Source organism: Salmo salar, chromosome ssa09 (assembly GCF_905237065.1).
Source record: "Salmo salar chromosome ssa09, Ssal_v3.1, whole genome shotgun sequence".
Taxonomy (NCBI): domain Eukaryota; kingdom Metazoa; phylum Chordata; class Actinopteri; order Salmoniformes; family Salmonidae; genus Salmo; species Salmo salar.
In genome coordinates, this window is record NC_059450.1 from 136,566,040 (window position 1) to 136,638,128 (window position 72,089).

Genomic DNA, 72,089 nt, shown 5'->3' on the forward strand with positions numbered 1-72,089 from the left:
AAATTAAGGCAAATGCAATATTTCATTGAAATATGTATATCATATAATCAATCATAAGTTATATTTTCCCCTTGGGCCTTTGAAATTGATAGAAATGGGAGTGTTTTTCATTAACTTTGACCACATGATTGAGCCTTGAGGATAATCTCTGTCAAGCTATGTCCATGACTGTGCTGAAGTTGTGACGTGGATAAGTCCCTATGACCAACATTTATGTCAACAGTTTGGGTAATAAATTGCTAACCCAGAGATAACCCCAGAGAAATTATGAAACTGCTGCATTAGTGAACAAAACCGATGTTTTCACAATTAGCCTTTGATCTGCTGAATGTATTTGCCAGTAGACAGAAAATGCAATTCTTCTACAATCAAATTATGAACCTTCATAGGTACTATAATAGCTGTACTGTCAACGAACGAAGTCCAGTGTCTCCAAAAATACATTTTAAAGTTAATTGTTGCCCTGATTTAGCAAATCTATGTAACTCTGTTCTATGAAAGAGCATCTAAAAAGCAACTCAAACTGCCTGTAATTGTAACTGTTGCAGCTGTGGTAGGCTTTGGGCCTTCAAAAAAGAATATGGCCGCCTACCAGAATGCCTGCAGTAGGTTGAGTGGTGCCATGGCAAATTCAGGCTACAATTAGGCTTGATTGGGTCCGTCTGAGCTGAGCTTTAGAGCATCAGCAACACTCCACTGCTAGGCAACATCCTCGTTCTACCTACATGGATTTTTCTTTGCCCTCTGTGGCCAACCTGATCTCAAAGCATTTTGTATTATTCTGTATGTAAATCTGAGACACTCCATTTAGTATGATATGTTATGTTTCGTATAGTATGTATTAATTTGTGGATGTCCGTCACCCATTTTGTATTATATGTTACAACATTTGCAAAATGTAGAATATGTTAAACATTTGCAAAATGTATGCTATGTTACAGATTATAGCTAGGTGGCTAAAATGCTAAAGTTGTCCATGATGAGATTCAAACTCGCAGCCTTTGGGTTAGCGAAAAGGGTTAAGGTTAGGGTTAGGGGAAGGGTTAGCTAACATGCTAAGTAACTGCAAAGTAACTCAAATGTATTAAGTAGTTGAAAAGTTGCTAATTAGCTAAAATTGTCCGCAACAACATTCGAACTCGCAACCTTTGGGTTGACAGACACCACCCTACTTTTAATCATCTGTCTTATGTAAACATACCAAATGGATTGCCATTTACTATGTTACGTCTGGTCTATGTGACCAGGCTGCCATGGCAGGACTGCAGAATGCATAAGTGCATGATTTCTGTATTGATTGGGTTTTATATTTAAAAAACATACACTTTTTAAAATAACTACATGACCAAAAGTATGTGGACACCTACTCATCGAACATCTCATTCCAAAAATCATGGGCATTAATATAGAGTTGGTCCCCCATTGCACCTACTGTACAACATGGCTCCCGAGTGGCGCAGCGGTGTGAGCCACTGCATCTCAGTGCTAGAGGCGTCACTACAAACACCCTGGTTCAAAACCAGGCTGTATCACAACCGGCTGTGATTGGGAGTCCCATAGGGCGGCGCACAATTGGCCCTGTGTGGTCCGTGTTTGGCCGGTGTAGGCCATCATTGCAAATAAGAATTTGTTCTTAACTGACTTGCCTAGTTAAATAAAGGTTAAATAAAATTTAAAAAATGTAATAACAGCTTCCACTCTTCTGGGAAGGCTTTCCACTAGATGTTGGAACATTGCTGCGAGGACTTGCTTACATTCAGCCACGAGCATTAGTGAGGTCGAGCACTGATTTTGTGCGATTAGGCCTGGCTCGCAGTTGGAGTAATAACATCCAAAGGTGTTCAATGGGGTTGAGGTCAGGGCTATGTTCAGGCCAGTTAAGCTATTCCACAACGATCTCGACAAGCCATTTCTGTATGGACCTCGCTTTGTGCACGGGGCATTGTCATGCTGAAACAGCAAAGGGCCTTCCCCAAAGTTGGAAGCACAGAATCATCTACAATGCCATTGTATGCTGAAGCATTAAGACTTCCCTACACTGGAACTAAGAGGCCTAGCCCGAACCATGAAAAATAACCCCAGACCATTATTCCTCTTCAACCAAACTTTACAGTTGAACTATGCATTCGGGCAGATAGCGTTGTCCTGGCATCCGACAAACGCAGATTAGTCCGTCGGACTGCCAGATGGTGAAGTGTGATTCATCACTCCAGAGTCCAATGATCCAGAGTCCAATGGCGGTGAGCTTTACACCACTCCAACCGTCACTTGGCATTGAGAATGGTGATCTTAGGCTTGTGTCCGGCTGCTTGGCCACGAAAACCCATTTCATGAAGGTTCCGATGAACAGTTTTTGTGCTGACGTTACTTCCAGAGGCAGTTTGGACCTCGGAAGTGTGTTGCAAATGAGGACAGACAATTTTTACATGCTCCAGCTCTTGGTGGTCCCGTTCTGTGAGCTTGTGTGGCCTACCACTTCGCAGTTGAGCCGTTGTTGCTCCTAGATGTTTCCTCTTCACAATACCAGCACTTACAGTTGACGATGGCAGCTCTAGCAGGGCAGAAAGTTTACAAAATGACTTGTTGGAAGGTGGCATCCTATGACAGTGCCACTTTGAATGTTGAAAGTCACTGAGCTCTTCAGTAAGGCCATTTTACTGCCAATATCTGTCTATGGAGATTGCATGGCTGTGTGCTCGATTTTATACACCTGTCAGCAATGGATGTTGCTGAAATAGCCGAATCCACTAATTTGAAGGGGTGTCCACATACCTTTGTATATATAGTGTATATATATATTTTTTTTTGTTATGGTAATGTGAGGGGTTACAGGTTAGTCGATGTAATTTGTAAAGTGACTATGCATAGATAATACACAGCGAGTAGCAGCAGTGTAAATAGTCCGGGTGGTCATTTGATTAATTGTTCAGCAGAATTATGGCTTGTTGGTAGAAGCTGTTAAGGAGCCTTTTCTTCCAAGACTTGGCGCCCCAGTACCGTTTGCCGTGTGGTAGCAGAGAGAACAGTCTATGACTTGGGTGACTGGAGTCATTGACAATTTTTTTGGGCCTTTTCTCTGACACCGCCAAGTATATACAGTACCAGTCAAAAGTTTGGACACACCTTCTCATTCAAGGGTTTTTCTTTATTTTGACTATTTCCTTTATTGTAGAATGATAGTGAAGACATCAAAACGATGAAATAACATATATGGAATAATTTAGTAAACAAAAAAGTGTTAAACAAATCAAAATGTATTTTCTATTTGAGATTCTTGAAAGTAGCCACCCTTTGCCTTGATGACAGCTTTGCACACTCTTGGCATTCTCTCAACCAGCTTTATGAGGTAGTCACCTGGAATGCCTTTCAATTAACAGGTGTGCCTTGTGGAATTCATATCAATCTTAACGCGTTTCAGCCAATCAGTTGTGTTGTGACAAGGTAGGTATGGTATACAGAAGATTGCCCTATTTGGTAAAAGACCAAGTCCATATTATGGCAAGAACAACTCAAATAAGCAAAGAGAAATGACAGTCCATCATTACTTTAAGACATGAAGGTCAGTCAATCCAGAACATTTCAAGAACTTTGAAAGTTTCTTCAATTGCTGTTGCAAAAACCATCAAGCACTATGATGAAACTATCTCTCATGAGGACAGCCACAGGAAAGGAAAACCCAGAGTTACCTCTGCTCCAGAGGATAAGTTCATTATAGTTACCATCCTCAGAAATTGCAGCCCAAGTAAATTATTCACAGAGTTCAAGTATCAAACACATCTCAACATCAACTGTTCAGAGGAGACTGCATGAATTAAACCTTCATGGTCGAATTGCTGCAGAGAAACCACTACTAAAGGACACCAATAAAAGAAGAGACTTGCTTGGGCCAAGAAACAGGAGCAATGGACATTAGACTGGTGGAAATCTGTCTGATGAGTCAAAATTTTTGATTTTGGTTCTAACCACCATGTCTTTATGAGACGCAGAGTCGGTGAACGGATGATATCCGCATATGTGGTTCCCACCATGAAGCATGGAGGAGGAGGTGTGATGGTGCCAGGTCTCTGACCTCCTCCCTATAGGTTGTCTCATCATTGTCGGTGATTAGGCCTACCACTGTTGTGTCGTCAGCAAACTTAATGACGGTGTTGGAGTCGTGCTTGGCCACACAGTCGTGGGTGAACAGGGAGTACAGGAGAGGACTAAGCACGCCCCCCTGAGTGGCCCCAGTGTTGAGGGTCAGCGTGGCAGATGTGTTGTTGCCTACCCTTACCACCTGGTGGTGGCTTGTCAGGAAGTCCAGGATTCAGTTGCAGAGGGAGGTGTTTAGTCCCAGTGTCCTTAGCTTAGTGATGAGCTTTGTGGGCACTATGGTGTTGAAAGCTAAGCTACAATCAATGAACAACATTCTCACATAGGTGTTCCTTTTATCTAGATGGGAAAGGGCAGTGTAGAGTGCGATTGAGATTGCGTCATCTGTGGATCTGTTGGGGGGGTATGTGAATTGGAGTGGGTCTAGCATTTCCGGCATGATGGTGTTGATGTGAGCCATGACCAGCTTTTCAAAGCACTTCATGGCTACCGACGTGAAGTTTAAAATGTCAGTGAAGACACTTGCCAGTTAGTGCGCGCATGCTTTGTGCACACGTCCTGGCAATCCATCTGGCCCCGCAGCTTTGTGAATGTTGACCTGTTTAAAGGTCTTGCTCACATCGGCTACGGAGAGCGTGATCTCACAGTCGTCCGGAACAACTGGTGCTCTCATGCATGCTTCAGTGTTGCTTGCCTCGAAGCGAGCATAAAAGGCATTTAGCTCGTTTGGTAGGCTTGCATCACTGGGCAGCTCGAAGTTGGGTTTCCCTTTGTAGTCCGTAATATTTTTAGAGCTCTGCTACATCCGACGAGCGTCAGAGCCAGTGTAGTAGGATTCAATCTTAGTCCTGTATTGACGGTTTGCTTGTTTGATATTTCGTCTGAGGGCATACCAGGGCTTCTTATAAGTGTCCGGATAGGTTTCCGGCTCCTTGAAAGCGACAGCTCTAGCCTTTAGCTCTGTGCGGATATAGCCTGTAATCCATGGCTTCTGTTTGGGAAATGTATGTACGGTCACTGGGGACGACGTCATCGATGCACTTATTGATGAAGCCGGTGACTGAGGTGGTATACTCCTCAATGCCATTGGATGAATCCCGGAACATATTCCAGTCTGTATCATTGCAAAACAGTCCTGTAGCGTAGCAGTCGTGTCATCTGACCACTTCCGTATTGAGCTGGTACTTCCTGCTTTAGTTTTTGCTTGTAAGCAGGAATCAGGAATATAGAATTATGGTTAAATTTGCCAAGTGGAGTGCGAGGGAGAGCTTTGTATTTGTCTCTGTGTGTGGTGTAAAGGTGGTCTGGAGTTTTTTATCCTCTGGTTGCACATGTGACAACCTGCATTATTAAAATCCACGGCCACTAGGAGCCCCGCTTCTGGATGAGCATTTTCTTGTTTGCCTATGGCCTTATACAGCTCATTGAGTGCCTTCTTAGTGCCAGCATCGGTTTGTGGTGGTAAATAGACGGCTACGAATAATATGGATGAGAACTCTCTTTGTAGATAGTGTTGTCTATAGCTTATCATGAGGTATTCTACGCAGTTATTGACAAATAGACACACACCCCCACCCCTCGTCTTAGCAAATGTAGCTGCTCTGTCCTTCAGATGCACAGAAAAGCCAGCCAGCTCTTTATTATCTGTGTCGTCGTTCAGCCACGTCTCGGAGATTTATAAGATATTGTAGTTTTTAATGCCCCATTGGAAGGATAGTCTTAATCATAGATTGTCCAGTTTGTTTTCCAATGATTGCATGTTGGCCGATAATACGGAGGGTAGTGGTGGGTTGTCTGGTTTGTCTACTAATCTATCCCTATGGGTAAAAGTTCTCTCATGGTCTGTCAGAGGTGGCGGTTATAAAATTACTGTGTTTCTACATTCAGTTTCATAGGCGTTTCATTGACCTTAAACTGTAGTGCACGTGTAGTGCTTATGTGTAAGAACTAAGAACAAAGCCCACAGTCGTGCCTCTGTCTTCACAATCAGAATGTTTTCTGCCACTAAGGGCTTTCACAATCCATAGCCTAAAGCAGATGAGCCAGAGTGGGTATGCAAACACCCTAAGCACACAGCTTACATTGCACAAACCAGACTCACAGGAGCTTGCTTTTAACCACTTGCCACCAAAATAAAAATGTCATCACACTAAACTACACCACTGGAACAACATTTCTCCACTTTATCAAAATACTATTAACTAACAAACCATTCTCAGTAGCTTCATAACCACACCCATAGCAGATATACAATGTTTACTGTTGGGGATTTTAATCTGACATCTTAAAACCACATGATACATATCTTGTGCAACCTGGTCTTGGTCCACTAAGTTTCATGTCTAATCCAAATAAAATCTGATCATGAATGATATTTCATATGATGTTCTGTGACAGAAAAAACATGTGACTCACCTGTCACGTTACACATTCTGTTTAGGCCACCCTAGAACAGGAACATGGCTCAGGCAGTGTTGTCATTATTCAGCAGTGCCTTGCTGCCCTTTGCTGGTGCCTCTCTATCTCTCTGTGCCCTGTGCCTGCCTCCAATGGGAAGGCTTAATGGTAAATCAGAATACTGTTATGTTGTGTGCTCAGCTGCTCCATTGTAATTATAAGATTGTGTTAAAGAACATTTTGAAATGAAAGGATTACTGATGAGTCTGTTATTTTCTAAATAAACGATCATCACCTGCTTCAAATACAGGTAAATGCCACCAAAAAGTTGTGTGTTATTACATGCTTTTTTGTGTGTTGTTTGTTTTCGTGTTAATTGGCTACTTTAGCATGATATAGGCCTACAGTAGTTAGTAGATCACCAGGGAACCTCTTCACAATGTTTAGTTATCTAAGCAGCAGGTATATCAGTGATGCAGGATGTCTGTAGCACAGGAGGTTGGTGTCAACTTAATTGGGGAGCACGGGCTCATGGTAATGGCTGGTGTGGAATGGTATCAAATACTTCAAACACATGGTTTCCAGGTATTTGATGCCATTACATGTGCTCCTTTCCAGACATTATTATGAGCTGTGCTCCCCTCAGCAGCCTCCACTTGTGTAGTTTACAGTAAATGTGATAATCAAGCCTATACTCTATGGTCTGATTTCCATACAGTGATTAAGCCTAGTTCTGGACTAAGAAGCTACCTCCATTAATAAATCCTGTTCACGGCCGGATGAAAACCGTACCCAATTTAAACAGGTTACTACTCTGTCCCAGAAACTAGAATATGCATATTATTAGTAGATTTGGATAGAAAACACTCTGAAGTTTCTAAAACTGTTTGAATGGTGTCTGTGAGTATAACAGAACTCATATGGCAGGCAAAAACCTGAGAGAAATCCAAGCAGGAAGTGGGAAGTCTGGTGCTTGTAGTCCTTTCAAGTGATTGCCTTGACTGTATACAGTGAGTTAGGGTTCATTTTGCACTTCCTAAAGCTTCCACTAGATGTCAGCAGTCTTTAGAACGGTGTTTGAAGATTCTATGGTGAATTTGAAGGGAATATCAGCTGTGGTAAACTGGTGTCCCATTATAAGGCATGGGCTCAAGTCACGCGCAATGACTTGGGAGCGAGCTGAGTTCATATTCACTCCTAAAGAGAACGGATAGGTCCGGTTGGAATTTTATTCAAGCTATATGATAAAAGCAACCTAAAGATTGATTCTATACATCGTTTGACATGTTTCTACAAACTGTAGTATAACTTTTTAGACTTTTCGTCTGGACTAAGTAAGCACGCGCGTAGTGGATTTGTGAACCTAACGCGCGAACAATATGGATTGTTTGGAAATAAATATGAACTTTATCGAACATTTATTGTGGAGCTGGGATTCCTGGGAGTGCCTTCTGAAGAAGATAATCAAAGGTAAGTGAATATTTATAATGTAATTTCTTAGTTTTATTGACTCCAAGATGGCGGGTTTCTGTTTGCTAGTTGTTAGTGTCATCTGGGCTGTACTCAGATTATTTCAAATTGTGCTTTCGCCGTGAACCTTTTTTGAAATCGGACAATGCGATTACATTTAGGAGAAGTGTATCTATAATTCTGTGCATAACACTTCTATATTGATCAATGTGTACGATGAGAATTTACGTACTGTGTGTGCTCATTGTGCTGATACACCGGTAGGTGTGGAGGGAAAACATTTCTCAACATTACGCGCCAATGTAAAATGATGTTTTTGGATATAAATATGAACATTATCGAGCAAGACATACATGTATTGTCTAACATAATGTCCTAGGAGTGTCATCTGATGAAGATCGTCAAAGGTTAGTGCATCATTTAGCTGTGTTTTGGATTTTTGTGATGCATCTAGTTGCTAGGAAAATGGCTGTGTGGTTTTTCTTGTGTTGGAACTGTCCTAACATAATCTAATTTTATGCTTTCGCCGTAAAGCCTTTTTGAAATCGGACAATGTGGTTAGATTAACGAGAAGTTTATCTTTTTAAAATGGTGTAAAATAGTTGATTGTTTGAGAAAATGGAATTATGAGATTTTAGCTGTTTTAAATTAGCGCTCTGATTTTCCACTGGCTGTTGTCAAACTCAATCCCATTAACGGGATGAGAACAGGAAGGGGTCCCATAGAGGTTTTAAAAGCGCATTTTAGTCCAGGACTAGGCTTAATCTGGGGCCGGGAAACTGGCCCAATATATGATACAGTGCCTTACAAAAGTATTCATCCCCTTGACATTTTTCCTATTTTGTTGCACTGCAACATGTAATTTAAATGGATTTTTATTTGGATTTCATGAAATGGACATACACAAAATAGTCCAAACTGGTGAAGTGAAATGAAAAAATAACTTGTTTCAAAGAATTATAAAAAATGGAAAATGGAAAAGTGGTGCGTACATATACTATGAAGCCCCTAAATAAGATCTGGTGCAACCAATTACCTTCAGAGGTCACATAAATATATATGTGTGTGTGTGTGTGTGTATATATATATATATATATGTATATATGTATATGTATATATATATATATATATGTATATATGTATATGTATATATATATATGTATATGTATATATATGTATATGTATATATATGTATATGTATATATATGTATATGTATATATGTATGTATATGTATATATGTATATATATATATATATATATATATATATATATATATATATATATATATATATATATATATATATATATATATGTATATATATATATATATATGTATATGTGTGTGTGTTCTGAAAGGCCCCAGAGTCTGCAACACCACTAAGCAAGGGGCACCACCAAGCAAGCAGCACTATGAAGACCAAGGAGCTCTCCAAACAGGTCACGGACAAAGTTGTGGAGAAGTACAGATCAGGGTTGGGTTATAAAAAAATATCCCACGATGCACCTTTAAATCCATTATTAAATAATGGAAAGAATATGTCACCACAACAAACCTGCCAAGACAGGGCCGCCCACCAAAACTCACAGACCAGGCAAGGAGGGCATTAATCAGAGTCAACATACCAAAGATAACCCTGAAGGAGCTGCAAAGCTCCACAGCGGAGATTGGATTACCAATGCATAGGACCACTTTAAGCCATACACTCCACAGAACTGGGCTTTACGGAAGAGTGGCCAGAAAGAAGCAAACACATTTGGTGTTCGCCAAAAGGCATGTGGGAGACTCCCCAAACATATGGAAGAAGGTACTCTGGTCAGATGAGACTAAAGTGTAGCTTTTTAGCCATCAAGGAAAATGCTATGACTGGTGCAAACCCAACACCTCACCACCCCACATCAACACATCACCCCGAGAGTACCATCCCCATAGTGAAGCATGGTGGTGGCAGCATCATGCTGTGGGGATGTTTTTCATCGGCAGAGACTGGGAAACTGGTCAGAATTGAAGGAATGATGGATGGCGCTAAATACAGGGAAATTCTTGAGGGAAACCTGTTTCAGTCTTCCAGAGATTTGAGACTAGAACGGAGGTTCACCTTCCAGCAGGACAATGACCCTAAGCATACTGCTAAAGCAAGAACCCTTCCAATTTGAAGGAGATGGAGCAGTTTTGCCTTGAAGAATGGACAAAAATCCCAGTGGCTGTCAAGCTTATAGAGACATACCCCAAGAGACTTGCAGCTGTAATTGCTGCAAAAGGTTGCTCTACAAGTATTGACTTTGGGGGGGTGAATAGTTATGCACACTCAGATTTTTTGTTTTTTTTGTCTTATTTTTTGTTTGTTTCACAATAAAAAATATTTAGCATCTTCAAAGTGATTGGCATGTTGTGTAAATCAAATGATACAACCCCCCAAAAATAGATTTAATTCCAGGTTGTAAGGCAACAAAAAAGGACAAATGTCAAGGGGGTGAATACTTTCGCAAGCCAATGTAAGCCTATACAGTAATAACACCTTATACAGTATGTTCGGCCTATAGAATAATACCACTTTATTCAGTATGTTTGGCCTGTACAGTAATAACACCGTATACAGTATGTTTGACCTATACAGTAATAACACCTTATCCTCTCTGGGATAGGGAGCAGTATTTTCACGTCCGGATGAAAAGCGTGCCCAGAGTAAACTGCCTGCTACTCAGGCCCAGAAGCTAGGATATGCATGTTATTAGCAGATTTGGATAGAAAAGTCTCTGAAGTTTGTAAAACTGTTTGAATGATGTATGTGAGTATAACAGAACTTATTTGGCAGGTGAAACCCCGAGGACAAACCAACCAGGATTCTTTTTTTGAGGTCACTCTCTTTTCAATGATTTTTCTATGTGTATATAGATTTCTAAGGCACTTGCTTGCAGTTTCTATCGCTTCCACTGGATGTCAACAGTCTTTAGAAATTGGTTGATGTTTTTCCTTTGTGTAATGAAGAAGTAGCTCTGTTCAGAACAAGGGTCGAGAGAAGTGTACTGTTGTGGTTGAGGCGCGTGACCTGAATGCACGCTTTGTTTTCCTCCGGTATTGAACGCAGTTTAACCCGTCTTAAATTGTATTGATTATTTACGTTAAAAAATACCTAAAGTTGTATTAGGAAAGTTGTTTGAAATGTTTGGACAAAGATTACAGGTAACTTATGAGATATTTTGTAGTCATGTTGTGCGAGTTGGAACCAGTGTTTTTTCTGGATCAAACGCGCCAAACAAATGGACATTTTGGAGATATAATGACGGAATTAATCAAACAAAAGGACCATTTATGATGTTTATGGGACATATTGGAGTGCCAACAAATTATCTTCAAAGGTAAGGCATGAATTATATTGTTATTTCAGAGTTTTGTGTCGTGCTTAGCGGGGTGAAATATTATTGTCTGTGTTTGTTTGATGGGATGCTGTCCTCAGATAATGGCATGGTGTGCTTTCGCCATAAAGCCTTTTTGAAATCGGACACTGTGGTTGGATTAACAAGAAATGTATCTTTATAATGGTGTATAATACTTTAATGTTAATTAACAGATTTCTGTTGTTTGAATTTGGCACCCTGCAATTTCACTGGCTGTTATCGAGGTGGGACGCTAGCGTCCCACAAATCCCAGAGAGGTTTTAAACAGTATGTTTGGCCTGTACAGTAATAACACCATATCTTATGTCTTATTGATTTACTAAAATAACATAACATAAAAAATTGCATCATCATTTCTTAATTTGATAATGTTTTGTGGGTCTTTAATAGTTATTTGATTATGAATGTCAGTAAAATAGGCTCCATGTTTTCACTGTGTGGGGTAAATACCAGCCAATAACACATGTCCCAGCTACATTATACACTGTTTCCATCTAGTGGAAATAAATTAAATGACCAATTGTGAAATGAACGGTCATCATGTGGACTAGACTTTTTCCTGAATGTTAATCTGTTCATCTCTTCTTTCAGAGGAAGAAAAAAAGGAGAAGAATAAGGAGGAGGAGTCTGATGAAGACAAAGGTTTTGGTATCTTTGATAAGTTTTCTTTCTGATCTTTGTTTAAAAACAAAAAAATAATTAACCTATATAGCTTCCTTAGTTTTTTTAATTGAACCTTTTTTTAACTAAACAAGCCACTTAAAAACAAATTCTTATTTACAATGACTGCCTACTGAGATTTAGTGCCTTAGACTGCTGCACCACTGGGGAGTTAGCTAGTGAATAAAAACAAACCTTGTCCTTTGTGCCATTATTAAAGAGTAAATCAAATACAGTTTCTTAAATAAAGCTCCTGTGTCCTGTCTGCTGGCCAATTTCAGAAAGTGTATTAAAGGGGAAATCGATTATTGGTACAGTGGGGGAAAAAAGTATTTGATCCCCTGCTGATTTTGTACGTTTGCTCACTTACAAAGAAATTATCAGTCTATAATTTTAATGGTAGGTTTATTTGAACAGTGAGAGACAGAATAACAACAAAAAAATCCAGAAAAACGCATGGCAAAAATGTTATAAAATGATTTGCATTTTAAGGAGGGAAATAAGTATTTGACCCCTCTGCAAAACATGACTTAGTACTTGGTGGCAAAACCCTTGTTGGCAATCACAGAGGTCAGACGTTTCTTGTAGTTGGCCACTAGGTTTGCACACATCTCAGGAGGGATTTTGTCCCACTCCTCTTTGCAGATCTTCTCCAAGTCATTAAGGTTTCGAGGCTGACGTTTGGCAACTCGAACCTTCAGCTCCCTCCACAGATTTTCTATGGAATTAAGGTCTGGAGACTGGCTAGGCCACTCCAGGACCTTAATGTGCTTCTTCTTGAGCCACTCCTTTCTTGCCTTGGCTGTGTGTTTTGGGTTATTGTCATGCAGGAAAACCCATCCACGACCCATTTTCAATGCCCTGGCTGAGGGAAGTAGGTTCTCACCCAAGATATGATGGTACATGGCCCCGTCCATCGTCCCTTTGATGCGGTGAAGTTGTCCTGTCCCCTTAGCAGAAAAACACCCCCAAAGCATAATGTTTACACCTCCATGTTTGACGGTGGAGATGGTGTTCTTGGGGTCATAGGCAGCATTCCTCCTCCTCCAAACACAGCGAGTTGAGTTGATGTCAAAGAGCTCCATTTTGGTCTCATCTGACCACAACACTTTCACCAGTTGTCCTCTGAGTCATTCAGATGTTCATTGGCAAACTTCAGACGGCATGTATATGTATTCTTGAGCAGCGGGACCTTGCGGGCGCTGCAGGATTTCAGTCCTTCACGGCGTAGTGTGTTACCAATTGTTTTCTTGGTGCCTTGAGATCATTGACAAGATCCTCCCGTGTAGTTCTAGCCTGATTCCTCACCGTTCTCATGATCATTGCAACTCCACGAGGTGAAATCTTGCATGGAGCCCCAGGCCGAGGGATATTGACAGTTCTTTTGTGTTTCTTCCATTTGCGAATAATCGCACCAAATGTTGTCACCTTCTCACCAAGCTGCTTGGCGATGGTCTTGTAGCCCATTCCAGCCTTGTGTAGGTCTACAATCTTGTCCTTGACATCCTTGGAGAGCTCTTTGGTCTTGGCCATGGTGGAGAGTTTGGAATCTGATTGATTGATTGTTTCTGTGGACAGGTGTCTTTTTTACAGGTAACAAGCTGCGGTTAGGAGCACTCCCTTTTCAGAGTGTGCTTCTTATCTCAGCTCGTTACCTGTATAAAAGACACCTGGGAGCCAGAAATCTTTCTGATTTGAGAAGGGGTCAAATACTTATTTCCCTAATTAAAATGCAAATCAATTTATAACATTTCTGACATGCGTTTTTCTGGATATTTTTGTTGTTATTCTGTCTCTCACTGTTCAAATAAACCTACCATTAAAATTATAGACTGATCCTTTCTTTGTCAGTGGGCAAACGTACAAAATCAGCAGGGGATCAAATACTTTTTTCCCCCACTGTACATCCACATTTCTCCAGCCCCGTCCCTCAGCTTTTTACCAAAAAAAGTGGCAGGGTGTCCAGTTTGTTGTTTTTGAATCCCAGATTATCCTTTAATGCTTCAATTCAAATGTTTTGTTCTCAAAAGATTTCATCTGTGATGTTCCTGAACCGGTGGTTGTGTATGACTGTAGTATGTGTATGACTGTAGTTCATGACACACTGTTATATCACTGAACTGAACAAGCAACACATGCAGAGTTGATGCAGAGTTGATCCTTAAACCACACAATACACAGACTCCAGTCTTTGAGACCCTATGGGGGTGGGCACCCTTATCAGTGGTGTATGTATTAGTCGGACACCGTAGCAAAACATTTAGAAATGGATACGGATTGTTTACTCCTAACGAAATAAAAATTGCAATGAAATGTTTCTGTTGGATGAATGGAGGTAGATCCTGCCCAGTTTCGTTCTGATTGCTTCTGTTTGGTTTCTAGTGAATGCACCCTTCTTATGTATGTGTAGACAGTAGGGCACCCTGGTTCAAGTTGTGAGCGGGTGAGGAAATCAGATCAGTCTCAGTTGGGAGCTGAAACAACATCAGATTGATGCTTTAGATCATCACATGGAGCCGTATTCACAAAGCGTCTCAGAGTAGGGGTGCTGATGTAGGATCACTTTTGCCTTTTAGATTATAATGAATAAAAGAGGGGAACTGATCCTAGATCAGCAGTAACTATAAGAGACGCTTTGTGAATAGGGCCCTGGGCTCTGATTACCATGGCTACGTAGATCAGCTTCCTGTTCGTACAGTACAAAGAGACAGCAGAGCAGACTATTCATTCACAACACAGCAGGAGACAGATGCTCTCCCACACAGAAGAGGTCTGGGGGAGAAGAGACCTCCAACTGACTGTGTTTAATCTAATTTGATTGATAGTCCATGATGTGTAAAATTGAGGACGTCACACCTTTCACATCGAGAGCCAGGGGCTGCTAATCACTGTCATCAGACTGAACTAGTGTGGACTGATACACTTACTATCTACTGGACTACTTAAAGAGCAACTTGACTGGAGTGTTTCGGTGCTACTCACTCTGTTCCACCTCCTTGTTTGGATTTACAGAACCTCAAACAAGTCTAGATAGACATTGATGTGAAGTTTGGAAAAGAACCACGCTACCGCTCTGCCTGCTAAAAGCTCAGATATTCTCCTGGTGAGAAGAAGACTAGCCAGACATCCTCTCCTCTCCTTGGACACCAAACTCAGTCCGGTTGTTATTCCCGCAGCCTAAACATGTCTCCAGCAAAGTCCAGCGGTCAGTCTTATGCTGTTCAGTCTTTATCCAATGGGAAGTCTGTTGCTAGTCAGTCAATGGAACCGCTTCCCAGGGGGCAATCTGTGTCTGGTCATTCTGTGGATGTTCAGTCTGTGGATGGTCAGTCTCTCTCCACTAGGCAGTCTATGGAATCTCTCTCTACTGGTCAACAGTATACGTCTGTTCCTTCTCTGTCCAGTCCGCTTATGGCTGGTCAGTCTGAGCCTGCTCCGCTATCCATCTCCTTCGCTGCGTCAGGGTTCCAAGCCACTTACCAGTTGGGTGTGGCCCAGAGCATGTTGGACCTGGCCCCGTTGGTGCTACAAGCAGCCCCTAAGGTAATGGGGGCCTCGGCCGGGTCCCTGGTAGCTGCTGCTTTGGTCTGTGGAACCAGCCTAGGTGAGAAGGTTTATTTGGTACATTACATTGTTCATGTTTTATTGTTGGCTGAAGATACATGTAATAATACATTGGACTAATAGAGTGATTTTTCAAGGACTCAAATTCGCTTTACAATAAAAAATATATTTTGTAAAGTATACAAAAATAACAGGAGTCAAAACAGAACATCAGACTAAACAAAACATAAATAAAGAGAGGGGTGGGCTCCAAGAAGGGAAATATTGTGATGTATGGGAAGGGCAGTGTTGGGATTTGGATACAAACACAGTTTAGGGTAAGGCACGGGATTGGGGTTAGGATATGAATCCGGTTTAGGTGAGGGGTATGGTAAGGGTTAGGTTTAGGTGCTGCTCAGTATGGTGAAAAGAGGGGTGTCTTTGTAGTGTATTTATTTGTGTGTGCATGGGTTATTTGTGTGTGCGTGGGGGGGGGGGGCTTTAGGTGGGGCTTTAGGATGGACTGAAAAATAGTGATGGCTGCAGGGAGGGAGTTTCAGGGAGCCAGCAGAGTTCAGAGGGAAGGGGTGATGAGCTGCCAGGATTTAGTGTGGGTGAGGAGTCGGGCTGTAGAGTTTTGAACCATTTCAAATTAAATGAAATGTATCAATAAAGCCCTTTTACATCACCTGATGTCACAAAGTGCTATACAGATACCCGGCCTAAAACCCCAAACAGCAAGCAATGCAGATGTAGAAGCACGGTGGTTAGGAAAAGGCAGGAACCTAGGAAGAAACCTAGAGAGGAACCAAGGCAGTACATGGCCAAGATGTTCAAAAGTTCATAGATGACCAGCAGGGTCAAATAATAATAATCACAGTGGTTGTAGAGGGTGCAACAGGTCAGCACCTCAGGAGTAAATGTCAGTTGGCTTTTCATAGCCGATCATTCAGAGTTAGAGACAGCAGGTGCAGTAGAGAGAGGGTCAAAAACAGCAGGTCCGGGACAAGGTAGCACTTCCAGTGAACAGGTCAGGGTTCGATAGCCGCAGGAAGAACAGTTGAAACTGGAGCAGCAGCACAACCAGGTGGACTGGGGACAGCAAGGAGCTTAGAGAGATTTAGTTTGCCGGAGAGTATTGAGTTACAGTAGTCAAGATGGAGGAGATGAATGCATGTATGAGGGTTTCATTGGCAGGACGGGAGAGGGAGGACCTGACTTTGGCATTGTTGCGGAGGTCGAAGAATGAGGGTGGAGTCCAGGATTTGATTTGATTAATTACGAACCCCATTAGCCAACGCCAATGGCAACAGCTAGTCTTACACACAACGAAGAATACATTACATACAAAAGACTCAACACTTTACATTACATTTAAAAACATTAACACATAGTGTGTGTTTGTGTGTGTGTGTGCATCTATTATTTACACATACATTTCAGTACATTTACACAACAAGTAGGTCACATTGGGCAGAGGCATTGTGCTGTGAGGTGTTACTTTATTTGCTTTTTTTAAACCAGGTTTGCTATTCACTTGCACTATATAAGATGGAAGGGAGTTCCGTGCACTCATGGCTGTATAATATTGTACGTTTCCTTGAATTTGTCCTGGACATATGGACTGTGAAAATACCCGAGTGGCATGTCTGATGGGGTGTGTGTGTCAGTGCTGTGTGTAAGTTGACTTTGCAAATAATTTGTAATCTCCAACACATTGTTTCTTGTAAAAATAAGAAGTTATGCGTTCAGTCTTCCTAAACTCTTAGCCAAGAGAGACTGGCATGCTTAGTATTAATATTAGCCATCTGATTACAATGAAGCGCAAGACCTGACGCTCTGTTCTGGGCCATCTGCAGCTTAACTTGATCATTATTTGTGGAGGGTGGTGTCAAAAAAGCAGAGCATCTCTTTATTACACACAAACCTCCCCCCGTCTTTACAACCATTGAATTTATAGGTTTTGACCATGATATTTTACAATCCAAGGTAACACCAAGTAATTTAGTATCCTTTAACAGCCACACCATTCATTACCAGATTCAGTCTAGAACTTACTGTAGTGAATGATTTGTACTAAATACAATGCTATTAGTTTGATAGATGTTCAGGATAAGTTTATTACTGGCCAACATTCCAAACCTGACTCTAACTCGCTGTTAAGGATTTCAGTGACTTCATTAGCTGTGTTTGGTGATGCGAATATGGTTGAATCATCAGCATACATGGACACACATGCCTTGTTTCAAATCAAATCCAATCTAATTGTATTGTTCACATACACATATTTAGCAGATGTTATTGCAGGTGTAGCGAAATGCTTGTGTTCCTAGCTCCAAAAGTGCAGTAGTATCTAACAAGTCACAACAATACACAGAAATCTAAAAGAATGGAATTAAGAAATATATAAATATTAGGACGAGCAATGTCGGAGTGGCATTAACTAGAATACAGTAGAATACAATATATACATATGAAATGAGTAAAACAGTATGTAAACTATTATTATTATTAAAGTGACTAGTGTTCCATTATTAAAGTGTCCAGTGATTCAATGTCTATGTAATAGGGCAGCAGCTGCTAAGGTGCAGGGTTGAGTAAATGTGTGGTAGCCAGTAAGTGATGGCTATTTATTAACAGTCTGATGACCTTGAGATAGGATCTGTTTTTAGTCTCTCGGTGCCAGATTTGATGTACCCTTACTGACCTCTCATTCTGGATGCTAGCAGGGTGAACAGCCTATGGCTCAGGTGGTTGATGTCCTTGATCTTTTTGGTCTTCTTCACCACACTGTCTGTGTGGGTGGACCATTTCAAACTGCCAGGTCTGACCTCCTCCCTATTTGCTGTCTCATCGTTGTCGGTGATCAGCCCTACCACCATTATCGTCTGCAAACTTAATGATGGTGTTGAAGTTGTGCTTGGCCATGTAGTCGTGGGTGAACAGGGAGTACAGGAGGGGAATAAGCACACATCCCTGAGTGGATAAGTGTGGCAGATGTGTTGTTGCCTAACCTTACCACCTGGGGTGGCCCGTCAGGAAGTCCAGGATCCAGTTGTAGAGGGAGGTGTTAGTCCCAGGGTCCTTAGTTTAGTGGTCACTATGGTCTTGAACGCTGAGCTGTATTCAAGGAACCGCATTCTCACATAGGTGTTCCTTTTGTCCAGGTGGGAAAGGGCAGTGTGGAGTGGAATAGAGATTGCGTCATCTGTGGATCTGTTGGGGTAGTATGCGAATTGGAGTGGGACTAGGGTTTCTGGCATGATGGTGTTGATGAGAGCCATAACCAGCCTTCCAAGGCACTTCATGGCTACAGACGTGAGTGCTACGGGTCGGTAGTCATTTCGGAAGGTTTTCTTGGCGTTCTTGGGCACAGGGACTATGGTGGTCTGCTTGAAACATGTAGATATCACAGAATCAGTTAGGGAGAGGTTGATAATGTCAGTGAAGACACTTGTCAGTTGGTCAGCGCATCCTCTGAGTACACATCCTGGTAATCCGTCTGACCCTGCGGCCTTGTAAATGTTGACCTGTTTAACCTCTTGACGGTCGCCTAGGATAGGGGGCGCTACAGCGATTTTTGAAAAAAATTCGTGCCCATTTTAAACGGCCTCCTACTCAAACTCAGAAGCTAGGATATAAATATAATTAATACTTGTGGATAGAAAACACCCTAAAGTTTCTAAAACTGTTTGAATGGTGTCTGTGAGTATAACAGAACTCATATGGCAGTCAAAACCCCGAGACAGATCGTAACAGGATGTGGAATTCTGAATTGCGGACTCAACTTCATCACTTTGCCTATAAATCACACCGTGAGCTATGGTTCATTGAGCACTTCCTATTGCTTCCACTAGATGTCCCCAGTCTTTACAAAGTGGTTTGAGTCTTCTACTGTGAAAACTGACAGAATGAGAGTCTGTGGAATGTGGTCACATGGGGAGGGCCATCACCATTATGACGCCGGCGCCCCTGGCTACCCTCCCCTTTCGAAATATTTTGAAAGACAATGCAACCGTCCCCCTTGAATATTATTGGAGCTCTGGTTGTAAAAGGCCCTAAATATGTATGTTATACAACGTTTGACATGTTTGAACGAACGTGGCGCGATATTCAAATACCTCAAAAATGCAAAAACTTCAATTTTTCAAACATACTATTTTACACCATTTTAAAGACAAGACTCTCGTTAATCTAACCACACTGTCCAATTTCAAAAAGGCTTTACAACGAAAGCAAAACATTAGATTATGTCAGCAGAGTACCCAGCCAGAAATAATCAGACACCCATTTTTAAAGCTAGCATATAATGTCACATAAACCCAAACCACAGCTAAATGCAGCACTAACCTTTGATCTTCATCAGATGACAACCCTAGGACATTATGTTATACAATACATGCATGTTTTGTTCAATCAAGTTCATATTTATATCAAAAACCAGCTTTTTACATTAGCATGTGACTAGCATGTGACTAGCATTCCCACCGAACACTGCCGGTGAATTTACTAAATTACTCACGATAAACGTTCACAAAAAACATAATTATTTTAAGGATTATAGATACAGAACTCCTCTATGCACTCGCTATGTCCGATTTTAAAATAGTTTTTCGGTGAAAGCACATTTTGCAGAGCCTATGGGAGCCGTAGGAAGTGTCACGTTACAGCAAAGATCCTCAGTCTTCAATAAAAAGAGCCAAGATGAACAACAACTTGTCAGACAGGCCACTTCCTGTTCAGAATCTTCTCAGGTTTTTGCCTGCCATATGAGTTATGTTATACTCACAGACACACTTCAAACAGTTTTAGAAACTTTAGGGTGTTTTCTATCCAAAGCCAATAATTATATGCATATTCTAGTTACTGGGCAGGAGTAGTAACCAGATTAAATCGGGAACGTTTTTTTCCGGCCGTGTAAATACTGCCCCCTATCCCCAACAGGTTAAAACGGGCTTGCCATAGAAAACCAATGGAAAACAGATTGACCTAAAAAAAAAAATATTCCCTGCATGGATTGTGCTCGGGTTTCGCCTGCCAAATCAGTATTTTTATACTCACAGACATTATTCAAACAGTTTTAGAAATTTTTGAGTGTTTTCTATCAAAGTCTACCAATTATATGCATATCCTAGCTTCTGGGCCTGAGTAGCAGGCAGTTTACTTTTGGCACGCTTTTCATCCGGACGTGAAAATACTGCCCCCTATCCCAAAAAAAACATCTGTCTTATGTACCAAATCATATTAAATGAAGTGTCTTGGATTTACATACAGAATAATATGAAATGCTCTGAGACCAGTCTGGTGAGGATTGTGAAGCTTTATACAATTGACAGTCACAAGATGGGACTTCAAATAGGCCTATGGCATGTCAAGGGAACTGTAGCCTACTGCTTAGATGGGTTAAATGGAAAGTGAAATCTGGACACTGACTGTCAGTCTATAAATGCTCACAGCCTTAATATTAACTCCAGCAGAATTAATAATTTCTTGCAATGAAATGATACACCAAATGTAGGCAAAATTTTGGCTTGGGAACAGGGGTGGAGGAATATGACTTCTTTCAGCATCTTCAGAGAATATGAATTCTCAATTTGAAATCTGTAGAGGGGCTGTCTATCATAAAATTTTGACTGGGAAAGAAACCAAAGGGAGTGACATATAAAGGGCAGGTAATCAAGGAGGTGATGGAGTCCAGGTGAGTGCCATTATGCACATAACGCTGGTGACAGGTGTGCGCCCTAACGAGCAGCCTGGTGACCTAGAGGCCGGAAAGGGAGCACACTTGACAGTACCTCCTCCCCGATGTGCGGCTTCAGCCGAAGGACGCCAACCAAGATGATGATCCCGGGGATCGGGAACGTACTGGTCACCTCTGCTAAGGCGCGGGAACCTGTCGATCCGGATGAGGTGCAGGAGCTTCACGACCTACAGTGCCGGAGAGAAAGCTGTGGGCTGTACCCCCTCCCAGGCAGGTTCGGCTCTAGCCGCAGAACGCCAACCACAGGGACGATTCCGGGGATCTGGAGTGGACCGGTCGCCTCCGCTGAGGCGCAGAAACCTGACAAACTGGCTGAGGTGTGAGAGCCTGATGAGACCTGAGACCTCCCGGTTGCCTCAGTTGAGGCACGGGAACCTATCGAACCCGCTGAGGCATGGGAGCCTACAAACCGGCTGAGGCCTCCCAGGTAGCTCCGGCTCCAACACCCGGACTCGACTTCACCCCAACACAATTTTTTTTTTAACTCTTACGCTTCCCTTTGTTGAGTCGTCATTCTGTAACGATGTACGCTGAGAGTCAGGAAGCGAGTTCAGGGAGGGATTACATTTAATTAATAAATTAACAAAATAAGAAACACAAACAGCGTACCACCAACATGAAACAGCAACAATGAAGACTGGGGAAGAAACCAAAGGGAGTGACATATCAAGGAGGTGATGGAGTCCAGGTGAGTGTTATTATGCACGTAACGCTGGTGACAGGTGTGCGCCCTAACGGGCAGCCTGGTCACCTAAGGGCCAGAGAGGGAGAACACGTGACAACAGCTTTCTATTTCCTTACAACTGGTCAAACTGACGTTGGTCGTATATTTTGCACAGAAAGTCTTTTTAGCATTATTGGACTTTCTCCTGGGTCCCTAAATGTCTTTGCTCCGCGAAAGATGACAGAGAAAGATGACAGAGATGACAGAGAACTACCGATATCAACTAAATTGAAGCATTCATTCTATCGATCAATTACATTATTCTGTTGAGCAAGGTTTCATTTATTCTTCTAGGGAAACATATAATGAATGACCAAAGAGAAGCTGCATGTATCTAATCCAGTGGCCATTCCAGAATGTAAAGTTTGGTGGGGCAAACCAAAAACTAAAATTGGGATGCATGCCAGCAAAGCCACTACACAACACAACACAACACAACACTAACAATACCTGAATTGCACTATAACGGTGACAAAGGGTGCCCACAAACTGTTAGGGCCTACATAAAGCTGTCCCAACACCTTACCACTGCTACACCTGGCTATCAGTGCAGCCCTGTCTGGCAGCGAAACAGTTAATTCAGCCTCATTTACTGCATTTAAAAAAAAACGTAGCTGATATGGCTGACTTGCTTAAACAAATGTGGTTTCTACAGACAATTGAGATGTACAAACTATGGCATAAGGGGACGATAAGCGAATAAGAGGGAATCTGTAATTTCGATTAAGACATTAATGAGATATATTGACTACGTTCGTCCTAACTATTTGTTCAGCACTTTTGAAAAGTAAAGCGGCAGAATTCAGAACATGGGCCGTTCTTACAGTGTTCTCCCTGTACACCAGGTCAGAACCGTAGGATAAATAAAGAGGGCATATAAGCAGACAATGAAAGCTCTTACAATATTCAATGATTACATTTCTCTAAAACAGCTTATAGGCTACATGTGCACCACCAATTCAGAACAGTAGTTGAAATTAAGAGGGGAAAATAGACCAAATCATTAGGGTGAGGCACATGGGCTACTAACAGCTTACTACACTACATACACTTAGTATTACTTTCTTAGCTACAGTATACATATCTCCCTGGCATATTACATCATTTATGCAGCAGCATACAACACATTTTTGGACTCACCTTGTTGTGCTGTACTCACTTGAACAGGAAGGTTGAGTGGCAGTCTGTATTTATGGTGCTTTCAAGACAACTGGGAGGTCGAATAATGATGACATCAGTGATCTTCAGGTCGTAGCTCTAGAAAGAGGCCCGGGTTCCTGACTTACAATTCCGAGTTGGATGACCGTTCAAAATGTATTTTTCCAGTTGGAGCTTGTTTTTTCCCCGAGTTCCCAGTTGTCTTGAACTCACTGAAGTCAGATTTCCCAGTTCTGAGTTAACAGTTGTTTTGAGAGCGGAACAAATCATGCTTCATTGACAGCATGGTCAATTGTCAATTTTTATCATTTTAAGCTTAGAAAAGAGACCCTTAAACCCAGACTTGGGACCACACAGCCACTCCACTGAACAGCAGGCTAGTGATTGCTTTGCAATGCTTGCAGTTAGCCACTGATTCCTTCCAAACCACTCATTGTTGAATTAGGAATTTCCAACTTGTTGTGTAATGTTTATGTCCAATGGCAGGCACCGATACGTTCTATCTATAATTTCACTTCATTATTTATCTTTCTATGACAATAATTAAAAAGGATTTGTCAGAAGATTGTCCACTTGATTCATCATGATGACTGCTAGATAACATTTTGAAAGCATGATGTTGCCATGATCACTCCAATCAAAGCTACTGTAGATATAACGTGATTTGACGTCATTTTATCTGTGGCCAATGACCTTGAGCCTTCTTGGATGAGCACTTCTAATGTAACACTATGGCAGCACCCAAGGGGCTTGAATTTTCAAGCTCTGCCCTTAGACTTGGCTGTAACGTGGTGTCCCCATGAGTGACAGAACACTGAGCCAATCACGGCGCAACTAGAGAACATTACCAACTCCTGGCTGACCCACCACCACATAAAGCACTGAGCTAAGCTGAAACACCTGAATTTTGGAGCTGCCTTACGCTAGGAAGCAAAAAAGAGACCATGTTTGCATGCGGCTTTGTTAACTCAATGATTTTTTATTTTTTTTACATTGTTCGCAAACTATTATGTGACACGTATTAATGTCAAAATAACATGCAAAAACATTAGCTAAAAATGTGGGGCTCAAAACAGGTCGGTCCCACCTGCCCTGAATGACGGGTCGCCACTGATCTAATCATAGACAAGATGACTAACAAACAGCCTACCAAAATATCAGAAATTATAAGAAGAAACATATCTTAATCAAGTATAACAAATCCTGCACCAACTGTCAATAAATTGTTCTGCCATCTGTGACTGGCCTATAGCACATGTTCTATATTTGCGGGTTAGTGTCGGGTGCTGGCCTAAGATTTTCACTTTTTCACATATAATCCGGCGTTGTAGATGGGTTAATAGCAAGGTGAACAAACAGCTGAGCCGTGCACAACTACTTGGGGACAGACACCCTGTAAATGTGCAGCTGAATCTGAGGTGTGGCCATTGAGGGAGATGTAGTGGGTCCCAGTATGTGAGGTATGATTGTGGCCAGGAGAGTGCAGTGCCCTCGACACCCAGACCCTCATGTAATGTGAGATGCGTTGATTCATGGTTTAATCACACTGCAAGTGTAGCTTACATCTGTGCCATTCAGACTGTATGTCATGCTGACTGTCTATGCCTGTCTCTCTGTGCCTCTGTGTGTGTGCCATGTTGACTGTGTGTCATGCAGACATGGTGCGTGATGAGATGCGGAGGTTTGCGCTGCAGAGGAGGGGGCCACTGCACCTGGCGGGGAACGTGTTTGTGTGGATAGAAGGTTTGTTGCGCCACTCGCTACCAGACGATGCCCACATCCGGGCCAGTGGACGCCTCGCCGTCGTCATGACGCGCATCCCAGATGGACAGAATACTGTGGTGTCAGAGTTCACATCCCGAGAGGAAGTTGTGCAGGTGTTTGGGCGGGGGTTAAGTGCATGTGCTTTGCTATAGACTATGACATTAAGAAAGCTAATATTTTGTGTAAATCAGTTGACCCTTGTTCACCCTAAAGCATTAGAAGAATCAACATGTAAAGAACTTGGTCATACTGTCTGTATATTAGGCAGTGATGTTTAACTGCATTCCTCTTTTCCCTACATGAAGGCACTGTTGTGCAGCTGCTTTATCCCTGGGTACCATGGTATACAGCCACCGTCTTACAAAGGAGTGGTGAGTGCTCACACTGCTCACTGTCTGTAGGCTAATAATAATCCTAATATACTTTCACTTAATGCACACCCTCAAACACTTTTACACCTGCATGCAAGACATACACACTCCAGTCAGGCTATCAACAAAGATTTTACAATTTTGTTGTAGCCCTGAACTAGCACACCTGATTCAGGTAGTAAAGGGCTTGATGATTAGTTGAGAAGTTGAATCAGGTGTGCTATCTCTGGAATAGAAACATAATGCTATAAAAGCTGTGTGTGTGTTGTCTCACAGCATTATGTGGACGGTGGTTTGTCCAGTATCCAGCCAACCCACTCCTCTCCCTATGCGCACACCCTCACTGTGTCGCCATTCGCTGGAGAGGCGGACATCTGTCCACCAGACCCTGGCTCCATGTATGTCATCGTCATGAGCGGCATGCCCCTCAACTGCAGTGTGGCCAACGGTTACCGGTTCCTTGAAGCCCTCTACCCCTACAACTGGGAGGTTGGACCCCAAAACAACCCTTACTCTCTCCACCCAGCCCTTTACCCCTCCACCCAGCCCTCTACCCATTCACCCAGCCCTCCACCGAGCCTTCTGCCCTCCACCCAGCCCTCTACCTCTCCAACCAACCCTCTACTCCTTCCCCTAGACCCCAAAACAACCTTGATACCACTTCACCTAGCCCTCTACCTTGCCACCTAGCCCTCTACCTCTCCAACCTGCCTTCTACCTCGCCACCCAGCCCTCTACTCCTTCCCCTAGACCCCAAAACAACCCCTAACCTCCTTCCCCTAGACCCCAAAACAACCTCTATACCTCTAGACCCAGCCCTCTATTCCTACCCCCTTCCCCTAGACCTGAAAACAACCCCCTTCCCATAGACCTGAAAACAATCCCCAACCCCCTTCCCCCAGACCTGAAAACAAACATGCAAACAATATATATATATGCGCTGTGTCTTAGCTAGCCAGACAGTTTTAGAGGAATGATTCCATACATTTTTCAAGTTAACTACCAATATGCCAATATTTCATTCAAACAATCTAGTCAATCCATAGCCATACACTGACTCAAATCAGTATATGATAGGACTTAGACAAGTTGTAAATTCAACAAGTATTATATAATAGTGCTCACAGCTTTCCAAGAAAAAAAATCTGAGACATTTATGGTCTGTTTACATATATTTTTGAGACTAAACTGGGTAAAAAAGGGTCCATATCAGGGATATACATTTTTTATATTCCAGAGTATACAGACCATTTCCAATGCATGTTTTGAGTTTTGTGGATATGATTCTGAATCCCGATGTGTCTTTTAAACATACTGTGTATGATATTGGGATTACTCCTAATATCACACATGGACATTTCCTGTGGCCACATATGTGTCATCCTATTTTTTCTCTTCATGTTGACAAATACTGACTCTATACATCAGATATCTGTGTTTTCTCTTCAAATTCAAGATATGAAGCTTCTCTTAGCTGAGGTCCATATCCTGATCTTGATATGTTTTTTTGATATGTTGAAAATAAGCAGTGTTGTAGTGTTACTTTTTTTTAGGTGAGGGAGCGCAAATGTCTTTTTAATTATGTTATCATTTCCTCAATCAAAGTTTGTACCGACAAATGTAGCCTATTGAATAGCCTATCATTACAGGGCTCTCCAACCCTATTCCTGGAGCGCTACCATCCTGTAAGGTTTCACTCAAACCCCAGTTGTAACTAACCTGATTCATCTTATGAATCAGCTAATTATTAGAATCAGGTGAGCTATTAGGGTTGGAATGAAAATGTACAGGATGATAGCTCTCCATGAACAAGGTTGTAGAGCCCTGTTAAAGAATACGCATAAAATGCATTCTCCAATTGCAATGTCTGCCTATGCTCACCAATAGCGGTGCGTGGGTAAAATTACTGGAGAAGCCAAGCCCCCCAAAAAGCCATGTTACAACCTATGTGTTGTGATAAATGAGTTGTTTGCTCTATAACCTGCTAGTTCATATGCCTTGCAACCGAGATTTCTAGGCCTAAACGCTCAGACAACAAATTTCACAATTCCTGACATTTAATCCAAGCAAAAATTCCCTGTTTTAGGTCAGTTAGGATCACCAATTTATTTTAAGAACGTGAAATGTCAGAATAATAGTAGAGAGAATGATTTATTTCAGCTTTTATTTCTTTAATCACATTCCCAGTGGGTCAGAAGTTTACATACACTCAATTAGTATTTGGTAGCATTGCATTTAAATTGTTTAACTTGGGTCAAACATTTCAGGTAGCCTTCCACAAGCTTCCCACAATAAGTTGGTTGGATTCTGGCCTATTCCTCCTGACAGAGCGGGTGTAGCTGAGTCAGCTTTGTAGGCTTCCTTGCTCACACGCGCTTTTTCAGTTCTGCCCACAAATCTTCTATAGGATTGAGGTCAGGGCTTTGTGATGGCCAATCCAATACCTTGACTTTGTTGTTCTTAAGCCATTTTGCCACAACTTTGGAAGTATGCTTGGGGTCATTGTTCATTTGGAAGACCCATTTGCAACCAAGCTTTAACTTCCTGACTGATGTCTTGAGATGTTGCTTCAATATATCCACATAATTTTCCAGCCTTATGATGCCATCTATTTTGTGAAGTGCACCTGTCCCTCTTGCAGCAAAGCACCCCTACAACATGATGCTGCCACCCCGTGCTTCACGGTTGGGATGGTGTTCTTCGGCTTGCAAGCGTCCCCCTTTTTCCTCCAAACATAACGATGGTCATTATGGCCAAATAGTTATATTTTTGTTTCATCAGACCAGAGGAAATTTCTCCAAAAAGTACAATCGTTGTCCCCATGTGCAGTTGCAAACCGTAGTATGGCATTTTTATGGCGGTTTTGGAGCAGTGGCTTCTTCCTTGCTGAGCGGCCTTTCAGGTTATGACGATATAGGACTCGTTTTACTGTGGATATAGATACTTTTGTACCTGTTTCCTCCAGCATCTTCACAAGGTCCTTTGCTGTTGTTCTGGGATTGATTTGCACTTTTTGCACCAAAGTATGTTCATCTCAAGTAGACAGAACCTGTCTCCTTCCTGAGCGGTATGACGGCTGCGTGGTCCCATGGTGTTTACACTTGCGTACTATTCTTTGTACAGATGAACGTGGTACCGTCAAACATTTGGAAATTGCTCCCAAGGATGAACCAGACTTGTGGAGGTATACAATTTTTACAACAGGTTTTCCTGATGTCTTGACTGATTTCCTTAGGTTTTCCTATGATGTCAAGCAAAGAGGCACTGAGTTTGAAGGTAGGCCTTGAAATACATCCACAGGTACACCACCAATGGACTCAAATTATGTCAATTAGCCTATCAGAAGCTTCTAAAGCCATGACATCATTTTCTGGAATTTTCCAAGCTGTTTAAAGGCACAATCAATTTAGTGTATGTAAACTTCTGACCCACTGGAATTGTGATACAGTGAGTTATAAGTGAAATAATCTGTCTCTAAACAATTGTTGGAAAAATGACTTGTGTCATGCACAAAGTAGATGTCCTAACCGACTTGCCAATACTATTGTTTGTTAACAAGAAATTTGAGGAGTGGTAGAAAAACGATTTTTAATGACTCCAACCTCAGTGTATGTCAACTTCGGACTTCAACAGTATGTATATATATATATATATATATATATATATATTTTTTTTTATATATTGTTTACCTTAAAGTGTGGGTCTCAAAACAGGCAACCTGCCCTGAATGACCGGTCGCCACTGAGTCTAATACAGTGACAACTAAAAGATAGCAAAAACTGTTTAGTCTAATCAACGTAAGCTTAATATAATGTGGCTGTCCATGGTTCTGATTTCTCTGTGTGTAAGTATGTGTTCGTGCATGTACAAAAAAAATGTTGACTCACCCTAGTTGTAGGGAAACACCAATGTCATCCTCTCTTTCATGTTGACAAAATGGTGTATGACTTTGTCAAACAGTACACACTTATTTGTTGTTGTCCTATGAAACCATGCTAAAATGCTTGCTTGCTAGCCTAACTTCCTTTCATGGGCAACGATGAGCCAGCTAGTTAACATTAACCTTCTACATCTAGCTACATATGGAACTCCCATCCTCTCACAATGTATGAATTTATGGTTGGATAAGAATCACTGTTATAATCATTGGCCAGTATGGAGAATTAAGTAAAACCACTATTAATTTAGACCTTCTTAATTAAGGATTGGGGCAACTTCCGGTGAAACTGGAGGGAGCGCAATTCAAATAAATAATGATAAATATTATGGATTTTAAACATTTAGGTACATATAAGTGTCTTATATCGGCTGAAAGATTAAATTCTTGTTAATCTAACTGCACTGTCCAATTTACAGTAGCTATTACAACGAAAACATGCCATGCGATTGTTTGAGGACGGCGCCCCACATCAAAATATTTTTCCACCAGCACAGGTTTCATACATATATATTTCATACATATATATATACACATACATATAAAGATTAAATATTCACTTAATTATTGAACATCTTCCTCTGATTTGTCATCCAAGGGGTCCCAGCTATAACATGTAGTGTCATTGTGTTAGATAAAATCCTTCTTATATCCCAAAAAGTCTGTTTAGTTGGCGCCATCGATTTGAGTAATCCACTCGTTCAACTTGCAGAGAAAGGAATTGTTTCAACAAGGCAAAATACATTTCTATTTACTCCTCAGATACCCTAAAATGTAATCAAACTATAATATTTATTTTGGAAAGAAGTATGTTCATTAGGAAACCAATTTTAGCAGGTGCGTAATATTTTCATGGCGCACGCAAACACGGATTTCTAAGACTGTGTCCTTCTACTAAAACTGTTATTTCTTATTTGTTTTTGAAGTTACAAGCCTGAAACCTTGAGCATAGACTGCTGACACCCTGTGGAAGCCATAGGAATTGCATCCAGGGTGCTAATTTTCAATATGACCTTTCTCTTGCATTTCTAAGAGGATGGTCTCTCAAAAAAAAACTATTCTGGTTGTTTTTTGGATTTTCTCCTACCATTTCTATTGTGTTATATTCTCCTACATTACTTTAACATTTCAACAAACAGCAAATAGTTTTCTTTCCAATGGTACCAATTATATGCATATTCTGGCTTCAGGGCCTGAGCTACAGGCAGTTTACTTTGGGCACATCATTCAGGCAGGAAATTGAGAAAAAAAAGGGGCCTAGCCCTATGAAGCTTTAGGAAAGGGAGACAATTTGAGCTAGTTAGCTAGCCACCAAAGGACAACAAGATGCAACAATACAAGTTGTTTCTGTCAATTATGTTTTGCTCTTGATTCGCGTCACTGATGCCCTGTAACGATCGTCAAAAGGAGTAGACCAAGGTGCAGCGTGGTACGTGTTCATCTTGAATTTATTTTAACTCAGAACACTTCAACAAAAGAATAAACAATGACAAATGACCGTCACGTCTTGCAGGCTACAACGAGCAGTACAAAAATAAGATCCCACAACTACAGGTGGGGAAAGGCTGCCTAAGTATGATTCCTAATCAGAGACAACGATTAGAGACAACGCCTCTGATTAGGAACCATACTCGGCTCAACACAAAGAAATAGACACCATAGAATGCCCACCCCACACCCTGACCTAACCACATAGAGAAACAAACCGTCTCTCTCAGGTCAGGGTGTGACATGCCCACAGATATTGTCTCAAGAAAAGGTTCTACTTTTAGTACCCTCAAACACCAAGTTAGGCATACCTAATTTCAAAATAGGCCATCATCAATGTCAATTGAATTATAATAATTCTTAATGTTTTACAGGTGAAATTGCATCTGCAAGCCAATCATTTGATTGATCTCAATCAGTTTCATTTAAATAACCTATGCATTTCGATCTTCTTGAAATACTATTTGTGAGTGAATACAATAAAACAGAGGTGAACTATCAATTCATAAAATGTATTTGCGTAGATTATATCTTCAAATCAATTGACCAAGTAGTGAACATGAATAATTGATTTGCAGGAAATTCGTTTGAAAAAAGCCATAAAATCAAGCTTTTGGTGTGGTGTATTCATGCATCTCAATAAACTATAACCAAAATGCATTATTACCTCCAGCTTTGCCCAATTCACATTTGCAATTTCCCACCCTGACATACCTGATATTAATTTGTTACATATCAGTTTGCAAACAATGTAAAAAATGTAAAAGAATCATTGAGTTAATAAAGCCACATACAAACTTGGTCTCTTGAGTAAGGCAGCTCCAAAATGCAGGTGTTTCAGCCTAGTTCAGTGCTTTCTGTGGTGGAGGGGCTGCCAGCAAAAATACAGAGAGTAGACTTTGGTCATTTTCTGTAGTAGCGCTGTGATTGGCTCAGTGTTCTGTCACTCATGGGCAGTGATGATTTTGGCATGTACATTTTGATGCATGCCAGCAAAGTCACAACACAACACTAAACAATATATTAATTGCACTATAACAGTGAGAAACAGTGCCTACAAACTGTGGGCCGACATAAAGCTGTCCCGACAGTGGAGCTTTCCATTCAGCACCATGGAGGGAATCTTACCACCACTACACCTGGCTATCAGTGGAGCCTCATCTGGCTGCAAAAAAGTTAATTCAGCCTCATTTACTACCTTTTAAAAAAAACAATAGCTGATATGGCTGACTTGCTTAAATAAATATGGTTTCTACTAACTCCTTGTAGATTTGTGTAAGTACATTCTCCTTCAATAACAATGAATGTCGACATGAGTTTTGACTTTTGAACCATACACAAACATTATTACATTTATGTTCAGTAAATTCATAACGTTTGTTCTTAAATCAGTAACACTCACTAAATATCATGATCCTGATGTGGACATCTTATTTTCTCAATATGCGCCTAATACTGATGGTAGGCCTTCATAATATATTTTCAGTTACAATGCATTATGTTCTTGAATGAGGTCTATATCAGGATCTTGATTTGCTAAATAAGGACCATTTCTAATGCTTATTTTTGTCACGCTTGTCGTTGGTTAAAGAGGACCAAAACGCAGCAGGTATGTGTATACTCATCTTCTTTATTTAACAGAAAAGAAGGAAAAAACCAAACAAACACGTATACAAAAAATAAGCAAACCGATGAACGACAAAATGACAGCCTTGAAGGCAACACAGCAATCCAAAGACGATCTCCCACAATTAGACAAACAAACACACCCAACTAATATAGGACTTCCAATCAAAGGCAACACCACCCAGCTGCCTTCAATTGGAAGTCCACCCCAATTAACCAAACATAGACATACAACTAACTAGATAACACATAGAAATACATAAACACAGACCATAAACCAAAAACCCGGAAATACTAAATCAAACACCCTTTTTTCCAAAACACCACCCGGAACCACATAAAACAAATACCCTCTGCCACGTCCTGACCAAACTACAATACCAATTAACCTTATACTGGCCAGGACGTGACAATTTTACACAACAACAACAAAAAATCTATTCTACATGTAAAATGTTGAGCTGAAATAAAATATCCCAGAAAATGTTCTATATGCACAAAACGCTTATTTCTCTCAGATTTTGTGCACAAATTTGTTTACATCCCTGTTAGTGAACATTTCTCCTTTGCCAAGATAATCCATCCACCTGACAAGTGTGGCATATCAAGAAGCTGATTAAACAGCATGATCATTACACAGACGCACCTTGTGCTGGGGAAAATAAAGGCCACTCTAAAATGTGCAGTTTTGTCACACAACACAATGCCATAGATGTGTCAAGTTTTGAGGGAGAGTGGAATTGGCATGCTGACTGCAGGAACGTCCACCAGGGTTGTTCCTTTCATGTTAATTTCTCAACCTTAAGCCGCCTCCAGTGGTTTTTTAGAGAATTTGGTAGTACGTCCAACGTGCCTCACAACCTCAGACCACATGTCTGGCGCATGTGGGTGAGCAGTTTGCTGATGTCAACGGTGTGAATAGAGTGCCCCATGGTGGCAGTGGGATTATGGTATAGGCAGGCATAAGCTACGAACAACGAACACAATTGCGTTTTATCAATGTCAGTTTGAATGCACAGAGGTACTGTGACGAGATCCTTAGGTCCATCCGCTGCCATCAACTCATGTTTCAGCATGATAAGGCACAGACCAATGTCGAAAGGATCTGTACACAATTCCTGGAAGCTGAAAATGTCCCAGTTTTTCCATGGCCTGCATACTCACCAGACATATCATCCATGTTTTGGATGCTCTGGATCGACGTGTATGACAGCGTGTGCCAGTTCCCACCAAATCCAGCAACTTCGCACAGCCATTGAAGAGGAGTGGGACAACATTCCACAGGCCACAATCAACAGCCTGATCAACTCTATGTAAAGGAGATGTGTCAAGCTGCATGAGGCAATTGGTGGAATCACCAGATACTGACTGACTGGTTTTCTGATCCACACCCCTAGCTTTTTTTGTGACCAACGGATGCATATCTATATTCAAAGTCATGTGTAATCCATAGATTAGGGCCTAATGAATTCATTTCAATTGACTGATATCCTTAAATGAACTGTAACTCAGTAAAATCTTTGAAATTGTTGTGTTTATATTTTTGTTCAGTATAATTTGGAGGACATGCTCAATAATTTGACAAATATTAAATCCATATCATTATTTTAGACACTAGCTATAATTGTGTATTACCTGTGCATAAAGGTGGGCGCAAACTGCAAGTTAAAAGCGCTAACTGGTAGCATAGCAACAAGAATCATATATTTTCTTCTGTGGATTTACAACTGTCATTTTTCAATTTCTGATGCATCTCATGACTTTTATTTTCCTGCATAAGAAAAAGCAGGAAATGCATCACCTACATCTCTACTGCCATTAATTCCAATTAGAATAGTTTGGGATTAATCCCTGACCAAGATGGCTGGCATTTTCACCCCAAAATTGAACTTTGAGGGTTTATGACATGGCCCCTCTAGAAATGTAATGGGATCTCTATGGGTGGAAGCTCATAAGCCTATCAGAAGGATAGGAGGACTGTAGAGCCATCACTTGCAGTTCCTGGCGATGTCATAATGTTGTATTTTTATAAACTTTTATTACAGTTTTTCCCAATTGTTAACACACGTTTGCTGAAACTACATCTCAGGTACTCAACTCTAAGCACAAAACAGTTAGCCAATTTCCCCAAACCCCACAGACATCTTGCAAAATGAAACACAGCAATCAAAATGATGTACTCCCTGCTCAAGATGAAACTCTGCTTTCAAATGAGATGCACACACACATCAGATTAATCTAATTTAGTGACAACCCAGATCACACTAATGTGACATATTCAAAACACTACTATCAGAACCTATTTCAGTGTAAAGACTAAGATTTTTTGTGAAACTGTATATTGTTTACTCAAACAAGAAAGGACCACAAATGCAAAAAAAAGTAGCCTACCTGCACAGTTTGATGCACCATAATAATTGACTTTGCGGATACTCTGCATTGGACGGTATAGCCTACTGGCTTGGGCTACATTCACCCCTAATTTAGATACGTTTCTGCTAATAATTTCCGACATTTGGTAGGCCAAATTATAATTTCCGACTTTTGGTAGGCAATTTGTCATCTATGGTTAGATACATGCAGCTTCTCTCCTGTCATAACTTGTTGCTCTAGAAGACTAAATAAAGTAGTGCTCACCAGAATAATGTCTTACTTCGATAAAATGAATGCATTATAATCTAGCTAACGCTGGTAAAGTTGCCTGGTTCGTTTAGGGACTGGGGAGAAAATGCAATAACTCAAACAGTGGAAAGATTGTTCCTGTGCAAAATGTCTAAATGTCATCAGTTTGACAGGTTTTAACTAAATAAAAAGCTGATAAAATGATAAAACATGTTTCTGATAAGACTTCAGTTCTTCTTAGGTGCGTATTTTATGTGGTTGAAATACTGTCTGCTCACATAAGTGTAAAAGATAACACTTAAACACACATTCACATTTTATCAAGAGATGCTGAAAGAAAAAAATTATATTTCTCCACTCCTGTTCCAAAAAGATAAACTACAAGACAGCTATAAATGCATTACTTCATGTTATTACAACAAGTTATAAACAATGTCACACTTCAGTGAACTCATTTAACAACAGTTTTAAACTGCCCTATCGGCAGCAGGGAATGCAGGTGTAATTTTTTTTGTAAGGTATTCCATATATGTGGTTCATATCTTGCCAGCAGCATACCACCCTGCATCCCTCTCCTGGCTTGCTTCTGATGCTAAGCAGAGTTGGTCCTGGTCAGTCCCTGGATGGAAGACCAGATGCTGCTGTAAGTGGAGTTGCAGGGCCAGTAGGAGGCACAAATTGCCTTATGTAGGGGGATGTTAAACAGTTATCCTGGCTCACTAAAAGATCCCATGGCATGTATTGTAAAAGTAGGGATGTTAACCCTGGTGTCCTGGCTAAATTCCCAATCTGGCTCTCATACCATTGTAGTCACCTAATCATCCCCAGCTTACAATTGGCTCATTCATCCCCTGTAACTGTTCCCTAGGTTGTTGCTGTAAATGAGAATGTGTTCTCAGTCAACTGACCTGGTAAAATAAGAGAGAAATAAACTTAAGGTGGATTTACCAATCATTGTGGAGATGAGTGGGACCTCAAGAGTTAACCAACCTTGTGAATGGGTTTAGTATTTCAACAGGGAAATGTTAGATGTGGAGCAATGATAGTCCAGAGTGTTTGTTTCTATGACCTCTATACTCTCCTCAGGCTTTGGACAAGGCCTACCACAGTGGATACAGCGATGGCCTTCACTTTCTACAAACAAGTGGTGGGTCATGTCATGTTTTCTCTGTATAGATGAGTCTTTATGATGGTAGAAGAAGATATTATATGACATATAGCTAGCGAGTCATAATCCAATTGTGACTGTATCTTTCTATCCTTCTCTCTTGCTCTTTCTCTCACTCTGTCTCTCTCTCCTCTTCACTGCTATTCTGCCTCTCTTTGTTCTCTCTGTCTTTCTTTCTCTTCACTTCCCCTGACTTATATCTCTGTCTCTCTCTTTCTCTTCAATTATCTTATCTTCTGCCTCTCTCTCTCTCTCTAAATTGTTGTTGTTGGGGGGATGGGGTTGTATTAGAAATGGATATCAGTAAGAACAATAATCAAGGGTGGGGGGGATGGGGTTGTATTAGGAATGGATATCAGTAAGAAAATAAGTAAATAACACAAAGAAATGTGCAGGTTGGTTGGTCTGTCAGACACTGTCCCTCATTTGATGGCAGGCAACAATGTAGCACAGTGACTGCATAGCCTTTATGCTACACGGAGCCAGGTTGTCACGTCCTGACCAGTAAAGGGGTCTATTTGTTATTGTAGTTTGGTCAGGACGTGGCAGAGGGTATTTGTTTTCATGGTTTTGTGTATGGGTTTAGATAGAGGGATATTTTGTGTAGAGTGTTTCTGGGGTTTATTGGTGTATGTGTCGATGTAGAGGGTGTAGTTGATTTAGGTGGTTCGGGGTGTGTGTGTATTGTAGAGGGGTATTTAATTTATGTGTTCCGGGGTGTTGGGTATGTTCTTGTGTTTGTATTTCTAAGGGGCTGTTCTAGTTTTGTATTTCTGTGTTGGCCTGGTATGACTCTCAATCGGGAACAGCTGTACATCGTTGTTGCTGATTGAGAGTCATACTTAGGGAGCCTGTTTTCACCTGTCACTTTGTGGGAGGTTATTGCCGTGTTTAGCGTTATGCCTTACAGGACTGTCTATCGGCGTTGTGTTTTTGTATACGTTTTTTGTTTCCCTTCTTTGTCCAAATAAAAGAAGATGAGTGTACATATACCCGCTGTATTTTGGTCTCAATCCTACGACTACCGTGATACAGGTTTTCCTGTGTCTACCCTTCTCAATGGCAAGGCTGTTCTCACTAGCTGTACTTTGTCAAGGTTTTGATCAGTTATCATGTTCAAATAGTTTGCCATGGTGTACTGTCAAATTTGGGCCAGTTGGCAATGCATTTTGCTTTGTTTCCCAATAGGTGATCTAGTTTTGTGTGTGTGTGTGTCTCTCTCTCAATTCAATTCAAAGGGCTTTGTTGGCATGGGAAACATATATGTACATTGCCAAAGCAAGTGAAAGAAGATGATGATGATGATGATAATAAAAATAATAATCTCTCCTCGCTCTCTCTCTCTCTCTCTCTCTCTCTCTCTCTCTCTCTCCTCGATCTCTCTCCTCGCATTCTCTCTCCTGTCGCTACCAGACCTGGTCCCATGTCTGCCTCTTCTGAACACTCCATCAGAGCATCAGTCCTTTCCTCCTGACGGATGGACAGATCTGGAAACAGACTGGGAGGAGGAGAGAGAGGTGGAAGAAGGGGAGGAACAAATAGAGAGGAGGCAGGAAAAGATGAAGAGAGAGGAGCAAATGAAGGAGGAGGAGGAAGAAGAGGAGGAGGAAGAGGAAGATGAAGAGGAGGAGGAAGAGGAGTGGTCCTCCCTGACAGAGACCAGAGGCGATCAGAGAAATTACTCACTTGAAGGGGGAGATCTACCCTGGAATCTGGCAACCCCAGAGCTGGCCATGTATCTAGCCTTGCCCAGCTGGATACACACAGGTACGGTACACACACACACCAAGTGACATCATGCAAAATAAGTGATAATTCGATTTTTATTTTCAGAATACTTGACAGACTGTGGCCTATTATTTTCATCTTAATAAAGAAGTGTCATGTTATAAGGCTGTGATTGGTGTTTCAGCGTTGCTATGCAACATCATGGGGTTGCTGTGGACCCACACCCCAATGCATGTGATGTCATACATGCTCCTCCCCTTCACCCTGCCACTCAGCTTCTTCCTTGGAAACGTGCATAGGTAACACGCACACACAAACACACAAAGATCGGAAGCTCCCATTGTCTGACCTGATTCCTCTCTCTCTCTCTCGCTCTCTGTCTCTCAAATCAAATGTATTTATATAGCCCTTCTTACATCAGCTGATATCTCAAAGTGCTGTACAGATACCCAGCCTAAAACCCCAAACAGCAAGCAATGCAGGTGTAGAAGCATGGTGGCTAGGAAAAACTCCCTAGAAAGGCCAAAACCTAGAAGGGTGCCAACACAGACAGGAAGACAACATCAGTGACTCAACCCACTAAAGTGATGCACCCCTCCTAGGGACGGCATGGAAGAGCACCAGTAAGCCAGTGACTCAGCCCCTGTAATAGGGTTAGAGGCAGAGATGTTAGAGGAGTATATCGTAAAAGTAGCCACATAGCCATTTTCTGACCAACCACATGCATCACAAATAACCAAAAAACAGCTAAATGCAGCACTAACCTTTGACAATCTTCATCAGATGACACACCTAGGACATCATGTTACACAATACATGCATTCTTTTGTTCGATAAAGTTCATATTTATATATAAAAACAGCATTTTACATCGGTGCGTAACGTTGACTAACTATTTTCCCTCAAATGCATCCGATGAAACAGAGCTACAATTTACTAAATTACAGAGAATCCCAGTGGAGAGAGGGGAACCGGACAGGCAGAGATAGCAAGGGCGGTTCTTTGCTCCAGAGCCTTTCCGTTCACCTTCACACTCCTGGGCCAGACTACACTCAATCATAGGACCTACTGAAGAGATGAGTCTTCAGTAAAGACTTAAAGGTTGAGACCGAGTCTGTGTTTCTCACATGGGTTGGCAGACCATTCCATAAAAATGGAGCTCTATAGGAGAAAGCCCTGCCTCCAGCTGTTTGCTTAGAAATTCTAGGGACAATTAGGAGGCCTGCGTCTTGTGACCGTAGCGTACGTGTAGGTATGTATGGCAGGACCAAATCGGAAAGATAGGTAGGAGCAAGCAATGTAATGCTTTGTAGGTTAGCAGTAAAACCTTGTAATCAGCCCTTGCCTTAACAGGAAGCCAGTGTAGGGAGGCTAGCACTGGAGTAATATGATCAAATTTTGGGGTTCTAGTCAGGATTCTAGCAGCCGTATTTAGCACTAACTGAAGTTTATTTAGTGCTTTATCCGGGTAGCCGGAAAGTAGAGCATTGCAGTAGTCTAAACTAGAAGTAACAAAAGCATGGATTAATCTTTCTGCATTATTTTTGGAAAGAAAGTTTCTGATTTTTGCAATGTTACGTAGATGGAAGAAAGCTGTCTTTGAAACAGTCTTGATATGTTCGTCAAAAGAGAGATCAGGGTCCAGGGTAATGCCGAGGTGCTTCACAGTTTTATTTGAGATGACTGTACAACCATCCAGATTAATTGTCAGATTCAACAGAAGATCTCTTTGTTTCTTGGGACCTAGAACAAGCATCTCTGTTTTGTCCGAGTTTAAAAGTAGAACATTTGCAGCCATCCACTTCCTTACGTCTGAATCACAGGCTTCTAGCGAGGGCAATTTTGGGGCTTCACCATGTTTCATTGAAATGTACAGCTGTGTGTCATCCGCATAGCAGTGAAAGTTAACATTATGTTTTCGAATGACATCCCCAAGAGGTAAAATATATAGTGAAAACAATAGTGGTCCTAAAACGGAACCTTGAGGAACACCGATATTTACATTCACAGAGACAAAATGATATCTTTCCGACAGATAAGATCTAAACCAGGCCAAAACTTGTCCCTGTAGACCAATTTGGGTTTCCAATCTCTCCAAAAGAATGTGGTGATCGATGGTATCAAATGCAGCACTAAGGTCTAGGAGCACGAGGACAGATGCAGAGCCTCGGTCTGACGCCATTAAAAGGTCATTTATCACTTTCACAAGTGCAGTCTCAGTGCTATGATGGGGTCTAAAACCAGACTGAAGCATTTCGAATACATTGTTTGTCCTCAGGAAGGCAGTGAGTTGCTGCGCAACAGTTTTTTCAAAAGAAATTGAGAGGAATGGAAGATTCGATATAGGCCGATAGTTTTTTATACTATTTTCTGGGTCAAGGTTTGGCTTTTTCAAGAGAGACTTTATTACTGCCACTTTTAGTGAGTTTGGTACACATCCGGTGGATAGAGAGCCGTTTATTATGTTCAACATAGGAGGGCCAAGCACAGGAAGCAGCTCTTTCAGTAGTTTAGTTGGAATAGGGTCCAGTATGCAGCTTGAAGGTTTAGAGGCCATGATTATTTTCATCATTGTGTCAAAAGATATAGTGCTAAAACACTTGAGTGTCTCCCTTGATCCTAGGTCCTGGCAGAGTTGTGCAGACTCAGGACAACGGAGCTTTGGAGGAATACGCAGATTTAAAGAGGAATCCGTAATTTGCTTTTTAATGATCATGATCTTTTCCCTCAAAGAAGTTCATGAATTTATTGAAAGCCATCCTTTCTTAGGGAATGCTGCTTTTTATTTAGCTTTGCGACAGTATCAAAAATACATTTCGGATTGTTCTTATTTTCCTCAATTAAGTTGGAAAAATAGGATGATCGAGCAGCAGTGAGGGCTCTTCGATACTGCACGGTACTGTCTTTCCAAGCTAGTCGGAAGACTTCCAATTTGGTTTGGCGCCATTTCGGTTCCAATTTTCTGGAAGCTTGCTTCAGAGCTCGGGTATTTTCTGTATACCAGGGAGCTAGTTTCTTCTGACAAATGTTTTTAGTTTTAGGGGTGCAACTGCATCTAGGGTGTTGCGCAAGGTTTGATTGAGTTCCTCAGGTGGTTAACTGATTTTTGTCCTCTGACATCCTTGGGTAGGCAGAGGGAGTCTGGAAGGGCTTCAAGGTGTAACGGCAGTAGTATAAAGGGGACCAAGGCGCAACGTGTAGAGTGCTCATCCTTTACTTTAACCCCTTTAACCCCAGCGAAAAAATCATATCGCCATTAGCATAACAACATTTTATTATTATTTTTTTTTTTTCTTCAAATTATATCATTTTATAGATACACCTCTCCTGAATCGAACCACGCTGTCCGATTTCAAAAAGGCTTTACAGCAAAAGCAAAACATTAGATTATGTTAGAGGAGTATATCGTAAAAGTAGCCACATAGCCATTTTCTGACCAACCACATGCATCACAAATAACCAAAAAACAGCTAAATGCAGCACTAACCTTTGACAATCTTCATCAGATGACACACCTAGGACATCATGTTACACAATACATGCATTCTTTTGTTCGATAAAGTTCATATTTATATATAAAAACAGCATTTTACATCGGTGCATAACGTTGACTAACTATTTTCCCTCAAATGCATCCGATGAAACAGAGCTACAATTTACTAAATTACTATTCGAAAACATTTTTAAAATGTAATATTGTCATTCTAAGATTTATAGATGAATATCTCTTGAAAGCACCTGTAATGCCAGATTTAAAATTAACTTTACTGGGTAATCACACTTTGCGATGAAAGGGGATGCGATACTCTGAAAAATAGGCTAACGTTACAGGTCAGCGCCATCTTGGAACAATTGCATATCACATCTAGTCTTGTATACTATTGTCAATAATCCCTTACCTTTGGTTGTCTTCAACAGAAAGCACTTCTAGGAATCCCAGGTCCACAACAAATGTATTTTCGGTCGAAAAAATGACTCCTTTATGTTCCAAGAGCTTGTTCTTGTTAGCGCGTCTGAAGGCTGATCAAAATGCTCCGTCGGCCGCGGGACAGCTATTTCGAGAAAATGCATTTTTTTCCCATTTAGGTTCGTTCAAACATGTCAAACGTTGTATAACATAAATCTTCAGGGCGTTTTTCAACAAGAGAGCCAATAAGATTCGAGGGGGACGATTGCATTGTGTTTCAAAACGTTTCGAAAGGGGAGGGTAACCAGGGGCGCCGGCGTCATAATGGTGATGGTCCTCTCCGTGTGACCACGTTCCACAGCGTCTCATTCATTCAGTTTTAACAGTAGGAGACTCAAACCACTTTGTAAAGACTGGGGACATCTAGTGGAAGCAATAGGAAGTGCTCAATGAACCATAGCTCACGGTGTGATTAATAGGCAACGTGATGAAGTTGAGTTCGCAATTCAGAATTCCACTTCCTGTTTCGATCTGTCTCGGGGTTTTGACTGCCATATGAGTTCTGTTATACTCACAGACACCATTCAAACAGTTTTAGAAACTTTAGGGTGTTTTCTATCCACAAGTATTAATTATATGCATATCCTAGCTTCTGAGTTTGAGTAGTAGGCCGTTTAAAATGGGCACAGAACTTTTTCAAAATGCGCTGTGGCGCCCCCTATCCTTGGCGACCGTCAAGAGGTTAATGAAAACACTTCAACAAAAACAACAAAACGACAGCCAACAGTTCCGTCAGGTAACTAACAAAACGGAAAACAACTTCCAACATAGGAAAAACAGACTGCCTAAGTATGGCTTCCAATCAGAGACAACGATAGACAGCTGCCTCTGATTGGAAACCATACCTGCCCAAAACATAGAAAACATAGAATGCCCACCCACCTATCACACCCTGACCTAACTAAACAGAGAAAACACAGCTCTCCTAGGTCAGAGCGTGACACAAGGAATCTCTCTCTCTCTCTCTCTCTCTCTCTCTCTCTCTCTCTCTCTCTCTCTCTCTCTCTCTCTCTCTCTCTCTCTCTCTCTCTCTCTCTTTCTCTTCTCTTCTCTTCTCTTCTCTTCTCTTCTCTTCTATTCTATTCAATTACAGGGTCTTTATTGGCATGGGAAACATATGTTAACATTGCCAAAGCAAGTGTAAGAAGCGCCCATTGTCTGACCTGATTCCTCTGTCTCTCTTTCTCTCTCGCTCTGTGTTTGTGTGTGTCAGGCTGGTTGTATTAGGGTTCTGGATGTGGCAGGATTTACGACAGATCACCTTCTTTATCATCAACACCCTGGTCTCCAGCCTCCACAGAAACCTAGAAGACAGGTACAGAGATAGACAGATACACACAGACAAATCAGATATTCATGTTTGTGTGTATCACAAACCGGTGCACCTGGCGCCTAATATGATACCCCGTTCAAAGGCACTTAAATATTTTGTCAATTCACCATCTTAATGGCACACACACAATCCATGTCTCAGTTATCTCAAGGATGAAAAATATTTATTCATCTACACTGATTGAAGTAGATTTAACAAGTGACTAATGGATCATAGCTTTTACCTGGTCAGTCTATGTCATAATGTTCTGTACACTCAGTGTAAATGCATACAGTATGTACAGTCTATATCTGGTGTGTGTGTCATCACCTTGTGTGTCATCACCTTGTGTCTCATCACCTTGTGTGTTATCACCTTGTGTGTCATCACCTTGTGTGTCATCACTTTCTATGTCATCACCTTGTATGTCATCACCTTATGTGTCATTAACTTGTGTGTCATCACCTTGTATGTCATCACCTTGTATGTCATCACCTTGTATGTCATCACCTTGTATGGCATCAGCTTGTATGTCATTAACATGCCTCCACAGAAACCTACAACACAGATAGACAGACAGACCTGGACTACAGGAAAGGTGAGAGCTGGGCTGCGATCTACACAAAACAGTCTGTTCTACACAGGACATTTCTATCAGAATTTTCTTTGTGTTTCTGTTTGTCAGAACCACATGTATGTTTATATTTAGTGTGTTTTCCTGTGTGTGTGATGTGTGAATGTTCTCAGGGTACTTCCTCCTCTCCTCTCCTCTCCTCCTGTGGCTCCTGCTGATGTTGCTGCTGCTGCTGATGATGATGATGATTGTCACACCCTGATCTGTTTCACTAGTCCTTGTTATTGTCTCCACCCCCTCCATGTGTCTCTTGTTTTCCCCAATGTATTTATCCCTGTGTTTCCTGTCTCTCTGTGCCAGTTCGTCTTGTATGTCCAAGTCAACCAGCATTTTTTTCCTGTTCTCCTATTCTCTTTTTTCTAGTCTTCCCAGTTTTGACCCTTGCCTGTTTCTGGAATCTGTTCCTGCCTGACCATACTGCCTGCCACTCTGTACCTCCTGGACTCTGAACTGGTTTTGATCTTTTGCCTGTCCACAACCATTCTCTTGCCTACTCCTTTTTGGGTTATTAAACATCTAAGACTCCAACCATCTGTCTCCTGTATCTGCATCTGGGTCTCGCCTTGCGTTATGATAGATGATGATGATGATGCGGGGGGAGTACGAGGGTCTGGGATAGACCCCCCCCAAGGACAGGAGTTCCACCCTCTGCCTCCAGCTATCCTCCATCTCCTCGTCATCCCTCTCTCCTACCTCCTCACAGGACTCCAACCAGTACACGATCTTGCTCTGCTTGGATCTGGAGTGAAGGGATATAGAGAAGGTGGTGGAGAATGAGGGGGATGGAGGCAGAGAAGGAGTGGAGACTATCCCCACTGTACCTCTCTGCCCTGGGCTGAAGGAGTGGATGAAGAAGGAGATCTTGTTTGACCCCCCCCCCCCCCTTATAATAACAACCTTACTGTTGTACTTGTCCTTCATACACTAACACTTGTCTTGCAATGATTTTCATGATAGTGGCTTTTTTTTAGGAAAGTTTATTTCTTATATATATATATATATATATATATATATATATATATGAGAGAGAGAGAGAGAGAGAGAGAGAGAGAGAGAGAGAGAGAGAGAGAGAGAGAGAGAGAGAGAGAGAGAGAGAGAGAGAGAGAGAGAGAGAGAGAGAGAGAGAGAGAGAGAGAGAGAGAGAGAGAGAGAGAGAGAGAGAGAGAGAGAGAGAGAGAGAGAGAGAGAGAGAGAGAGAGAGAGAGAGAGAGAGAGAGAGAGAGAGAGAGAGAGAGAGAGCTCAAAAAAAAATAAAGGGAATACTTAAACAACACATCCTAGATCTGAATGAAATAAATAATCTTATTAAATACTTTTTTCTTTACATAGTTGAATGTGCTGACAACAAAATCACACAAAAATAATAAATGGAAATCCAATTTTATCAACCCATGGAGGTCTGGATTTGGAGTCACACTCAAAATTAAAGTGGAAAACCACACTACAGGCTGATCCAACTTTGATGTAATGTCCTTTTAAAACAAGTCAAAATGAGGCTCAGTAGTGTGTGTGGCCTCCATGTGCCTGTATGACCTCCCTACAACGCCTGGGCATGCTCCTGATGAGGTGGCGGATGGTCTCCTGAGGGATCGCCTCCCAGACCTGGACTAAAGCATCCGCCAACTCCTGGACAGTCTGTGGTGCAATGTGGCATTGGTGGATGGAGCGAGACATGATGTCCCAGATGTGCTCAATTGGATTCAGGTCTGGGGAACGGGCGGGCCAGTCCATAGCATCAATGCCTTCCTCTTTCAGGAACTGCTGACACACTCCAGCCACATGAGGTCTAGCATTGTCTTGCATTAGGAGGATCCCAGGGCCTTAGGAGGATCCCAGGGCCAACCGCACCAGCATATGGTCTCACAAGGGGACTGAGGATCTCATCTCGGTACCTAATGGCAGTCAGGCTACCTCTGGCGAGTACATGGAGGGCTGTGCAGCCCCCCAAAGAAATGCCACCCCACACCATGACTGACCCACCGCCAAACCGGTCATGCTGGAGGATGTTGCAGGCAGCAGAACGTTCTCCACGGCGTCTCCAGACTCTGTCACGTCTGTCATGTGCTCAGTGTGAACCTGCTTTCATCTGTGAAGAGCACAGGGCGCCAGTGATGAATTTGCCAATCTTGGTGTTCTCTGGCAAATGCCAAACGTCCTGCACGGTGTTGGGCTGTAAGCCCAACCCCCACCTGTGGACGTCGGGCCCTCATACCACCCTCATGGAGTCTGTTTCTGACCGTTTGAGCAGACACATGCACATTTGTGGCCTGATGGAGGTCATTTTGCAGGGCTCTGGCAGTGCTCCTCCTGCTCCTCCTTGCACAAAGGCGGAGGTAGCGGTCCTGCTGCTGGGTTGTTGCCCTCCTACGACCTCCTCCACGTCTCCTGATGTACTGGCCTGTCTCCTGGTAGCACCTCCATGCTCGGGACACTACGCTGACAGACACAGCAAACCTTCTTGCCACAGCTCGCATTGATGTGCCGTCCTGGATGAGCTGTACTACCTGAGCCACTTGTGTGGGTTGTAGACTCCGTCTCATGCTACCACTACAGTGAAAGCACCGCCAGCATTCAAAAGTGACCAAAACATCAGCCAGGAAGCATAGGAACTGAGAAGTGGTCTGTGGTCCCCACCTGCAGAACCACTCCTTTATTGGGGGTGTCTTGCTAATTGCCTATAATTTCCACCTGTTGTCTATTCCATTTGCACAACAGCATGTGAAATTTATTGTCAATCAGTGTTGCTTCCTAAGTGGACAGTTTGATTTCACAGAAGTGTGACTGACTTGGAGTTACATTGTGTTGTTTAAGTGTTCCCTTCATTTTTTTGAGCAGTGTATATATATATATATATATATATATACATACATACATACAGTTGAAGTCGGAAGTTTACATACACCTTAGCCAAATACATTTAAACTCAGTTTTTCACAATTCCTGACATTTATTCCTAGTAAAAATGTCCTGTCTTAGCTCAGTTAGGATCACCACTTTATTTTATGAATGTGAAATGTCAGAATAATAGAGAGAATGATTTGTTTCCAGTGGGTCAGAAGTTCACATAAACTCAATTAGTATTTTGAAGAATTGCCTTTAAACTTTTTAACTTGGGTCAAACTTTTCAGGAAGCCTTCCACAATAAGTTGGTTGAATTTTGGCCCATTCCTCCAGACAGAGCCAGGTTTGTAGGACTTGTTGCATGCACATGCTTTTTCAGTTTTGCCCACAAATTTTCTATGTAATTGAGGTCAGGGCTTTGTTTTTAACCTTCATTTAACTAGGCAAGTCAGTTAAGAACAAATTCTTATTTTCAATGACAGCCAAGGAACAGTGGGTTAACCTGTTGAGGACAGACGTTCCGCTAGCGGAACCCCGTTATGCCTGCGGAACCCCTAGCCAATGGCCTCGCACGGCACGAAATACAAAACCAACTAAAATACCACAATTCAATTTTCTCAAACAATCAACTATTTTATACCATTTTAAAGATAAGACTCTCGTTAAAATCTAACCACATTGTCCGATTTCAAAAAGGCTTTTTCAGCGAAAGCAAGACATTAGATTATGTTAGGAGAGTACATAGACACAAATAATCACACACCCATTTTCCAAGCAAGCATATATGTCACATAAACCCAAACCACAGCTAAATGCAGCACTAACCTTTGATGATCTTCATCAGATGACACTCCTAGGACATTGTTATACAATACATGCATGTTTTGTTCAATCAAGTTCATATTTATATTAAAAAACAGCTTTTTACATTAGCATGTGATGTTCAGAAGTAGCATACCCACCGAAAACTTCTGGTGAATTTACTAAATTACTCACGATTAACGTTCACAAAAAACATAACAATTATTTTAAGAATTATAGATACAGAACTCCTTTATGCAATCGCGGTGTCAGATTTTAAAATAGTTTTTGCAAGTACATAGCCTGGCCATCACAGCTAGCTAATTTGACACCCACCAAGTTTGGCCCTCACCAAACTCAGATTTACTATAAGAAAAATGTGATTACCTTTACTGTTCTTTGTCAGAATGCACTCCCAGGACTTCTACTTCAACAACAAATGTTGTATTGGTTCCAAATAATCCATAGTTATATCCAAATACCTCCGTTTTGTTCGTGGGTTCAGGTCAGTATCCGAAGGGTGACGCGCGAGCGCATTTCGTGTCAAACGCTGTTTAAATTCAATTTTTATGCTATTTTTCTCGTAAAATAGAGAGAATATTCCAGCCGGGCGACGTTGTATTCATTCAAGGCTGAAAGAAAAAAATGGAGAATTCTCATGAACGCGCTTCTCAGTGTCACTGTTCCCAGCCTGACCACTCACAAACAGAGCTGCTGTACTTCGCCCAGAGACTGCAGACACCCCATTACACTTTCTGGCGCCTTCTGAGAGCCAATGGAAGCCTTAGAAAATGTCACGTTACAGCAGAGATGCTGTATTTTTGATAGAGATGCAACAGAAGGAGAACAAATTGTCAGACAGGGCACTTCCTGTATGGAATCTTCTCAGATTTTGGCCTGCCATATGAGTTCTGTTATACTCACAGACACCATTCAAACAGTTTTTGAAACTTTAGAGTGTTTTCTATCCAAATATACTAATTAATATGCATATTCTCATTTTTGGGCAAGAGTAGTAACCAGTTTAAATCGGGTATGTTTTTTATCCGGCCTTGCAAATACTGCCCCCTAGACCCAACAGGTTAATGTGTTTGAGCCAATCAGTTGTGGTGTGACATGGTAGGGATGGTATACAAAAGATAGCCCTATTTGGTAAAAGACCAAGTCCATATTATGGCAAGAACAACTCAAATAAGCAAAGAAAAACGACAGTCCATAATTATTTGAAGACATGAAGGTCAGTCAATACGGAATATTTCAAGAACTTTGAACGTTTATTCAAGTGCTATGATGAAACTGGCTCTCATGAGGACCGCCACAGGAAATTAAAATCCAGTTACCTCTGCTGCAGAGGACAAGTTCATTAGAGTTACCAGCCTCAGAAATTGCAGCCCAAAAAATGCTTCACAGAGTTCAAGTAACAGACACATCTCAACATCAACTGTTCAGAGGAGACTGTGTGAATCAGGCCTTCATGGTTGAATTGCAGCAAAGAAACCACTACTAAAGGACACCAATAAGAAAAAGAGACTTGCTTGGGCAAAGAAACACGAGCAATAGACATTAGACCTGTGGAAATCTGTCCTTTGGTCTGATCAGTCCAAATTGGAGATTTTTGGTTCTACCCACCTTGTCTTTGTGAGATGCAGAGTAGGTGAACGGATTATCTCTGCATGTGTTTCCCACCGTGAAGCATGGAGGAGGAGATGTGATGGTGTGGGGGTGCTTTGCTGGTGACACTGCTGGTGATTTATTTAGAAATCAAGGCACACTTAACCAGCATGGCTACCACAGCATTCTGCAGCAATATGCAATCCCATCTGGTTTGCGCTTAGTGGGACTATCATTTGTTTTTCAACAGGACAATGACCCAAAGCACACCTCCAGACTGTGTAAGGGCTATTTGACCAAGAAGGAGAGTGATGGAGTGCTGCATCAGATAACCTGGAACACAATCACCCGACCTCAACCCAATTGAGATGGTTTGGGATGAGTTGGACCGCAGAGTGAAGGAAAAGCAGCCAACGAGTGCTCAGCATATGTGGAAACTCCTTCAAGACTGTTGGAAAAGCATTCCAGGTGAAGCTGGTTGAGAGAATGCCAAGAGTATGCAAAGGGATCATCAAGGCAAAGGGTGGCTACTTTCAAGAATCTAAAATAGAAACATATACAAATATATTTTAACACTTTTTTGGTTACTATATGATTCCATATGTGATATTTTATTGTTTTGATGTCTTCACTATTATCCTACAATTTAGAAAATAGTAAGAATATAGAAAAACCCTTGATTGAGTAGGTGTATCTTTTGACTGGAACCCTATATTTAAAATAAGTGTCATTTATATTTACAATTCCCTTATTCAAATGGATTACTCATTTACGTAGCTCTTATCAAGAGCTCTTATCAAGTTGTAAATTGTATTGTTATTTAAAGACCCCAATGTTCCCCTCTAACCAATATATATCCAATATGGCGTAGCAGTGCAGACGTGGTTTGTTGTCCTCTCATTTACTTTTTGTATTTTTCGTCTTTTTTGTATATATTCCATTTTATTTTTCAATCTCTTTTTCCATTTTTAAATGAAATATACCTTCTGGTCACCCGCCTCACTCAATGTGACACGGATCCGCTCTTTTTTTAGACCCATAGCCAAAACTTTCATCAGAAGGTAGCCAGCAAATTAGCTAAGTTACTAGCTATTTAGTCATTGTTAGCAACTGCTAGCGGCCTTTACCCTCTGCTCAGGCACCAGACATTTTTTTAGCCTGGATAATACCTGCCAGCCTCGGACTGTTTTTCTCCACTACAACGGCAGATTCCTGCCATAAACCCTGGACCATTGATCATCACAGCTAGCTAGCTGCCACTAAGTGACCCAGCCTCGAAGCTAGCCCTGAGCCAGGCGCATCTCCCGGCTAGCAAACAAAATTACCACAACTGCAATACCTCTTTCACCATCTGGCCCGGTCCCTTCGTCGACACGGCGCCCCGCCGTACCACAACGACTGGTCCGCTGACGTAATTCCATCAGCTGTGCCTTCAACCGGCCTTTGCCGTACGACGGAGCAGACGCTTCTACTTACCCCGGACTGCTAACTTTAAACGCTGTGTCTCCCACGTGCTAGCGTACTAACGAATACCTAGCGGCTTCCCTGTTTCATCTATTGCTGTACACTGGACCCTATGATCACTTGGCTACATAGCTGATGCCTGCTGGACTGTTCATTTATCACGATACTCCACTTTGTTTACCTTTGTTTATCTGTCGGCCCTAGCCCGAACTCAAGGCCCTGTGTGTAGTTAACCGACCCTCTCTGCCCATTCATTGCCATTTTACCTGTTGTTGTTGTCTTAGCGGATTAGCTGTTGTTGTCTTACCCGTTGTTGACTTAGCTAGCTCTCCCAATCAACACCTGTGATTGCTTTATGCCTCGCTTTATGTCTCTCTCAATATGCCTTGTATACTGTTGTTTAGGGTAATTATCATTGTTTTAGTTTACTGCGGAGCCCCTAGTCCCACTGTACATGCCTTAGATACCTCATTTGTCCCACCTCCCACACATGCGGGGACCTCACTCAGTATAACCAGTGTGTCCAGAGTTGCAACCTCTCTTACCATCACTCAGTGCCTGGGCTTACCTCCACTGTACCCGCACCCCACCATACCCCTGTCTGCACGTTATGCCCTGAATCTATTCTACCACGCCCAGAAATCTGCTCCTTTTATTCTCTGTCCCCAATGCACTAGACGACCAGTTTTTCTACCCTTTAGCCGTACCCTCATCCTACTCCTCTGCTCCTCCGGTGATTTGGAGGCTAACCCAGGCCCTGCATGTCCCCAGGCACTCTCATTTGTTGACTTCTGTAATCAAAAAAGCCTTGGTTTCATGCATGTTAACATCAGAAGCCTCCTCCCTAAGTTTGTTTTACTCACTGCTTTAGCACACTCCGCCAACCCTGATGTCCTTGCCGTGTCTGAATCCTGTCTTAGGAAGGCCACCAGAAATTCTGAAATTTCCATACCCATCTACAACATTTTCTGTCAAGATAGAACTGCCAAAGGGGAGGAGTTGCAATCTACTGCATAGATAGCTTGCAAAGTTCTGTCATACTTTCCAGGTCTATGTCCAAACAGTTTGAGCTTCTAATTTTAAAAATGTATCTTTCCAGAAATAAGTCTCTCACTGTTGCCACCTGTTATAGACCCCCTCAGCTCCCAGCTGTGCCCTGGACACCATATGTGAATTGATTGCCCCCCATCCATCTTCAGAGTTCGTTCTGTTAGGTGACCTAAACTGGAATATGCCTAACACCCCAGCAGTCCTACAATCTAAGCTAGATGCCCTCAATCTCACCCAAATTATCAAGGAAACCACCAGGTACAACCCTACATTCGTAAATCCTGACCAACTTGCCCTCCAAATACACCTCTGCTGTTTTCAATCAGGATCACAGCAATCACTGCCTCATTGCCTGAATCCGCTATGGGTCCGCGGCCAAATGACCACCCCTCATCACTGTCAAACGCTCCCTAAAACACTTCTGCGAGCAGACCTTTATAATCGACACTGCCCAGGTATCCTGGAAGGATATTGACCTAATCCCGTCAGTCAAGGATGCCTGGTCATTCTTTAAAAGTAATTTCCTCACCATCTTAAATAAGCATGCCCTTTCAAAAAATTTAGAACTAAGAACAGATATTGCCCTTGGTTCACTCTAGACCTGACTGCCCTTGACCAGCACAAAAACATCCTGTGGCGGACTGCAATAGCATCGAATAGTCCTGGCGATATGCAACTGTTCACGGAAGTCAGGAACCAATACACACAGTCAGTCAGGAAAGCAAAGGCTAGCTTTTTCAAACAGAAATTTGCATCCTGTAGCTCTAACTCCAAAAAGTTTTGTGACACTGTAAAGTCCATGGAGAACAAGAGCACCTCCTCCCAGCTGCCCACTGCACTGAGACTAGGTGACATGGTCACCACCGATAAATCCACAATAATCAAAAATTTCAATAAGCATTTCTTTACGGCTGGCCATGCTTTCCTCCTGGCTACCCCAACCCCGGCCAACAGCTCCGCACCCCTCGCAGCTACTTGCCCGAGCCTCCCCAGCATCTTCTTCACCCAAATCCAGATTGCAGATGTTCTGAAAGAGCTGAAAAACCTGGACACGTACAAATCAGCTGGGCTAGACAATCTGGACCCTCTCTTTCTAAGATTATCTGCCACCACTATTACCAGTCTGTTCAACATCTCTTTCGTTTCATCTGAGATCCCTAAAGATTGGAAAGCTGCCGCGGTCATCACCCTCTTCAAAGGGGGTGACACTCTAGACCCAAACTGTTACAGACCTATATCCATCCTGCCCTGCCTTTCTAAAGTCTTTGAAAGCCAAGTTAATAAACAGATTACTGACCATTTCAAATCCCACCGTACCTTCTCCGCTGTGCAATCCGGTTTCCGAGCTGGTCACGGGTACACCTCAGCCACGCTCAAGGTACTAAACGATATCATAACCGCCATCAATAAAAGACAGTACTGTGCAGCCGTCTTCATCAACCTTGCCAAGGCTTTCGACTCTGTCAATCAGCTTATTCTTATCGGCAGACTCAATAACCTTGGTTTCTCAAATGACTGCCTCGCCTGGTTCACCAACTACTTCGCAGACAGAGTTCCATGTGTAAAATCGGAGGGCCTGTTGTCCGGAGCTCTGGCAGTCTCTATGGGGGTACCACAAGGTTCAATTCTCGGGCCGACTCTTTTCTCTGTATATATCAACGATGTCGCTCTTGCTGCGGGTGATTCCCTGATCCACCTCGACGCAGACAACACCATTCTGTATTCATCTGGCCCTTCTTTGGACACTGTGTTAACTAACCTCCAAACGAGCTTCAATGCCATACAACACTCCTTCTGTGGCCTCCAACTGCTCTTAAATGCTAGCAAAACCAAATGCATGCTTTTCAACCGTTCGCTGTCAGCACCCACCTGCCCGACTAGCATCACTACTCTGGACGGTTCTGACTTGGACAACTACAAATACCTAGGTGTCTGGCTAGACTGTAAACTCTCCTTCCTGACTCATATCAAACATCTCCAATCCAAAATCGTATCTTGAATCGGCTTTCTATTCCGCAACAAAGCCTCTTCACTCACGCCGCCAAACTTACCCTAGTAAAACTGACTATCCTACCGATCCTCGACTTCGGCGATGTCATCTACAAAATAGCTTCCAATACTCTACTCAGCAAATTGGATGTAGTCTATCACAGTGCCATCCGTTTTGTTACCAAAGCTCCTTATACCACCCACCACTGCGACCTGTATGCTCTAGTCGGCTGGCCCTCGCTACATATTTGTCGCCAGACCCACTGGCTCCAGGTCATCTATAAGTCTATGCTAGGTAAAGCTCCGCCTTATCTCAGCTCACTGGTCACGATAACAACACCCACCCGTAGCGCACACTCCATCAGGTATGTCTCACTGGTCATCCCAAAAGCCAACACCTCCTTTGGTCGCCTTTCCTTCCAGTTCTCTGCTGCCAGTGACTGGAACGAATTACAAAAATCGCTGAAGCTGGAGACTTACATTTCCCTCAACTTTAAACATCAGCTATCTGAGCAGCTAACCGATCGCTGCAGCTGTACATAGTCCATCTGTAAATAGCCCACCCAATCTACCTACTTCATCCCCATATTGTTTTTATTTGCTGACTTGTTGCACCCTTGACAACTACTATGATTATTATTATTTGATAATGCTGGTCATTTATGAACATTTGAACATATAGGCCATGTGCTGTTATAATCTCCACCCGGCACAGCCAGAAGAGGACTGGCCACCCCTCATAGCCTGGTACCTCTCTAGGTTTCTTCCTAGGTTTTGGCCTTTCTAGGGAGTTTTTCCTAGCCACCGTGCTTCTACACCTGCATTGCTTGCTGTTTGGCGTTTTAGGCTGGGTTTCTGTACAGCACTTTGAGATATCAGCTGATGTAAGAAGGGCTGTATAAATACATTTGATTTGAAAAATTTGACACACCAGTATCACTACTTACACACCATCATCTGCTCATCTATCACTCCAGTGTTAATCTGCTAAATTGTAATTACTTTGCTACTATGGCCTATTTATTGCCTTACCTCCTCATGCCATTTGCACACACTGTATATAGACTTTCTTTTTTTTCTATTGTGTTATTGACTGTACGCTTGTTTATTCCATGTGTAACTCTGTGTTGTTTCTGTCGCACTGCTTTGCTTTATCTTGGCCAGGTCGCAGTTGTAAATGAGAACTTGTTCTCAACTAGCTTACCTGGTTAAATAAAGGTAAAAAAGAAATTAGCATTTTAAAAGGCAAATATCTTTGGTATCATTCTACCATCAGTGATATAAACGTATTATTGGATATGTTAACGTTTTAATTGGATGCATTATTTATGTTCTAGTTGGTTGTGTTTGTGAATGTGGGTGACCATCTAAGTTAGTTGCAAAAATCCCCAGCCAACTTCCCCTCAATATGACTCAGCTCAGTGGCTCTGTTGCCACAGTCTAAAACAGTTTGACTAATGCTCTCTCTCAACATAGCCATATGTATCTGCGATAAAACAGTGATATAGGTATAATAGCATCAGCCAATGTTCATAAATACCAATTTTAGACTTTAACAGCATCTCCAAGAGGTTCACTGTGTATGTTTGGCAAGCTTTTAACCCCAATGAACTCTGTCACAAACGTAGGGTTAATTGCAGTTAAGGTTGTTCTTTACATTCCGGTTGTAAGGCTGCTTAATTGTCATGTTATTTGTGAATTGCCATAAAATACTCCTCTTGGCTCAGAGTCTGGATTCAAGAATTCCATTGTTACAGCAGACAGATGACCACAAGTGGTGACACACACAGACACACACAGATACACACACACTCACACAGAGGCAGCAGACATACAAGTGACAGGGCATGCGGCATGCCTTAACCTGCCCTGCCCCCAGAACTTAAACTCTGCTCCTATAAAACACAGGCTAGCCGTATCCAATATAATCTAATATATAAAGTAATATCATGTGAAATACGTATCCTGTTCTAGGTACGTACATTCTGTCCTGCCAAGTTACCAGCACGTGGAAAATTATTTTGGGTTGTATTTCGAGTGGATTATCCATTTAACTGATTTCTCTATCGCCACCAACTGTCATCCTCTGTATTGCTCAAAATAACTTGGAAGTGTATCACAGTCATGGGTGTCTAAAAGTTGAATGTGTACTCATCGAGATGTATGTACTTTACCATTTAAGATCAAATATTTAATTCACTTTCTTCTGTAAAGCCAAATATACTTTTTTTTAGTTATACAGACATTTAGATGTATTTCTCTTTTGAAGAACATAAAATAGTATCACAAAAGTTACGAGACTGGTAACTTGCCATATGTTATCATTGACCCCAAAAAAATTGTCATGAACATTTGGCAAAATTGGGACATCACTGCATATTCAGGTGTGTTCAAAGCAGTTTACTAAACCACAAGCACTCCATTTTCTGACCTACCAGCAGTTTTAGGCAGTCTTTGAGGAGGAAGTGGCTAGGTACTTTTACATGAATCACACACACTTAGAAAAAACACTCAAACACACATTATAAATACAGTCTTGGCTCCTGGACCCCAGTCAGTCACTGAGCTGGATGCCACCAAGACAAGACAAGATGGAAATCACATATTTACTGCTCCTTGTGGTGGTTGCTCAGTCATTTGCTATGCCTCTGTCATCGCTGGAGGAGACTGATAAGTGGCTATTAGCTGAGGTAAGCAAACTAAAGCTGTGGGTCTGATGTCTTTTTGTTTATCAATGTCTGTTTGGTTCACTGAATATTGATGTTTTTATTATTGATTTAACAGTTATCCTTATACTCTAAGTAAGGATGAATGCAATCATTTATAGTATAAACAAAATGATCATTGTTTTATTTAAACAAAATTGTTAATTGCAGACAATGCCAGAAGATGTTGAAATACTATAACCTCTCAAATTGAACACTTTTAACCTGTTTCATTTGTGAATTTTCTCCTTACATTACCACTTGTTTTTATTACATCCATTCCATATGACTATGCTTAAACAGCTACATATCATGAAGGTGTTAACTCATGCTAATGCTTTCCTCTTCAGAAATACCTTCGCAGGTTCTACAACCTTCGAGCTGGACTTCAGGGAACAAAGACCCACAGGTCTTCAGATGCCATGCATGCTAAGATCAGGGAGATGCAGTCCTTCTTCAACCTCCAGATGACGGGGAGCCTGGACGCTAACACCCTGGAGCTGATGAGCAAGGCCAGGTGTGGTGTCCCTGACGTGGGGGAATACAATCACTTCCCCCGACACCTCAAATGGCAGAATACCAATGTGACCTTCAGGTGAGGCTTCTCAAACTGAGTCATATAGTGTCTCATAACCCTAATTTGTTAATTATTTATGGTATTGGTATAATAATGTTAATATACACCACATGACCTTGGATTCAATGGATATGATCAGCTTTCATTTCTTTAAATAAAACTTGTCAAGTCTCTTTTGAATTAAGATATGGTTCCTCTCATTAAATGGTCATTCAGAATAGTGAATTATACTCCTGATCTGAAGAAGGCTGATGTGGACAGAGCTATCCATAACGCCTTCAACATCTGGGCTGACGTCACTCCTTTGACCTTCAAGAAACTGCATGAGGGGATGGCTGACATCATGATTTCATTTGGGACAAAAGGTAGACCCATTTCTTTATTCTGGCCTACAGTTGATACATTTTTGTCTGTAAGACTATACATACAGAATATATGGAGAATATCTTGATTAGTTTGATCATCTTACTGTAGTTTTGTTAAACATTCAGTGATCCTTGTTTAGAGTTGTGCAAGACCTCGTCATAGAAGAAATTAACTGAATGCTGGCATGCTGGGAACACTTACTGAAACCATCCTCAAACATAATTTTCTCTCTGCCCTTTCCTTGTCTTTAGAACATGGAGACTTCAACCCCTTTGACGGCCCTGACGGTCTCTTAGCCCATGCCTATCCCCCTGGCAGAGACATTGGAGGAGACACACACTTTGATGAAGATGAACACTGGTCAAAAGACTCAGATGGTAAATATTTGGTACATTTATGTGGGGATCAGGTAAATGTATGACATGTAATCACTGATTATTTAATAACATATTGCCTCCCCTGTAGCCTACAACCTTTTCCTGGTGGCCACCCATGAGTTTGGCCATGCCCTTGGCTTGTCCCATTCTACTGATCCTGGGGCTCTGATGTACCCAGTCTACTCCTATAGCCAGGGTTACCCACTGTCTGAAGATGATATCACCGGCATTCAAGCTCTTTATGGTCAGTGTTCCAGTTATTAAGCCAAACAGAAGTAGAGACAGAAAATGTAATAATTAATATAATTCCATACACTTGTGTCATATTGTAAAATGTTCATTATGTGGTTCAATCCTATAGGCCCGAACCCCAGGCACAGGAAAGTGAAGCCCAAGCCAGATGCCCCAAACAAATGTGATCCCATGTTGAATTTTGATGCTGTTACTGAGCTCAGAGGAGAAACAATCATCTTCAAAGACAGGTAGGGAGTGTGTCTATTCGTGAAAAAACAACAACATTTCTGCAAAAACGATTAGCTTATAATGGACAAAATGAATGTGTGTTGATGTATTCTATTTGATGGCAGGTTTTACTGGCGTCTCCATCCCCAGTTTGCAGAACCTGAGCAAACCCTGATCAAATCCACCTGGCCCTCCCTCCCCAACAAAGTGGATGCTGCTTATGAGTACCCTGAGAAAGACATGGTCTTCATATTCAGTGGTAAATGTTCTGACATAGTCCTCTGTCATCCTGAATATGCAACTACAATTCTGCTTTACTCATTTATTTCATGTATACAGTAGATATCTAATACATTTGATGTCGGTATAGAGGCATAGGTTAATTTTGTTGACATATTTTCATATTTTTCCAGGTATTAGAATGTGGGCCCTGAATGGCTATAACCTGGTGGAGGGCTACCCCAAATACATCCATAAACTGGGACTCCCCAAGACCGTGAGGACGGTGGATGCTGCTGTGTACATCCCAGACACCGGCAAGACCCTTCTGTTCTCTGAGGAGCATTACTGGAGGTAGGACGGTACGGTCTAGTCTGGACTGGTCTGGCATGGGTCTAGTCTGGTCTGGTCTTGCTTGGTCTAGTCTGGTCTGGACTGGACTGGTAGGGCTTGGTCTGGACTGTTCTGGTCTGGTTGAGAGATCTTATCTGCAAACATAACTGTTCATTATAGGTTATAGTCTTGGTTGTGTTTTATTGACAGTTATGATGAGAAGACTAACACAATGGACAGCGGCTTTCCAAGATCCATTGAGATGGATTTCCCTGGAATGGCAGAGGAGGTGGATGCTGCCGTATATCAATATGGTAAATCAAAATCACATTTACATTTACATTTTAGTTATTTAGCAGACGCTCTTATCCAGAGCGACTTACAGTAGTGAATGCAAACATCATACATTTTTATTTATTTATTTATTTGTACTGATTTGTATATTATTTGTATTATGTAGTTTCCATTGCATTTGCATTGAATATATAATAAATAGCTATAACAAATTCACCCTTCTTTCTCCTTGCAGGATATTTGCATTTCTTCCACGAACACACACAATTTGAATACAGCTACAGTGCAAGGAAGGTCATTCAGATTGTTAGGACAAACTCTTTTCTCAACTGCTGATCCACTGGTGGAGAACTACTGTTATTTTATGGGAAACGTAGCCCATAGGTCATTTGTGCTGGACACCTGCTTGTTATTTCTAACTCATCTCAAAGGATGCTGGAAAATGTTATGTAAAATGGTTGGCTTATGCATCGAACTAATGTTGAAACCATTATACAGGGTCTTGATTTATGGTAGCACAATATTCACATCACTTGTTGTAATGTTGAAATAGAAATCACTCTGTTATACTGTAAAGTACTGTAATTGCATCTCTCTCTAGATATAAATGTTACTTGAGGAGGTTACAGTAATATTGATTCCAGCAAATTAAATTGGATTGTTGTGTTGCAGATCCACCAACAGGTGTCAGTCAAGGAAACAAAATCGGGAGTACGAGCTAATGCATTTTATAGACTGAATGTTTTTACTATTAATTTAATGACACATTTTCATGAATAAAATAATGAGTGCAAATTGTCTGAGTTTTTGTGATTTACAAACATTGTGAGATTTATGCGTAAGCCTACATCATGCTCAAAATAATATTTTTCTGTAACAAGACAAAATACAGCTGTTGTTGTTTCCCAGTTTGGAAACAGATGGTGAGAGGTGGGAAGAGATGGTAAATTTGGTAAGAGATACAGGGATGGGAAGAGATGGGGATTTGTGGGAGCACATTCTACACTGGGTGCTTATTTTGTCAGGCATGGTCTGTAACGGGCGTCGTAAGGATTGGACCAAGGTGCAGCGGGAACGTGTATACTCATCTTCTTTATTTTTATTAAAAGAAGGAAAAATAAAAGAAACACGTATACAAAACAACAAACGACACTAAACATTCCTGTCAGGTGCACAGACACAAAACAGGAGACAACTACCCACAAACCCCCATAGCAAAACATCACTATACATAGGACCTTCAATCAGAGGCAACGAGGAACAGTTGCCTCCAATTGAAGGTCAATCAAAAACTCTAAACATAGAAATAGAAAGACTAGACTAGAACATAGAAACAAACACCCCTCTTACATAATAACATAATCCAACAAACCCCGAACCACATAAAACAAACACCCCCTGCCACGTCCTGACCAAACTACAATAACAAATAACCCCTTACTGGTCAGAACGTGACATGGTCATGCTACCACAGAGTCTGTTGATCTTGGATCATCTAAGGTCATTGTGTTCAGGAAGTCAACAAGATATATAGAGCAGACCACATAAAAGACTGCTTACGAATCAGTACACCCAAACCACCTACACGGCACCAGCCACAGCCGCCAAAGTGCTACAAAATAATCCCTCTTTGTCATCAATACTGTAACAGGGATGACTTGGCAGCTTAATTAGCATAGCTCTGCCATTCTGGTGTACATTATGACTCTGTGCCCTTCCTGCTTGTTTTTACATGGATACATCCTTGTATTGTCATTTGCCAGACAGCAGTCCTATGTTTACACCACAAGAGGGCGGTACGTCGACACAGTTTATGTGAGCTCAGTCTAAATGGTTGTTTACTGTGAGCTCAGTCTGAATCAGAGGAGGCTGGTGGGAGGAGTTATAGGAGGACGGGCTCATTCCAGCCATTACAATGAGCCTGTCCTCCTATATCTCCTTCCACCAGCCTCCTCTGGTATGAATGGTGGTTTACTGTGAGCTCAGTCTGAATGGTGGTTTACTTATAGCTCCGTCCCCCAGACAATAATGGGATACTCTGAGTAACATGTGTCACTCATTAAATGCTGTGATTCTTACAAGAAAAGCTCTGTGTTGAGACCCTCATACTATGCCTCTTACCCCAACTATGGGAATATTGACAACCCTATCAGTGCCATACTTTAGCAGCCTATGTTGCTCAACTGTTGTAGTTACTTCTGTCAAGCTATCCATAGCCTACACCTATAGTAAAAAGTTGAATATCAAGTCTATTGGTACAAATATATATGTTAGAGTGAGCAAAGAGAGATTAATCGAGTAGGTATATTCTTAGTACATGTTCTTGAGCTAAACTGATCAGAAGGGATTCTTTACATAATGGGTATCTGTGATGCATCAGTGAATCAGCATGAGGCTTCTGAGGCCCAGACAGGCTCCAAGACTTGAAAAAAAAAGCTTAATCTTTGTGCTCGACCATGTGGATGCAATTACAGAGCAGGCCCCTTGTCTTCTCATTTCCTCGTTAGCTGCGTCATTGATTTCTCTGAGACAGGCGCTGTTGTTGGCCGGTGGAACGTCCCTCTGCGGAGTCATTCCAGGTCTCATAACCATAGCTCAAAAGATATAGGAAAACATCCACAAGGCCTCAACATGATACAAAACTAGTCCGTTCATGTTTCATATTGTTGTCCTCCTGATTCTGACTGATATCGGCCATTTACTGTCTGTCAGTGAAACCAATGTACTGTGGAATTGGAAATGTAACATGTAGCACGATAACACAATGAAAAACCTAAAGAAAATTACTTTAAAATGCTAATGAGAGAATGAGTTGTGTTATTAAGAAAACACTTCAGGCAGAGTAACGACCAAGCAACAACCAGGGTTAACTGCAGGAAGGTGTTCTATTGTGTCTTGCTGGAAGTAGCTCCAATCTTGGCATCTCTGATGGAAACCAGATGTGAGGAAAAGAGTTAGAGAGAGGCCATACAATCTCAGGATATGTCCCTTTTCCTTAGGAAAACTCCCATCTCAGACCACCACTACTGAGAGTGTCACAAGCCCTTTAAAGTTCAACACGCTCCCTCCCAAACAGCACAGTTAGTGGATCTGATTATTTTGAGAGTGAATTCGCATCAGGCCTGCTGGATTAGATAGGGTTTGGAAAGAGGGTATGGCTAAGTGTGAGGAATTCCTATATGACAAACCAACTTAACAAACACATAATAACATAATTCTCTTGTGTAATCAGTTTGTCTGAACTATTAAATCACCCCCTCTTAACATACAGTACATGTTTTGTTCATGTTTCTGTCTTTTATGTAGTTAAATGTTTTGTATGTACCAATCTGTCACCACACATCACGGTCCCTATCAGGAAATAAATATACTGAACAAAAACTATACATTTTAAATGTAAAGTGTTGGTCCCATGTTTCATGAGCTGAAATAAAAGATCCCCACATTTTTCCATAAGCACAAAAGCCTTATTTCTCTCAAATGTTGTGCACAAATTTGTTTCCATCCACTTTAGTGAGCATTTCTCCTCTGCCAAGATAATCCATCCACCTGACAGGTGTGGCATATCAAAAAACGGATTAATCAGCATAATCATTACACATAATCAAAACTTACACATAATCAAAACTTTTATTGTCCCCAGGAAAAGGCCACTTTAAAACGTGCAGCTGTCACGTCTTAAACGTGGCAGGGGATGTTTGTTTTATGTGTTTCGTTAATGTTCTATGTTAGTATATTTCTATGTTCGTTCTAGTTTTTCTATTTCTATGTTTAGTTTATTTTGGTTGACCATCAATTGGAGGCAGCTGTTCCTCGTTGCCTCTAATTGAAGGTCCTATTTAATAGGGGTGTTTTTTCATTGTTTTTTGTGGGTAGTTGTTCCGTGTGTAGCTGTGTGCCTCACAGGACTGTTTTTCGTTGTTGTTTTTGATTAAGTGTTTGTCTTGGTTTTCTTCATAATAAAGATGAGTATTCACATTCCCACTGCGTTTTGGTCCCATCCTTACGACGAACGCGACAGCAGTTTTGTCACACAACACAATGCCACAGATGTGTCAAGTTTTGAGGGAGCGTGCAATTGGCATGGTGACTGCAGGAATGTCCCCCAGAGCTGTTGTGATAGAATTGAATGTTCATTTCTGTACCATAAGCCGTTTTAGAGAATTTGGCAGTACATCCAACTGGCCTCACAACCGCAGACCACCTCCACATCCAGCTTTTTCTCCTGTGGGATCGTCTGAGACCAGTCACCCAGAAAGCTGATGAAACTGAGGAGTATTTATCTCTGTAATAAAGGCCTTTTGTGCTGAAAAACAAATGTTGATTGGCTGGGCCTGGCTTCCCAGTTGGTGGGACTGGCTCCTAAGTGGGTGGGCCTATGCCCTCCCAGGCCCACCCATGGCTGCGCCCCTGCCCAGTCATGTGAAATCCATAGATTAGGGCCTAATTAATTTATTTCAATTGGCTGATTTCTTTATATGAACAGGAAAATTGTTGAAATTATTGCATGCTGTGTTTATATTTTTGTTCAGTATAGATTTGAATAAAGATGGCTGGATTAGAAGTACAAACATTTATGCACTCATTACTTTAAATTGCTCTGGATAAGAGCATCTGCTGGATTACTAAAATGTGAATGTAAATTGAATGAGATTATAATCTGATGTATTCTCCAATACGCATACCTGATGGTGTACTGCATGAAATGCCATTCTAAAAAATTATTCTTTCACACATAGTTCATTCTAATATGATGCTGACAGAGCCAATAGCTCTCTTTCCCATCAGGCCCAGCTCAGCCAGCTGGACAGGTCATAGTCGGAGAGAAAGTTGGAGGGAAATTCTAACCACAATTTGAAACGCTGTCCCTGAATAAGACCCATAGAGAAGTGCCAGAAAAGAGACATTGTGAGTACATTACATTTCTTTCCCAAAAACAGGGCTTTGACTTTTGACTTGAACTGAAGAGGGTGTTACAGACGTCTCAGTCACAGAGGCAAAGCGGATTACCTTATAACATTAGCATTATCAGTTCTGCTTCGTCATGCACAAATACATTATTCTTTGATCACAGGCAGCAATGTGTCACTTGTGTAACAAACTCAGAGAGTCATGAAGAACATTGCCTATGTTCAAAGTCATAATACTACTGACATTGTAATGCAAATGATAACATCCTGCAGAACACGTTTGTCACCATACCCAAACAGTCTACAGACAATACTTTTTGTGCGTCCCCGTTTGAAGGCTACAGCTTGGTTCAGTCTACTGATGTGACTGCTGTTGATAAAGAAAACCTTCAGTGAAGGGAGAATTGCTGGCCTAAACTCACAAAGACACATTCTTCGACGTTCTTTGCATGTTCGCCGCAAACACATTAATCAGAGAATATCCTGAACTGACGGATATTCATAGGCTATTGAACAATAGTTATTCTCTCTGGGGTAAGTGGGACGCTAATTTCTCAAACATATAACTATTATATCCCATTTTAAAGATACACTTCTCATTAATCCAACCACACTGTCCGATTTCAAAAAGGCTTTACGTCGAAAGCATAACATTAGATTATGTTAGGACAAAGCCTAGACAAGAAAAACCACACAGCCATTTTCCAAGCAAGGAGAGGCGTCACAAAAACCAGAAATACAGCTAAAATGAATCACTAAACTTTGATGATCTTCATCAGATGGCACTCATAGGACTTCATGTTACACAATACATGTATGTCTTGCTCGAATAAAGTTCATATTTATATCCAAAAACCCCATTTTACTTTGGCGTGTAATGTTCAGAAATGTTTTGCCTCCCAAAACTCCCGGTGAATGAGCACATCAATTTACAGAAATACTCATCATAAACGTTGATAAAACTTACAACTGTTATTCAAAGAATTATACATACACTTTTCCTTAACTTGTTATGGATAGGGGGCAGTATTTTCACGGCCGGATAAAAAACATACCCGATTTAATCTGATTATTACTCCTGCGCAGAAACTAAAATATGCATATAATCATTAGCTTGGGATAGAAAACACTCCAAAGTTTCTAAAACTGTTTGAATGGTGTCTGTGAGTATAACAGAACTCATTTGGCAGGCCAAAACCTGAGAAGATTCCAAACAGGAAGCGCCATCTCTGACCATTTCTTGGCCTTCTTGATCATCTCTATCCAAAACAGAGGATCTCTGCTGTAACGTGACATTTTCTAACGCTCCCATAGGCTCTCAGAAGGCGCCAGAATGTTGAATGATGACTTTGCAGGCCATGGCTGAAAAACAGTAGCGCATTTGGATAGTGGTCGATCTGAGAACAATGAGACTGGGGGTGCGTGCACGAGACGACTCCATGTTTAAATTTTCAGTCTTTGAACGATAACAACGACTCCCGGTCAGAATATTATCGCTTTTTTACGAGAAAAATTGCATAAAAATTGATTTTAAACAGCGTTTGACATGCTTCGAAGTACGGTAATGGAATATTTTGCATTTTTTTGTCACGAAACGCGCCGGGCGCGTCACCCTTCTTTACCCTTCGGATAGTGTCTTGAACGCACGAACAAAACGCCGCTATTTGGATATAACTATGGATTATTTGGAACCAAACCAACATTGGTTATTGAAGTAGAAGTCCTGGGAGTGCATTCTGACGAAGAACAGCAAAGGTAATCCAATTTTTCTTATAGTAAATCTGAGTTTGGTGAGTACCAAACTTGGTGGGTGTCAAAATAGCTAGCCCGTGATGGCGAGCTATTTACTCAGAATATTGCAAAATGTGCTTTCACCGAAAAGCTATTTTAAAATCGGACACCGCGATTGCATAAAGGAATTCTGTATCTATAATTCTTAAAATAATTGTTATGTTTTTTGTGAACGTTTATCGTGAGTAATTTAGTAAATTCACCGGAAGTTTGCGGTGGGTATGCTAGTTCTGAACGTCGCATGCTAATGTAAAAAGCTGTTTTTTGATATAAATATGAACTTGATTGAACAAAACATGCATGTATTGTATAACATAATATCCTAGGAGTGTCATCTGATGAAGATCATCAAAGGTTAGTGCTGCATTTAGCTGTGGTTTTGTTTTTTGTGACATTATATGCTAGCTTGAAAAATGGGTGTCTGATTATTTCTGGCTGGGTACTCTGCTGACATAATCTAATGTTTTGCTTTCGCTGTAAAGCCTTTTTGAAATCGGACAGTGTGGTTAGATAAAGGAGAGTCTTGTCTTTAAAATAGCTTCCGGTTTGGAGCGAGCAGCCGCACCACGCTTCGCTCCACAGGTAATATTACACTTCACTACATTACAACGGCTTGATTTGTTTGATCTGAGCAATTCTTCTTTGCTAGCTACATAGCCGTCTTTGTATCAAAAATAATTGTGTAGTTTAGAGTAACTGAGTAATTATCGAGGCTAGCTATCTTCGTCCTCCTAACGTAGTCAACACTGCTAGCTGCTAGCTAGCTAGTCATCACTGCTAGCTAGCCAACTTCTACCGACTAGCAGCACTGCAGAAACTATTACATCGTAACGACTTGATTAGTGTGGTGTTAGTGTTAGTTAGCCAGCTACATAGTTGTCTTTGCTGTCTCTGTATCTAAGATAATTGTGTAGTTTGAGTTTGAGTATTATCGAGGTGAGCCAGCCAGCCGCGACGCGGCGCCAGACTTACTCAACACACCTAGTCATCATTAACCCACTGCCAGCTAGCCAACCGTTACCGACTAGCAGCGCTGTAGATACTAATACTTTACAACGGAACGATTTGACTAGTGCAGTGTTACCTAGCTAGCTACTTAGTTGTCTTTGTCATAGCTTGATAATTGTTAGCTAGCCAGCCATCGAGGTTAGCTAGCCAGCTATTTCCGTCCCCCGCGACGCCATTTTTCCTAACCCAGCCAACTATTACCGACGAGCAGCATTGTTGAAACTAAATACACTACAAGGAACGTCTTGATTAGTGTTATGTTAGCTAGCTAGCTACAAAGTTGCTTTGTATCATGACAAGGTGTAGTACTGAAACTACCGAGGTTACCTAGCCAGCTACACGTTCAAAGTCAACAACGCAGCCACTGCTAGCTAGCCTACTCCACCAGCCAGCAGTACTGTATCATTTTAGTCAATAAGATTTTTGCAACGTAAGCTTAACTTCCTGAACATTCGAGACGTGTAGTCCACTTGTCATTCCAATCTCCTTTGCATTAGCGTAGCCTCTTCTGTAGCTTGTCTACTATGTGTCTGTCTATCCCTGTTCTCTCTCCTCTGCACAGGCCATACAAACGCTCCACACCGCGTGGCCGCTGCCACTCTAACCTGGTGGTCCCAGCGCGCACGACCCACGTGGAGTTCCAGGTCTCCGGCAGCCTCTGGAACTGCCGGTCTGCGGCCAACAAGGCTGAGTTCATCTCAGCCTATGCTACCCTCCAGTCCCTAGACTTCCTGGCGCTGACGGAAACATGGATTACCACAGATAACACTGCTACTCCTACTGCTCTCTCCTCGTCTGACTACGTGTTCTCGCATACCCCTAGAGCATCGAGCCAGCGGGGTGGTGGCACTGGAATCCTCATCTCTCCCAAGTGGACATTCTCTCTTTCTCCCCTGACCCATCTGTCTATCTCCTCATTTGAATTCCGTGCTGTCACAGTTACCAGCCCTTTCAAGCTTAACATCCTTATCATTTATCGCCCTCCAGGTTCCCTTGGAGAGTTCATCAATGAGCTTGACGCCTTGATAAGTTCCTTTCCTGAGGATGGCTCACCTCTCACAGTTCTGGGTGACTTTAACCTCCCCACGTCTACCTTCGACTCATTCCTCTCTGCCTCCTTCTTTCCACTCCTCTCCTCTTTCGACCTCACCCTCTCACCTTCCCCCCCTACTCACAAGGCAGGCAATACGCTTGACCTCATCTTTACTAGATGCTGTTCTTCCACTAATCTCATTGCAACTCCCCTCCAAGTCTCCGACCACTACCTTGTATCCTTTTCCCTCTCGCTCTCATCCAACACTTCTCACTCTGCCCCTACTCGGATGGTATTGCGTCGTCCCAACCTTCGCTCTCTCTCTCCCGCTACTCTCTCCTCTTCCATCCTATCATCTCTTCCCTCTGCTCAAACCTTCTCCAACCTATCTCCTGATTCTGCCTCCTCAACCCTCCTCTCCTCCCTCTCTGCATCCTTTGATTTCCTCTGTCCCCTATCCTCCAGGCTGGCTCGGTCCTCCCCTCCTGCTCCGTGGCTCGACGACTCACTGCGAGCTCACAGAACAGGGCTCCGGGCAGCCGAGCGGAAATGGAGGAAAACTCGCCTCCCTGCGGACCTGGCATCCTTTCACTCCCTCCTCTCTACATTTTCCTCTTCTGTCTCTGCTGCTAAAGCCACTTTCTACCATTCTAAACTCCAAGCATCTGCCTCTAACCCTAGGAAGCTCTTTGCTACCTCCTCCTCCCTCCTGAATCCTCCTCCCCCCCCCTCCTCCCTCTCTGCGGATGACTTCGTCAACCATTTTGAAAAGAAGGTTGACGACATCCGATCCTCGTTTGCTAAGTCAAACGACACTGCTGGTCCTGCTCACACTGCCCTACCCTGTGCTTTGACCTCTTTCTCCCCTCTCTCTCCAGATGAAATCTCGCGTCTTGTGACGGCCGGCCGCCCAACAACCTGCCCACTTGACCCTATCCCCTCCTCTCTTCTCCAGACCATTTCCGGAGACCTACCTCCCCTACCTCACCTCGCTCATCAACTCATCCTTGACCGCTGGCTACGTCCCTTCCATCTTCAAGAGAGCGAGAGTTGCACCACTTCTGAAAAAACCTACACTCGATCCCTCCGATGTCAACAACTACAGACCAGTATCCCTTCTTTCCTTTCTCTCCAAAACTCTTGAACACGCCGTCCTTGGCCAGCTCTCTTGCTATCTCTCTCAGAATGACCTTCTTGATCCTAATCAGTCAGGTTTCAAGACTGGGCATTCAACTGAGACTGCTCTTCTCTGTGTCACGGAGGCTCTCCGCACTGCTAAAGCTAACTCTCTCTCCTTTGCTCTCATCCTTCTAGACCTATCTGCTGCCTTTGATACCGTGAACCATCAGATCCTCCTCTCCACCCTCTCCGAGCTGGGCATCTCCGGCGCCGCCCACGCTTGGATTGCGTCCTACCTGACAGGTCGCTCCTACCAGGTGGCGTGGCGAGAATCTGTCTCCGCACCACGTGCTCTCACCACTGGTGTCCCCCAGGGCTCTGTTCTTGGCCCACTCCTATTCTCGCTATACACCAAGTCACTTGGCTCTGTCATATCCTCACATGGTCTCTCATATCATTGCTATGCAGATGACACACAATTAATCTTCTCCTTTCCCCCTTCTGACAACCAGGTGGCGAATCGCATCTCTGCATGTCTGGCAGACATATCAGTGTGGATGACGGATCACCACCTCAAGCTGAACCTCGGCAAGACGGAGCTGCTCTTCCTCCCGGGGAAGGACTGCCCGTTCCATGATCTCGCCATCACGGTTGACAACTCCCTTGTGTCCTCCTCCCAGAGTGCTAAGAGCCTTGGCGTGACCCTGGACAACACCCTGTCGTTCTCCACCAACATCAAGGCGGTGACCCGATCCTGTAGGTTCATGCTCTACAACATTCGCAGAGTACGACCCTGCCTCACACAGGAAGCGGCGCAGGTCCTAATCCAGGCACTTGTCATCTCCCGTCTGGATTATTGCAACTCGCTGTTGGCTGGGCTCCCTGCCTGTGCCATTAAACCCCTACAACTCATCCAGAACGCCGCAGCCCGTCTGGTGTTCAACCTTCCCAAGTTCTCTCACGTCACCCCGCTCCTCCGCTCTCTCCACTGGCTTCCAGTCGAAGCTCGCATCCGCTACAAGACCATGGTGCTTGCCTACGGAGCTGTGAGGGGAACGCCACCTCCGTACCTTCAGGCTCTGATCAGGCCCTACACCCAAACAAGGGCACTCCGTTCATCCACCTCTGGCCTGCTCGCCTCCCTACCTCTGAGGAAGCACAGTTCCCGCTCAGCCCAGTCAAAACTGTTCGCTGCTCTGGCACCCCAATGGTGGAACAAGCTCCCTCACGACGCCAGGACAGCGGAGTCAATCACCACCTTCCGGAGACACCTGAAACCCCACCTCTTCATGGAATACCTGGGATAGGATAAAGTAATCCTTCTAACCCCCCCTTAAAAGATTTAGATGCACTATTGTAAAGTGGTTGTTCCACTGGATATTATAAGGTGAATGCACCAATTTGTAAGTCGCTCTGGATAAGAGCGTCTGCTAAATGACTTAAATGTAAATGTAAAATGGTGTAAAATAGTCATATGTTTGAAAAATGGAAGTTTTCAGATTTTCGAGGACTTTGTATTTCGCGCCACGCCCATCATTGGATATTGGAGCAGGTGTTCCGCTAGCGGAACGTCTAGATGTAAGAGGTTAATGCAACTGCTGTGTCAGATTTCAAAAAAGCTTTACGGCGAAAGCAAACTTTGCAATAATCTGAGTACAGCGCTCAGACACCAAAAGAAGCCATACAGATACCCGCCATTTCGGAGTCAACAGAAGTCACAAATAACATTATAAATATTCACTTACCTTTGATGATCTTTATCGGAATGCACTCCCAGGAATCCCAGTTCGAGAATAAATGTTTGTTTTATTCAATAAAGTTCATTTTTATGTCCAAATACCTCCATTTTGTTCGCGCGTTCAGTGCAGTAATCCAAATGCACTGTGCTCGCGCAGTTAGTTCAGATGAAAAGTCAAAAAAGTTATATTACAGTTCGTAGAAACATGTCAAATGATGTATAGAATCAATCTTTAGGATATTTTTATCATAAATCTTCCATAATATTCCAACCGGACGATTCCTTTGTCTTCAGAAATGAAAAGGAACACACCTAACTCTCACGGGAGTGCGCGAGATTGAGCTCATGTCATTTTCTCAGTCATCTGACTCCACATGCTCTTATTCTCTTCCCATTCACAGTAGAAGCATGAAACAATGTTCTAAAGACTGTTGATATCTAGTGGAAGCCTTAGGAAGTGCAAAATGACCCCATTGACACTGTGTATTAGATAGGCAATCAATTGAAAAACAACAAACCTCAGATTTCCCACTTCTTGGTTGGATTTTTTCTCTCAGGTTTTTGCCTGCCATATGAGTTCTGTTATACTCACAGACACCATTCAAACAGTTTTAGAAACTTCAGAGTGTTTTCTATCCATATCTACTAATAATATGCAAATCTTAGCTTCTGGGCCTGAATATGCATATTCTAGTTTCTGGGACAGAGTAGCAGGCAGTTTACTCTGGGCACCTTATTTATCCAAGCTACCCAATACTGCCCCTCATCCATAAGAAGTTAACCTCTATGGGCTAGGTGGGACGCTAGCGTGCCACCCGTGGTGCACTCCATCAACAGCAGGTGCATTTCAAGAGCGGCAAATTTGAATCCAAATAAATGTCAAAATTCAAATTTTTAAAACATACAACTATTTTACACCCTTTGAAAGATAAACATCTCCTTAATCTAACCACGTTTTACGATTTCAAAAAGGTTTTACGGCGAAAGCATACATTTAGAGTATGTTAGGACAGTACATTTACAAGAGTTGTGTGTAATGTTTTGTCAAGTCAAAGACAGGGTCACCAAAACCATAAAACCAGCTAAAATGATGCACTAACCTTTTACAATCTCCATCAGATGACACTCCTAGGACATTATGTTAGACAATGCATGCATTTTTAGTTCTATCAAGTTCATATTTATATCCAAAAACAGCGTTTTACTATGGCATTGATGTTGAGGAAATCGTTTCCCTCCAATAACCGGCAGTCAAGTCAGCGTCACAAATTAAATAATTAAAATTAGAAAACATTGGTAAAATATTATATTGTCATTTAAAGAATTATAGATTTACATCTCTTGAACGCAATCAACTTGCCAGATTTAAAAATAACCTTACTGGGAAATCACACTTTGCAATAATCTGAGCACTGCGCCCAGAAAAATACGCGTTGCGATACAGACTAGACGTCATGTTGGGGAGATCTAAAATCTAAAATACTATGTAAATAATCCATTACCTTTGATTCTCTTCATCAGATGTCACTTCCAGGTATCACAGGTCCATAACGAATGTAGTTTTGTTCAAAAAAGCTCATCA

At 42.0% G+C, this 72,089-nt stretch overlaps 3 protein-coding genes across 3 annotated transcripts; all 3 read left to right on the forward strand.

The window, feature by feature from the left end:
• Positions 1-24,860: 24,860 nt before the first annotated feature.
• Positions 24,861-26,287, forward strand: LOC123723965 (patatin-like phospholipase domain-containing protein 2). Its single transcript, XM_045687022.1, has 3 exons — positions 24,861-25,079; positions 25,272-25,337; positions 25,614-26,287. The coding sequence occupies exons 1-3, from the start codon at positions 24,861-24,863 to the stop codon at positions 26,025-26,027; spliced, it is 699 nt and encodes a 232-aa protein (XP_045542978.1). The 3' UTR covers positions 26,028-26,287.
• Positions 26,288-36,080: 9,793 nt separating this feature from the next.
• On the forward strand, positions 36,081-44,247 carry LOC106612943 (APC membrane recruitment protein 1). Its single transcript, XM_045687094.1, has 5 exons — positions 36,081-36,157; positions 37,592-37,945; positions 38,091-38,205; positions 43,087-43,188; positions 43,739-44,247. The coding sequence occupies exons 2-5, from the start codon at positions 37,738-37,740 to the stop codon at positions 43,755-43,757; spliced, it is 444 nt and encodes a 147-aa protein (XP_045543050.1). The 5' UTR covers positions 36,081-36,157; positions 37,592-37,737; the 3' UTR covers positions 43,758-44,247.
• Positions 44,248-56,105: 11,858 nt separating this feature from the next.
• On the forward strand, positions 56,106-59,703 carry LOC106613110 (collagenase 3). Its single transcript, XM_014215041.2, has 10 exons — positions 56,106-56,265; positions 56,631-56,875; positions 57,074-57,222; positions 57,475-57,600; positions 57,689-57,844; positions 57,962-58,082; positions 58,188-58,321; positions 58,476-58,635; positions 58,825-58,928; positions 59,144-59,703. The coding sequence occupies exons 1-10, from the start codon at positions 56,146-56,148 to the stop codon at positions 59,242-59,244; spliced, it is 1,416 nt and encodes a 471-aa protein (XP_014070516.1). The 5' UTR covers positions 56,106-56,145; the 3' UTR covers positions 59,245-59,703.
• Positions 59,704-72,089: the final 12,386 nt, after the last annotated feature.

Coding starts and splice junctions, on each gene's coding strand:
- LOC123723965 (XM_045687022.1), top strand. CDS start 24,861: ATGGTGCGTGATGAGATGCGGAGGTTTGCGCTGCAGAGGAGGGGGCCA. Junction 25,080..25,271: donor CCCGAGAGGAAGTTGTGCAG/GTGTTTGGGCGG, acceptor CCCTACATGAAG/GCACTGTTGTGCAGCTGCTT. Junction 25,338..25,613: donor CACCGTCTTACAAAGGAGTG/GTGAGTGCTCAC, acceptor GTTGTCTCACAG/CATTATGTGGACGGTGGTTT.
- LOC106612943 (XM_045687094.1), top strand. CDS start 37,738: ATGAAGAGAGAGGAGCAAATGAAGGAGGAGGAGGAAGAAGAGGAGGAG. Junction 37,946..38,090: donor GCCCAGCTGGATACACACAG/GTACGGTACACA, acceptor TTGGTGTTTCAG/CGTTGCTATGCAACATCATG. Junction 38,206..43,086: donor TTCCTTGGAAACGTGCATAG/GTAACACGCACA, acceptor TGTGTGTGTCAG/GCTGGTTGTATTAGGGTTCT.
- LOC106613110 (XM_014215041.2), top strand. CDS start 56,146: ATGCCACCAAGACAAGACAAGATGGAAATCACATATTTACTGCTCCTT. Junction 57,223..57,474: donor GATTTCATTTGGGACAAAAG/GTAGACCCATTT, acceptor CCTTGTCTTTAG/AACATGGAGACTTCAACCCC. Junction 58,929..59,143: donor TGCTGCCGTATATCAATATG/GTAAATCAAAAT, acceptor TTCTCCTTGCAG/GATATTTGCATTTCTTCCAC.